This window comes from Rhododendron vialii, chromosome 11a (genome assembly GCF_030253575.1).
Source record: "Rhododendron vialii isolate Sample 1 chromosome 11a, ASM3025357v1".
Lineage (NCBI taxonomy): Eukaryota > Viridiplantae > Streptophyta > Magnoliopsida > Ericales > Ericaceae > Rhododendron > Rhododendron vialii.
In genome coordinates, this window is record NC_080567.1 from 32,967,387 (window position 1) to 33,039,204 (window position 71,818).

The following is a 71,818-nucleotide window of genomic DNA, read 5'->3' on the forward strand; positions in this document are numbered from 1 at the left end:
TGATAGTCTGTTTCGTGGTAGCAATTAAAGGTTTGTAGTAAATTTGTTCGGCTGATATTTTACGTAAATCGAAGCTCCAATGGCGCGATACAACGATCCCAGGGGTTTTACTTATTTCAAAGGGTGTAGTTTTTTTGGTTGAATAGGTGGCCTTTTTAGAGGGTGCAATTGAAATAGCAAGACAATTTCATGAAAGCCAGCGAACGTGGAGATTTTGGGCTCCATGGGGAACAAGTGAAGTATGGAGACCACAGAGAATGAGGAGTATGAACACAGTTTCATAATTTCCATTCACGACGATGGTTGTTCCCGTCGATTAATTATTGGCAATAGAGATCGTCGCTGGAACCCAAAGCTAGAGAAGAAAGAGATGAAAATATATATATATGGGGTGGAAACTCCGGCTTTGTATTGAACCCATGGAAAGGAAAGGAAAGGAAAAGAAAGAAAAATTTAAAAAATTTCCCTTTCATTGTTTTGTTAGAAGAAAAAAAGTGAAAAAAAATAAGAATTTCAAGTATAGTGAATCATAAATTTTCTCTCTCATTTTTCTCTCATTTTCCTCCTCTTCTATTTTCCTTTCTTTTCCTTTCTTTTCCTTTTCTTTCCATGGGTTCCAAACAGATTCAAGGGAGGCAAAGGACGATGTGAGGAGTGAGAAGGTGAGGACGGCAGAAGAAATGTACAGTACTAGAGAGAGAGAGATGAGACTTCGGTTCAGTTTCAAGAGCATGAAAAGCATAGAATATTCTTTCCAAGAAGAGGGGTATAATTGTCAAATTGTACAAAACATCGTGGCAGAATAAAAAACACTCTTGGCATAATGTCTACCCTTTAATTAAATGATATGATTAGTAAACTCATCCCTAAAACGGGAAACAAATTTAATTGGTCTTCCATTCGGATAGCTTACCTTAACATTTTGCAAAGTATTCCACACGGTTTTTCTTTTTCTTTTTTTGTTTTTGGGTCAACCGAAATAGAATAACTATGTCTAACGCGTTACATTACGATATCAACGAATATGTAAACTCAGTAAGTGATGAGTTTGCGAAAACTTTTTCCTCATCCCCGTTTTCGCTCATCTAAGTGAAAATCCTAGCTCCGCCCAAACAGCTAAAATAATGCACTGTTCCAAAACTCTGCTATATTTTCTCTCCATAATCTGGTTTCTAATTCCCGAAACAAAAGCACTAAACTTCAACCTGACCAACATAGGCCCTGAAAATCAAAACGTCGACATAACAGTATTCTTAGCTGCCTACATATCATACCAAGGCCTCCAAGTCACGTCCGATGTCAAAAATTCGCAGCAATCAGCTGGTAAAGCCACTTACATCCACCCCCTTCACCTTTGGGATAATTCCACTGGAAATCTAACAGATTTCTATACCCATTTCGTTTTTGTCGTTGACTCGGACGGGCAAACTGATTTCGCCGATGGAATTACCTTCTTTCTTGCACCAAATGGGTCGAATTCCTGGGGTGGTGAAGCAATAGGCCTACCAGTTGATGGAGGAAACCTTACTAGCCCTTTCGTTGCAGTGGAGTTTGATACGTTTCAGAATTCTGGTGTGGACCCAGTCGATATCAATCCTGTTACTCATGTAGGTATCGATGTCAATTCTATTATATCAAATGTTACTGCTATTTGGTACTGTAATGTAACTAATGGGACTGAGAATGAGGCTTGGATAAGGTATGATTCAAGTTCATTCAATTTAAGCGTAGTTTTTACTAGTTCTACAAATACTACCAGAGTGCAAGATACCATTAATTTAATTATTGATCTGAGGGATTACTTACCTGAATGGGTGACATTTGGGTTCTCAGCTGCCACAGGAAAACATTTTGAGAAAAACACTGTAAAATCATGGGAATTCAGTTCAAGTTTGGGAATTGATGAGACCAATAAAAATGTCACAGATCCAGTCAAACCGGGTTCGAATAAAATCTCCCTTGGAGCTGTGGTGGGATTGGTTGTCGGCTCGGGTGTTTTGGTTGGTGGGTTTGTTTTGGTTGGATTTGGCTTGTGGAAGAGAAGTAGAGCAAAAGAAGAGGATGAGTTCGAAGTTGAGATGTCCATGGAAAACGAATTCGAGTCCGGTGCTGGGCCGAAAAAATTTTCCTACGGTCAATTATCTCAAGCGACAAATAACTTTGAGGAGAAACAGAAGCTTGGAGAGGGAGGGTTCGGCGGAGTTTATAGAGGTTTCTTAGGGGAATTGAATTCTTATATTGCTGTCAAGAAGATATCGAAGGGGTCGAAACAAGGGATAAAGGAGTACGCAACAGAAGTGAAGATCATTAGCCGGTTGAGGCACAAGAATTTGGTGCAACTCATCGGTTGGTGCCACGAAAAGAAAGAACTACTCCTTGTTTACGAGTTCATGGAAAATGGCAGCTTAGATTTCCATCTCTTCGAAGGGAAAAGCTTGTTGACTTGGGCAACAAGGTATAAAATCGCTCAAGGTTTGGCCTCTGCATTGCTCTATCTACACGAAGAATGGGAGCAATGTGTAGTGCATAGGGACGTAAAATCAGGCAATGTAATGTTGGACTCCAATTTCAATGCCAAGTTGGGAGATTTCGGTTTAGCTAGATTTGTCGATCATGAGAAAGAGCCTCAAACAACTACTTTGGCGGGGACCAGGGGGTATTTGGCACCGGAATGTGTGGTAACAGGTAAAGCTAATAAAGAATCAGATGTCTACAGCTTTGGAGTCGTGGCATTGGAGATAGCTTGCGGGAGAAAACCCATTGTTACGAAGGTGCCAGAATGTCAAATGGTAATGGTGGAATGGGTTTGGGACCTCTATGGAATGGGAAGGTTGCTTGAAGCAGTAGACCCCAAACTTGGACCGGATTTTGGTGAGCGAGAAATGGAACGATTGATGATTGTTGGTCTTTGGTGTGCTCATCCGGATCACAATTTTCGGCCTAAAATTAGACAGGCGATTCATGTGCTTAATTTTGAAGCTCCTCCGCCCATCCTCCCGCAAAAACAGCCCACGCTATCGTTTTTTCCTCCGCCATTGAACACTACCACCACCAGTTCGGACACCAGCAAAAACCAATATTCTTGCAATGCTTACAACACAGATTCTTCCAAGTTCACCTCATCTTCTACTGCTCCATCTCCATCAATGTCACTTTTACATACAATGTAAGCCGGTTCAAAAAGTATGTCCATTTTTCTCCATATTGGTCTTGATTGTATAGATGTCTTGATTCAGTTGTTAGGCATGGTATAGATTTGCTTTTTGATCGAGCACTGCAAGAAACACAGGTCATGTGTCTGAAACTGTCCAATCAACACTTACTAACATGCATTAGACGGTTCCAAATACTATTGTGTTAGAATCTGTGTTTTAAATCTATGTTCCTGAATTTTTATCTTTATTGGAAATCTTTGTAGTTTTCCTACCACCAGGTCCAAGACTTGAGTTAATAACCATTCCTCTATGAGAATCTGCGTTCTTATGAGCTTAACTTAAATCTGAAATTGTCCTTATTTAAATTTTGAAGCTCCTCCGCCCATCCTCCCGCAAAAACAGCCCACGCTATTGTTTTTTCCTCCGCCATTGAACACTACCACCACCAGTTCGGACACCGGCAAAAACCAATATTCATGCAATGCTTACAACACAGATTCTTCCAAGTTCACCTCATCTTCTACTGCTCCATCTCCATCGATGTCACTTTTACATACAATGTAAGCCGGTTCAAAAAGTATGTCCATTTTTCTCCATATTGGTCTTGATTGTTTAGATGTCTTGATTCAGTTGTTCGGCATGGTATAGATTTGCTTTTTGATCGAGCACTGCAAGGAACACAGGTCATGTGTCTGAAACTGTCCAATGAACACTTACTAACATGCATTAGACGGTTCCAAATACAGTTGTGTTGAAATCTGTGTTTTAAATCTATGCATGGTTCTGAATTTTTATCTTTATTGGAAATCTTTGTAGTTTTCCTATACCACCAGGTTCAAGACTTGAGTTAATAACCATTCAGAATTTGCGTTCTTATGAACTTAACTTAAATCTGAAAATTTTGTCCTTCTTTATTTTATTTTTTTTTGCATTTGTTAGTTTTGTACCAAATTTTTGTGGGTTACTGATTCGTCACGACGAGACAAATCCAAAAAGTAAAAAAATTTCACTTTTACTCAAGTATTTTTATAAATATTAATTCGTCTCGATGAGACGAATCGGGAAAGTAAAAAATTTTCACTCTTAGCCAAGTATTTTGAGAAATAAACGGTCATTTCTCAAAATACTTGGGTAAAAGTGAATTTTTTTTACTTTTCCGATTCATCCCGTCGAGACGAATCAATAGCCAATAAAAGTTTGGCGTAACTAACAAATGCAAAAAAAAAATTCAAATAACGACAAAATTCTCAGATTTAACTTAAGTTTTAAGTTAAATTCATAAGAACGCAGATAAGTAATGGTGGGACTTTCAAGTTTTTGTTTGTATGGACTCAAAATCAAGGCTAGCTCATGTTTTCATTTTCCTAAATAGGACAAATTAAATCATAAAATTCATGAACTTAATCACAGCATCTATAACAAATGTAGGGGTATATATGATAGGAAAAAAATTTGAACTGCAAAAAAATTTCATTAATCTTGAAATTGTTACAAGACTAATAAGAGTAAAGAAATAGTATCATGTTCACAGAATAATCTACTGCCCAATCCGAGACCCAAAACCTATGATTGACAAGAAACCAATCAGAGGACACTTAATTGGGACCAAGCCCACCTGAATAGGCCGAAGCCCAAACACCCCAAATGAGTTTGAAACCCATATCAAAACAATACAACACATAAATGGGCTTGCTCCAGCCCAAACACCACAATCAAACCCTAACCCCACCACCGGTCCGCCGCCCACAACCAAACCACCAGCCACCAACACCCTAGCACAACCAACACCAATGCCAAGCAGCAGAGCCCAGGAAAATTACTTTCCCACGCTCCCACAAGGCCATAATGGTACAGAGTCTTTTCTCTTTCTTCGTCTCATTTTCTTTGTCTAATATTTTCGAAATTCATATCAATTTTCAATCGCTTATATCTTCTAATATAAATTTTCAAAAATATGCAATATGGATTTTGTTTGATAGTTCTCGATTAGGTCTATAAAACAAAGTATTCGAAATTATGAAAAATATTATAAATTGAAACATATAAGTGTTTAAAGAACAACACGTGTAACGAAAAATGACAAAGAAAAAGGGATGGAGGGAGTATATTTTTTGGGTCTTTGTTGGATTTGTAACGTGCACTTGCATTGCATGTGCCCAACTTCTTGTGTCTTTAATTCTTTTCACTTTCTAAAAAGAATTTTTCAAAAAATACCCCTTAGATTCTCCCTACTTCCAACATTTCTCTCTCTATCTCTCTCCACTTATTATCCCTACTATTTTTCAAAAAAAATTTCAAAATCCAAACCAAACACAGCTGCAACACAGATTTTGAGAGATTGGAGTCATGCCACCAATGCCCTTCTCCATCACACTTTTTTTTGGAATTTATACACTAAGTACTGGGCTCCACATGCGTGGTGGAGAAGAGCGTTGAGTACCACATGACAGTGCCCCAAGACCACCCAATAGTTTTTCTTGAAGTTTACGATCAATTATCTCTCACGACAAATAACTTTGTGGAGGAACGACAAAAGCTTGGAAAGGGAGGATTTGGCAAAGTTTATAGAGGTTTTCTGAGGGAATCGCACTGTGATATTAATGCTGTCAAGAGGATATCAAAGGGGTCAAAACAAGGGAAGAAGGAGCACACATTAAAAGTGAACATCCACTACAACACGAAAGGCTTATAGCGAGGATTTAGTTTCCTCGCTAAAAAGCTGATTTCCTCGCAAAATGTATTTGTGAGGAAATTTTTCCTCGCCTGTTTTCCTCGCAAAAAGCTTGTCGCAAAAAGAATTTGTGAGGAAAAAAATTTCCTCACTTATTCTGACCCAATTAGCGAGGAATTTTTTCCTCGCTATAGTTTTTCCTCACTAGACTAATACAATGTTTACAGAATCGGCGAGGAAATTTTTCCTCGCTAGACTAATTTTTTCCTCGCCAATTATAGTTTAGGCGAGGAAATTTTTCCTCGCTAAAACTCTTGAAACTAAAAATAGATAGTTCTCCAACTCATTTGCTTCTGCACGAATTCGAACCGTGGCCTCTTGTATGGAGGCATTCACTCCATCCATCACACCAACTTCCTTTCCAGTTTAAACCTTTGCCTTTTTTATATATAAACCTTTTGTACATCCTTTCACCTCTCTAAATTTGTTTCTTTAAACATTTCTCTCTAATTTTAGTCCATTCGTAGTGTTTCTTTAAACTTGTTTTTTTAAATCATTAACATTATTTGCTTTTATTGAATTTTTTTATAATTTAATGTTTTGTTATATATCTTTAATAAATCTTTATACCTTTCTAAATTTGTTTATTTTATACTTCGTTTTAATTCTCTCTAAGTTTAGTAACCTTTTGTAGTGCCTAAATTAGTTTGAGCCCTTTAAATTTCTGCAAATACGATATTTTTTTTGGTGGGTTAATTTGTTCTTACTGTGTATATGCGCCCATAACAATTTTAACTCAACTACAATATTACAATAGTAATAATTTGTTATGTTTCTTTTTAAATGGGGTTAACCTTACATATTTTGAAAATAGATTAGTGATATTTTGAAAATACATTTCGCAATTATTAAGTACTTTATCTTTTGTTTAGCTTTTCATTAATTTTTTTTGTATGAATTAATAATCAGTTATCTCTACGAAAAGCAATCCATATATCCCATGCATTCTTTTTCTGAAAAGCACATCATTCATCCACAAACTTATAATCCCTATGTCCAATCCTTTTTTTGGGTTTATAACAGTCAAAAGAACAGTACGATAGAATTGATGAATGCACTCTGTTACCTAGAGTGTTCTATTCCTTGGGTATTTATATACAAATAAGGTTACAAGTGATAAGCTTTACAAAAGATATTGTAAATGATAAAATATAACCACTGAAATGGCTAACATTATTAGGACTTCTTTTCTTGATCAATTGATTTGCACTGATTGGTTGACATCCCCCCGCAAGCTGATGGTCGAGGCATGACCTTCAGATTGAAACGCAGTGTCCGATGCGGGAAGATGCAAGTCCTTTTGTGTAAAAATATCGGCAATTTGATCCCTGGTGCTAATATACTGGACGGTTAAATCACCCCGAGCGACTTAATAATCTTTGTATTCAAACAATAAATTTTAGTAAAATTTGAACATACTGACATTGTTAACAATTAATTTCCGTTGGGGAAAAGTGAATTCATATAATTCGTGTGAAACATATTTTTATTTCATCAATTCAATGCGATTGACGAGGAAACTATTTTTTTCCATTTATCACTTTTTTTTTTTAATAAATTTGCTAATGATATTGAACTATGTAGTTGATTATCCCTTACCATCGTGATACTAAAGATACATGAACATAATTAATAATGACTTACATATAAAAAATTTAATGAGTCCTAAAAAAGATGACAAAATATTTTTTGCCAAAAAGTTACATTTAGCAAGGAAAACAGATTTCCTCGTAAAAGGGTTACATTTGGCGAGGAAATTATTATTTCCTCGCCAAATGTAACCCTTTTGCGAGGAAATTATTATTTCCTCGCTAAATATAACTTTTTGGCGAGGAAATTAAATTTCCTCGCTAAATGTAACTTTTTAGCGACGAAATTGAATTTCCTCGCAGATTGTGTACTTTTAGCGACGAAATCTCTTTTCCTTGCCATATTTCCTTGCAATAGGCCTTCCGTGTTGTAGTGATCATCAGCCAGTTGAGGCACAGGAATTTGGTTCAATTCATCGGATGGTGCCACGAGAAGAAAGAACTATTGCGTACTCCTTTATGAGTACATGGAAATTGGAAGCTTAGATTCCCATCTCTTCAAAGGAAAAGCTTGTTGACATGGGGAACAAGATATAAAATTGCTCAAGGTATGGCCTTTGCATTGCACTATCTACACAAAGAATATTGGGAGCACTGTGTGGTGCATAGGCAGGGGCGGAGCTATGTTGGGGCCCCGGCTCCAGCTCCCCGAGCATCCAAGTTTTAAAAAAATTTATTTTGTACATACCTTATTTTAAATATTATTGATAATTATTCGTGTATAACTACTTATAATATTAATAATTTTTGTTCGATTTGATAAAAAATTAGTTATTTTATATTCTCAATTTCGCTCATAAATAAAAAATAAGCACATGATAATTGAATTACCCTAAAGAATCATTTTAATGTACAAATGTAGTGAATCGAAGAGCAAAAACCTTATGATATAATAAGTATATGTTCCGATAAAAAAAATGTCTTTTAAGCCGGCCCCCTAGACTCAAAATCCTGGTTCCGCCACTATGCATAGGGTTGTAAAATCAAGCAATGTGATGTTGAACTCGAATTGCAATGCCAAATTGGGAGATTTTGGGTTTGCTAGGCTTGTTGATCCCAAAAAAGAGTCGCAAACAACAATGGAGGCAGGGACTAGGCTACATCACACAAGAATGTGTCGAATGTCTATAGCTTCAGAATCGTGGCTTTGAAAATAGCATGTGGCAGAGACCATAGGGTGAAAGAAGATGAGACAACAAATTTGGTGGAGTGGGTCTTTAAGGGAGGGGGAAACTGCTTGTAGCTGCAGACTTAAAACTGGGTGAAGATTTCAATAAGCACGAAATGGAAAGATTGTCGGTCCTTGGTCTCCGGTGTGCACCCATCCCCGGCCATAGCAAGCTCCAGCCTTCCATAAGAGAAGCGATTCAAGTTCTTAATTTTTCAGGCTCCATCGCCTTGTCTTCCATCCGCGATGCCCGTGGCAATGTATTCGACTCCGAATTTCATGGCTAAATCTTCACCTCTTCCATTATCCGATGATGAATCCCACTGTTTACTACGTACTGAGGCATCCAAATGGATTGTTAAGACGTTCCCTCGTGAGCACAATCCCTTTTGTGTTTGATTTTGTTTTTAGGAAGTGGAGAATATTATATATCCAACCTTGGACTTCTTTTACCACTAGGCTGGAGATCCCAAAGTGTAAATATTTTTGAACTATTGCTATGAACCTGAAATTCACGAATTTAATTCTTCTGTATATAAAACGCCTAACCGAATTAGTATAAGTAAACGTATCGCGATGTTTCATTGGAAACGGACAATCTGAGAAAAAACATTCTTGATTTCGATACACACTCTGCATGTGTGCGTATATACGAAAATACCATGCATCACATTCAAGCTAGAGAGACAAAGAGATACCTGGATAGTAAAAAGCGATACCAGGAACGCAATTTCAAAACGCAACTCTAAAAACAATCGTATCTAAATTTAAAGCCTTTCAATACACGTTGACACGCAGTTTCATGGCTAAATCTCGTCTATTTATTAACCGCTTTACAGCTAGCCGAAACGGTTTAAGGGTGGAACCGTGGAAGTTAACCTGAATCTTGAACGCTGATAGCGAAAAAGGTTGGCAACCCGTCCAGTCCTTCCAGTCCATGTGTTAGTTTTGTTTCGTGGAAAAATTAGACTGGCCTCCCTGAGGTTTTCAATAGTAAATACTATTGAATAGGGTCCGGCCTCTCAGCAGTTCAATGGTTTGAATTGGACGAGACAGTTTAGATCGGGACAGTCCATTGGTAGATTTAACGGTTCGGATTTTCTCATACACTTTTACTGGTAAGAATACACTCTTATAGGTAAAAGTGTAAAAATACATTCAAACAGCTAATTGCAGCAAATGAACGATCCCAATCAGGACTGTCTCTTCACAGGGACTGAACAAGATCCATTTTAACTCCCATTTGTTGACTCCTGAAATTTTAGTCAATCCTCAACCTTTTATTTGTATTGCCAATTTGAACCCCTTAGCTAGGGTTGGCAACAGAGCGGGGTGGAAGTGAATACCACTGTCCTCCCCGAACCTATATTCAATCCCAGTTCCCACCCGATCTCAACAGGGAAATTTCTTTAATGACCCTCCATCTCCATCTCAAATGGGGAACAGAAATTCCCGTGGAAAATCGGGGATATGTACCTAAACAAAAAAACCTTGCATTGTGCCACACAATTTCCTAACGAAATCAAAAAACACAGAATAGGTACAAACCATTCGCAATAAACATCCTTCGCCTTTGTCATTCAAAAGAAACATCCATAACATTTTGTGGGGGCTCCGTTCCGATTGGTTCGTACTTTCTGAATGTGGGTTCTTGGTTAGCTCCCGACTCCTTGATTAGTCCTGCAAAACGAAGCACGACTAAGAGACCACACCGGAGGTCCTCCGGGATGGCCCTCCGGTGCAAGAGTCAGATTGCTTGCCAGAAGGAGTTAGGGATTGGGAGCTAGGGTTTTGTTTGAGCGTACCTCTTCCAAGTAGGCATAATGGGATATTTATAAGGAACCCTTCGCTTGGTCTCCAAGATTGCACCAACGCTCGACACGCGTCGGCTGATGTCACTGTTGCATCACGTTTAGGGTTTTGCAACCGTTTTCATGATGAGCTGGCACCTTCACGTGCCACCATCATTGCTCTCATAACCGTTCGGATGACGTCACAACCATCATCATTGCCATGGTTGCTGTTCTGACGCGGATGAGCTGGATCGTCGGCCAAGCCATGCTCGGCACCGAGCATGTTGTGGGACCTTCGGCAATTATCCAAACGAACGTATCCTCCAACCCGAGCAGGTGTAGGGAATGGAGCATCAGAGGAAGTGGAAATTAGCGGGACCCTCGGCTACAGGGACCCTCGGCTACGGTTGGTGAACCGAACGCCCGAAGAAAGATATCTTGGAGTTGAAAGGAATATTGGATCACGCTCGGAATGGCCCGAGCCATTTTGCTCGGCCTGCTACAATAGCCCCTCAACCCATGCCAAAGCTCTTCGCTCGGTATGGGTTGATTTAAGACTTAGCCGATCTGGTCCCTTCGGCAGATCTAATCCGAGCCCCAAATAAGGTGACAGCTGTCGAGCATTCGAACGTGTGTGTCAGTTGAAAGGACGTCTTGGCAGACGAGGAGCCGGCTGGCGTGGGCGAGGACTTCAGTCGCCACGTGTCACGTAGAGGTTGGCGAGGGGTTCGGCGATGAAATGATGGGCGGGGATTTCGAAAAGGCCCGCTCCGCTTATAAATAGTGGTGAGGGAGGAAAGAGAAAGTTCTTCTGCACTTTCTCTCTCTAACGTCTGGAGTTTCTCTCTCTAAGATTCCGTTCCAGAACTCAACTTAAACCCAGATCTTCAACTTCAACCCCCATTCCAACATAAATCTTCAGGTATGTCACCGATTCTTGTCGTTTTACTCTTTCTCTTGCTTTTCATGTTTATTTTCTGGGTTTTTGGGATGATTTTGGGGGTTTTTGTACTGTATAAAAAGTAGAGTACTGGGATGAACGATGATGTTCATCCCTGAACTCAACTTGTTCTTCCGAGCCCCCATAGAATGTCTGGGGCTGGCCGAATGACTTCTACTGATGGGGATAAATAACCGAACGATCCCCCACTCTTTTGTTTGCCGAACGTAGGGAGTCTTTTAAGAAGTACCGAGCCCAATATAGGTTAGCATGTGACTCGTGAGCCGATAAGAAAAAACCGAACTTCCAAACGATCTTCTTTGCCGACGCAGATTTCAATAGCTTAATACCCCTTTGTTCTTTTCCTAGGTCTGGCTCACGAGGTCATCGACGTGTCTTCAGACTCGGACTGCTCGGTGACCGAATCCGATCGTCAATTCATCAGCGAACTTATCGAGTGGCGTAGGCTGAGGAATAGCCGAGCGATTAATTCTGCCTCAACGAGAATGTCGGCAACCTCTCCTGTGTCTGACGATTCTAACGCCGAGCGCGATCACGAGTATGCCGCCGACGACTTCCTTACGGAGCCCGAGATAAGTTTCTCCCCAGAAACACAATCCGAAACCGAGCCACAGTTGGGGCAGGAAGCCAAGTCAAGGCTCGCGTCAGGAGCCGAAGCTTCGACATCGGCTCCGAGCGACGCCGACCTTTTTGACAAGGGTTTGCTATGTCCCTACGCTCACTATTTCAGCGGCAGCCCTGGGGAGTACGAAGCCTTCCGAACGAAATACAATATTCCCGAGGATGTTCTGATTCATAGAGTTAAGAGCACCGACATAAAAGACCATAGGGATCACCGTCCCGAGCATATAACCGTGCCCCTTATGGCCATTTGCGAGGCCGGGCTTCGGTTCCCAATTCACCCCTTCCTCAGGGAAATTCTTTGGAAATTCAGTTTAGCACCCCATCAACTCACGATCAACAGTTACCGAATCATTATGTCGGTAATTGCTTTGATCGAGAGTCAAGATTTGGACTTCACGCCGACGGACCTCTTTTACACATACACCATGTCCAGACATGGGAAATCTGGCCGTCAGTATTTGTCGACGCGTCCCAAAAAGGAGCCTCTGGTAGACGGACTTTCGGATACAGACAAATGGGCTGATTTTTACCTCGAAGTGCATGGAAACTTCGAGTTCGGCGATGGTCTCCGTCGATTCACCGTTCCAAAAGTGGCTGATACGAGAGGTGATAAGACCGAATGTGTTTAAGTTATTTATTACGTCTTTCTTTTGTCTTCTTTTCTGCTGAAAGCATTTCTTGAATTGCTGTTGTTTTTGTAGAGCTCGACCCTATTTCCAAGGGGCTTAACACCAACTCTAGGGAGAAGGCGAGCGAGACGCTGCTTGCCCAGGTTTGCCATCACGCTCCGACCCTTCTTGACTACCGTCCCTCTTATAAAGGTGTGCTGAGGAAGAAGGGGAAAGGGAAAGAGGTCGCTCAAAGCAAGAAAAAGACACCAAGTGCTCCAGCTGCCGAGGTTGTACAAAAGAAGAAGGGAAATCCCAACGCCGTCGGACTCCGAAAGAAGAGGCAACAGGGAGGGGTGAAATTGCCGAGGATCGGATTTACAGCAGAGGAGTGGCTTACTCCGTTCGATTCTGCCGAACTTCTCCAGCCCTCCTTCAAAGATATGTCAAAAAGGAACATTCCAAGGCCTGTGATCCCTACTAAGTCGGCAAATCTTGGCCGAAGCCGAAGCTCTTCTGAGCAGCAGGGTCAGAAGGAGAAGAGACAGAAAACGTCAGAGGATGTTGTTTTGCCGACCGTTTCTCAATCTGTGCCTCTTGACACAATTCCAGCCCCTCTGTCAAAGGATCAGGGGAATCTTGTTGAACCACATATCGACCTTACTGATCCAGCCACCGAGGCCGCCGTCCGTCGCCAGTTCAGCCCTTCGTACACGATGCCTGATGGTAGGGTTCTCCTTCAGAACGACTCAGTCAAAGAGGAGCCGAACCTTGCCATCACACTTCTGAGGGGGCTGGCCCTGCCGAGGGATTACGATCAGGTTCCTACCAACCTCCTTCCAGGTCTTGGTGAGATGTGTTCTCATCTTGTTCAGGTTTGTTCTCTTCTCTCTCTTCTCTATCTTTTTCCTATTTATTTCCTCTCTTTTTTCACTTTGCTCTTTTGATTAGGCTGGGCAAGCTGCGCTTAAGGCGTATGACAAAGCTTCCAAAGTCTCTGCCGAACGGGAGAGGTATAGGTCTGACCGAGATTCCTAGCGAACCAAGTTTAGGATCTCGGAGCAGCAAGTCAAGGACGAGGAGGTTGAGATGGAACGGTTGAAGAAGGAGCTTGCTGAGATGAGGGTCGCCGCCGAAACTGCTGAGGCCGAACTGAAAAAGCTAAAGAGGGAGGAGAAAGAGAAGATTACGGCTGCCGACGCCCGTCGTTATGAGGCCGGGATTCAAAGAGCCGCCTTAGAGTATACCCAGATTGCTCACAAGATGGTAAACGACGAACTTGAAGCTCGGTTACCTGATTTCTTCAAGCTGGGATATGCTGCCGGTGCCGACGCCATGGCTGGTGTTATGGCGATTCAGCCTGAGTCGGGTTTTCTGAAGCAACTTCCCGAGCCGGCTGTGCCTGACCTTGACCTTCCATACACCGAGGAGGAGGTCAGCCTCTTCCTCCTGAGGATGATGAAGAGATGACCGATGTGCCTGCCGTCGATCAACAGCAGAAGGTTGGTGAAGGTGAGAGCCATCCTCAGGCTCAAGACAAGGTCGTCGAAGATACCCTAGTTTAGGATTTTCCATAAGTATTTTGTTTTTGAATATTTTGAACTTTGCTTCATTGGACTGGATGGCACCGAACGTTTTGGATTTTGCCATGCCAGATGTAATAGTTTTAAGGGGGGTAGGCATCAAATGTTTCACTAAGCCGAGCCCTCTTCGTAGGAGTTTTTGAATTCCAAGTTTATGTTTAAATGATGACTTAGAAGGAATTCTCAACTTTGTTACTGCATTGAATTTTTTCTCCATGCCTTAGAAATATTTTCTGATTTTGGCTGCCGAAGGTTAAGCAACCTTGGCTTGTTTTCAAGGTTTTGATAGTTACTCATGATAGCCCCTACTTTGGTGTAAGGCTCGGCTCAACGTGCCAGTCTTATGCCAAGGTAATAGGTAGAGTAACTGTTTCATGTGGCCATTTAGTTCAAGTCAAATTATGAACATAGCCGTACTGAGGATAAGCTTTCAGGTTCATCTATTGTTTTCTGTTTGAAATTTAAGTTGTCCGAGTTGTTTATGATTTACTCGTAACAGCCCCAGCGCTGGTATAAGGCTCAGCTCAAAATGCCAGCCTTGTACCAATGTAATATGTTTAAGTAAATGTTTGAAGTGGCAATTTGTTCAAGTCAAATTATGAACGTAGCCGAACAATATGTTTATCATGTTGTGGCTGGAAATCAAATTGTCCGAGCCATAACATGTTTGCAGTAAAGAAATCCGAACGTAACTGTAATGTTTAGAATACCGAGCTATAGTGATCGAAGTTTGTAATCAAATATAGAGAACATTGATGCCTCAGAAGTAGGAGAGATTTTTCATTGAATAAAAATATGGTCAAGACAAGTACAGTTTTTTGGTGAGAGCAAAGTAATAGACTTTAGAGCTGGTGAGATAGATTGAGACCGAGGAGAGACTTCAAAGGTAGGCCTTCCTGAGGTTCAGAGCGTTTCAGAGGTTCTCAATTTCCCTTCCTTCTTTGTCTTCTAACTTGTACGAGCCATTGCCGACCTCTTTAATCACCCTGTAGGGTCCTTCCCAATTTGGTTTGAATTTTGTCTTTTGATTGGCTCGGACAACCTTCCTCCAGACCTAGTCATCGGTTCTGAACTTCTTAAGCCTTACACTTCGATTGTAGCCCCGAGCGACTTCCTGCTGATAGTTGGCTAACTTGAGCTGAGCATCGTCTCGCTTTTCTTCGGCTAAGATTAGCTCGGTTGCCACTGCATCATTGTTAGATTCTAGATCAAAAGTTTCGGTACGCAGGGTCGGGAACTTTGATTCCAGTGGTATGACAGCCTCCATGCCGAAGGCCATTGCAAACGGAGTTTGTCCAGTGGAGCGTCTGGGAGTGGAGCGGTAGGCCCAAAGGACCCTAGGGAGTTCTTCGGCCCATTTTCCTCGTTTGGAGTCTAGCCGACGTTTGATGCCAGCGCATACAGTCTTGTTAGTGGCTTCGGCCTGGCCATTGCCCTGGGGGTAGGATGGGGTCGAATTGAAGAATCTGATTCCGAATTCAGCACAGAGTCCAGTTAACTCTTTTCCGACGAATTGGGAGCCATTATCCGAAACAATTGCATAAGGCACACCGAACCTCGTGACGATGTTCCTCCAAACGAATCGCCGAACGTCTGCTTCAGTCGTTGTTACTAATGGCTCGGCTTCCACCCACTTTGAAAAGTAATCCGTTGCAGTGATCAAGAACTTGAAGCCCCCAGGGGCAGTTGGAAGTTTGCCAACTATATCCAAGCCCCACTGAGCAAAGGGCCATGGACTAGTGATAGGTTTGAAAGATTGAGCGGGCTGCCTTGGTATAGGGGAAAAAAGTTGGCAAGGCTTGCACTTTTTGACCACTTCTTCACAATCTTTCTTCATTCCTTTCCAATAGTATCCTTGACTGAGAGCTCTTTGACTTAATGAACGGCCGCCAGAGTGACAACCACAGTTGCCAGAGTGGAGCTCGGTTAAAATAATTGGGACCTCGGTTGGGTGAACAACTCGAAGATATGGCCCAGTGAAGCTTTTCCTGTAGAGTTGGCCGAGCTTAGAGATCCAGTAGTAGGCTGCTTTGCTGCGTATACGGTGGGCTTCCTTTTTTTCCGAGGGTAGTGTATCGTCTTTGAGGAATGAGACGATTTCATCCATCCAACTTGGGCCGAGGGAGATGTTGAATACTTTTTCCGAGACTTCGAAGGTTGGCTGGTGGATCTCGCCGAGGCTGATGTGTCGGTATTCAGATGCTTTACATGCCGAGGCCAGACTTGCCAGAGCGTCGGCATGAGCGTTGTTCTCTCTGTTGATCTGTTCGATTTGAAATCCTTTGAACCCTTTGATTAGCTCTAGAGCGGTAGCTTGATACTTAATCATTCTTGGGTCCCGAGCTCCATAATCGCCTGTTACTTGATTGACGATCAGCTGAGAGTCGCAGAACACTTGTAGGTCTTCAACTTGCAAACTTGCCGCGGCTCGGAGACCAACAAGCAGAGCTTCATATTCAGCTTCGTTGTTTGTGGCTTGGAAGTTGATTGTGATGGCACTTTCATGAAGGACGCCACAAGGGTTTACAAGAACAACCCATGCACCCGAGCCGTTGCTGTTTGATGCCCCGTCAACGTGCAACTTCCAAACGTCTCCGCTAAATAAGTTCCAAACTTTCCGAGCCTCTTGTTGTTCTAGCATCCCATAATTAGGCTTGACCAATGTTTCCTCGTCCGGGCTTCCAGGGGTGAATTCAGCAATAAAGTCTGCCAATACTTGTGCCTTGATTGCCGTTCGAGGCTCAAAGTGGATATCAAAATTTGCTAATTCGACCGCCCATTGAGATACTCTGCTTGACAGATCAGCCTTCCTCAAGAGATTTTTAAGTGGAAACTCCGTGAGAACTATGATGGGGTGCTCTTGAAAATAAGGAAGAAGTTTTCGAGCTGCTGTAACCAACGCTAAAAGAAACTTCTCCAGTGGCAGATATCTCGTCTGTGCTGGGAGTAAGGTTCGGCTAGAAAAGTAGATTGGTTGATCCTCAAGGCCTTCCCGTCGGACAAATGCCGAGCTCACGGCATGTGGAGAGACAGCTAAATAGAGATGAAGAGTTTCAAAAGCTACTGGTTTGACAAGAAGAGGGGCCGAACAGAGATAAGATTTCAGCTCGGTGAGGGCTGCATCACAATCTTCCGTCCACTTGAAACTTCGTCGGCTTTGCTTCTTAAGAGTTTGGAAGAAGACATGGCATTTATCCGACGAGTGGCTAATAAACCTATTGAGAGCCGCTGTCATCCCAGTTAGCTTCTGAATTTCCCGAGGAGTGGATGGTGGTTTTAATTGCTGAATAGCTAAGATCTGGTTCGGATCCGCCTCGATACCGCGCCGAGTAACCAGGTAGCCGAGGAACTTCCCTGAGCTAACTCCGAAGGCGTACTTGTCGGCGTTAAGCCGTAGCTTGTGCTTTTTCAAGATTGCAAAGACCTCGGCAAGATGAGAGAGGTGATTCTCGGCCTTGAGACTTTTCACCACCATATCGTCAATATAAGCCTCCATTATTTCTCCGATGAGAATTCCGAACAACAGGTATACCATTCTTTGGAATGTGGCTCCCGCATTCTTAAGACCGAACGGCATAACCAGGTAACAGAAGAGGCCTCTAGGTGTGATGAATGCCGTCTTTTCCATATCGTCGGGATCCATGGCTATCTGGTGGTAACCTCGATAAGCGTCTAAGAAACTCAGCCGAGCGTGACCCGCCGTTGCGTCTACCAATTGATCAATCTTTGGAAGGGGTAGACAGTCTTTCGGACAAGCATCATTCAAGTTGGTGTAGTCCACGCAAACTCTCCATTTTCCATTCTTCTTTTTCACCACCACAGGGTTCGTGAGCCAAGTGGGGTATTGTACTTCTTTGATGGCGCCAGCCTCGAGGAGTTTACCAACTTCTTCATTAACTGCGTCGGCATGAATACTGGCCGACCGCCGAGGCTTCTGAATGACAGGCTTTGCTGATTTTGAAACTTTGAGGGAGTGCTGGATGAGCTTTGGGTCAATGCCTGACATATCATACGGCGTCCATGCGAAAACTTCAATGTTGCTTTTGAGGAACTGCAAGGTTTCGTCACTCTCAGCTTGAGACAAACCCGCGCCGAGCATGAAATATCGCGATGCATCCTCGTTAAGTGGGAATTTGATAAGATCCGTAATTGATTTCTTTTCAGGAAGAGATCCGACGTCTTCGAGGACTGGTTTGTCAGGGACTTCAACCCAATGTACTCTTTTGGGGCTTGATGACTTTCCAATGGCCGAGACGTAACACTGTCTGGCTTGTAACTGGTCTCCAAATAGGTCTTCTTGTTTGCCGTTAGCGCCGATGTACCTGACCACTTGATGGTAGGTTGAGGCGACGGCCTTAATTGAATGGAGCCAATTTCGGCCAAGGATTCCGTTGTATGGGCTCGGTGCATCTACAACGATGAATTCTTGATTAGAAGCAACCGAGCCCGTAACGACAGGGAGGGTAATCCTTCCGAGAGGCCAAACTGGAGTGCCACTAAAACCAATTAAAGGGACTTCTGCTGGTAAAAGGCACGACTGTGGGATTTTGAGCTCGTTGAAGAGAGATAAATACATCACTTCTGCCGAGCTTCCTTGATCAATAAGCACCCTTTTGACCGAGTGAGTTGAGATTTGGATTGTGACCACCAGAGCGTCGCTATGGGGGGTTTGGATGCATTGAAGATCTTGCTCGGTGAAGGTAATTGACCAGGGACGCTCGAGCATTTTGACTCTTTTTGGAGCACGATCGATGGAAAAAATTTGGGTAACTTTCTCAGCTTTGACAAGCTCTTGACGAAGCTGTTTTGCTGCCTCCTTTGTTGTTGACCCATGAATAACGTTGATTACTCCGACTGGACGTGGAATAAGGTTTTGTCCACCAGCGTTCGGCTGTCTCCTCGGCATCTTTGTCCAATCGATATGATCATCAAGAAGTCCTTGTGCCGTTAGATTTTCCAAAAGTGCCTTATAGGGAGCGCAAGCCGTGGTGTAATGCCTGAGCTCGTTATGATACGAGCATCTCTTCCGGTTGTTGTTATTGCCTTCTTCTGTGTTCAATTTAGGAGGGTTTGGCCAAACAAAGAACGGTTCCCTCTCTATCGTACGGAGGAGGAAATAAATTGGCTCTTTGAAAACCGTGGTTTCAGCTATATAGTCATGAGCTTTCGGCCCCTTTTTGTCTGCCACCTTGACTGTGTTGACCTGCTTCTTCGGCTGGACAGCGACCACAGGCTTCGGTGGTGCGATTTGGGGCGTGGGGACATGAAGGCTTTGAGGTACGATTGAGTTTTGTCCTCCTTGGAGTTCTCGCACGGCGAGGAACTCTTCGTAGGAGCAGAACTGTTCTACCGTCCTCATTAGCTCATTCATTCCGTGAGGCGCCCTTATTGCCAGCTCATCCAAGATCTTGCTTCCTGTTTCCAACCCATTCTTGAAGTTCCTTGCCGCCCAGTATTGATCAACACCGGGTATCTCGTTAAACAATTGCCAGTAACGTTCGGCATACTTCCGAAGCGTCTCGCCGGGCCTCTTTCTCATCTGTGCCAAGGCATCTTCTTCCTTGGCTTGCTTGTTGCTAGTGATGAACCGATAGTTAAAAGCTCTTTCAAGCTCTTTCAAACTGTGGATCGATCCGGCCTCTAGTTGGTTGAACCAAAGCAAGCCGAGGCGCCCAAGACTTGAGGGGAATGCTTTGCACATGATGGCATCGTCGTCGGTGACGCATGAGATGGTGCTTCTGTAACTGATGAGATGGGTGTATGCCTCGGTCGTGCTGGGATCGAACTTCTGGAACTTTGGGAGATGTAGACCTAGCTTCGGCAACGTGGCTTGGATCTTTGCCGAGAAGGGTGATTCCGTCAGCTTTTTCAACTGGTACTCGTGGGTTGGCCGAGGGGGATGACCTTCCCGAGCGTTTCGAGACTTCTTTGATGCTCGGCATTCTTGTTCCCTTTGTTTTCCTTCGTTCTCATCCTGCCGACGTTGAAATCCCCTCTCCCTCTTCTCTATGGGGACCTTTCTGTAGTCTTCTTCTGGAAGATTTTCGGTATGGTAAACTCTTCGTTGGCTAGGGCGATCGTCTTGCCGAACGATGACACTTACACTCCTTTCACGGTTTAGCCTCCGACCGCTTACTGAATTTGTTGGTCGGCCTTCGTAGACCTTTTCCCGAGGGACTTCATCATGTTCGATCCGATGGCTTTGGGGACCTTTCCCGTTTCTTCTCGGCGTTCGGCTTCTTTGCCGTTCGGATTTGTACGGGATGAGAGCCTGATCGTTGTCTTGAAATTCCACGGTATCGTAGCTTTGGGAGCCCTGGGAGTATTCGTCTCCAGCCGATGAACTCGAGAAAATGGTATGCAGGCTCCCCTCTCGTCGTCCTTATCTTCCCCTATGTCCCGCACCATTGCCGAGACGTTTATGAACTGGTGAGAGCTGCTGCCTAAGGCGAGCGCTATCCCCTGTTCGATGGTCTGTCAATGGTGGGTCCAGGCGGTCGTGGACTGAGATTCGTTTTGGCCGCGCGTCAGCACCCAAAGGAGGAGGGGGTGGCAGATTTCCTCTCCGGCGCCGACCCTGAGATCCAGAGTGGGATGCCGTTGGAAATTCTTTGGCCTTAATTTTTTCGATCTCCATTCGTAGGACGGCTACATCAGTGTTGGTCTGTTCTTGCTGCTGTTCTAGCATTTGTACATATGCCAGAGCATCTTCACTCAGGCCGACTGGACGTTGGATGGAAGAGCTCACGCCTGGTGGAGTAAATCCAAGAGGGTGAGATGGGGAGGCGTTGATACCAGTTTCGGAGGTGATGTGCAAAGAGGAACTGAGGGGTTGAAAGAGAGGAGGTGGTGGTGGTGCTCCGCCCATTTTTCTTTGGAGGAGACTGGTGGAGATCTGGAGGGGTGAGGTTTTTAGGTACGAACGAGGCGGTCGAGGTGGAGGAGCCGCCGTGGATCTGAGAATCAAGTTCACGTCGGGTTCACCAAATTGTGGGGGCTCCGTTCCGATTGGTTCGTACTTTCTGAATGTGGGTTCTTGGTTAGCTCCCGTCTCCTTGATTAGTCCTGCAAAACGAAGCACGACTAAGAGACCACACCGGAGGTCCTCCGGGATGGCCCTCCGGTGCAAGAGTCAGATTGCTTGCCAGAAGGAGTTAGGGATTGGGAGCTAGGGTTTTGTTTGAGCGTACCTCTTCCAAGTAGGCATAATGGGATATTTATAGGGAACCCTTCACTTGGTCTCCAAGATTGCACCAACGCTCGACACGCGTCGGCTGATGTCACTGTTGCATCACAGTGAGCCCTGGGAGTATTCGTCTTCGCTTGGTCTCCAAGATTGCACCAAAATTTCATTAATCTTGAAATTGTTACAAGACTAATAAGAGTAAAGAAATAGTATCATGTTCACAGAATAATCTACTGCCCAATCCGAGACCCAAAACCTATGATTGACAAGAAACCAATCAGAGGACACTTAATTGGGACCAAGCCCACCTGAATAGGCCGAAGCCCAAACACCCCAAATGAGTTTGAAACCCATATCAAAACAATACAACACATAAATGGGCTTGCTCCAGCCCAAACACCACAATCAAACCCTAACCCCACCACCGGTCCGCAGCCCACAACCAAACCACCAGCCACCAAAACCCTAGCACAACCAACACCAATGCCAAGTAGCAGAGCCCAGGAAAATTACTTTCCCACGCTCCCACAAGGCCATAATGGTACAGAGTCTTTTCTCTTTCTCTGTCTCATTTTCTTTGTCTAATATTTTCGAAATTCATGTCAATTTTCAATCGCTTATATCTTCTAATATAAATTTTCAAAAATATGCAATATGGATTTTGTTTGATAGTTCTCGATTAGGTCTATAAAACAAAGTATTCGAAATTATGAAAAATATTATAAATTGAAACATATAAGTGTTTAAAGAACAACACGTGTAATGAAAAATGACAAAGAAAAAGGGATGGAGGGAGTATATTTTTTGGGTCTTTGTTGGATTTGTAACGTGCACATGCATTGCATGTGCCCAACTTCTTGTCTCCCTACTTCCAACATTTCTCTCTCTATCTCTCTCCACTTATTATCCCTACTATTTTTCAAAAAAAATTTCAAAATCCAAACCAAACATAGCAGGTTGCAACACAGATTTTGAGAGATTGGAGTCATGCCACCAATGCCCTTCTCCATCACACTTTTTTTTGGAATTTATACACTAAGTACTGGGCTCCACATGCGTGGTGGAGAAGAGCGTTGAGTACCACATGACAGTGCCCCAAGACCACCCAATAGTTTTTCTTGAAGTTTACGATCAATTATCTCTCACGACAAATAACTTTGTGGAGGAACGACAAAAGCTTGGAAAGGGAGGATTTGGCAAAGTTTATAGAGGTTTTCTGAGGGAATCGCACTGTGATATTAATGCTGTCAAGAGGATATCAAAGGGGTCAAAACAAGGGAAGAAGGAGCACACATTAAAAGTGAACATCATCAGCCAGTTGAGGCACAGGAATTTGGTTCAATTCATCGGATGGTGCCACGAGAAGAAAGAACTATTGCGTACTCCTATATGAGTACATGGAAATTGGAAGCTTAGATTCCCATCTCTTCAAAGGAAAAGCTTGTTGACATGGGGAACAAGATATAAAATTGCTCAAGGTATGGCCTTTGCATTGCGCTATCTACACAAAGAATATTGGGAGCACTGTGTGGTGCATAGGCAGGGGCGGAGCTATGTTGGGGCCCCGGCTCCAGCTCCCCGAGCATCCAAGTTTTAAAAAAATTTATTTTGTACATACCTTATTTTAAATATTATTGATAATTATTCGTGTATAACTACTTATAATATTAATAATTTTTGTTCGATTTGATAAAAAATTAGTTATTTTATATTCTCAATTTCGCTCATAAATAAAAAATAAGCACATGATAATTGAATTACCCTAAAGAATCATTTTAATGTACAAATGTAGTGAATCGTAGAGCAAAAACCTTATGATATAATAAGTATATGTTTCGATAAAAAAAATGTCTTTTAAGCCGGCCCCCCAGACTCAAAATCCTGGTTCCGCCACTATGCATAGGGTTGTAAAATCAAGCAATGTGATGTTGAACTCGAATTGCAATGCCAAATTGGGAGATTTTGGGTTTGCTAGGCTTGTTGATCCCAAAAAAGAGTCGCAAACAACAATGGAGGCAGGGACTAGGCTACATCACACAAGAATGTGTCGAATGTCTATAGCTTCAGAATCGTGGCTTTGAAAATAGCATGTGGCAGAGACCATAGGGTGAAAGAAGATGAGACAACAAATTTGGTGGAGTGGGTCTTTAAGGGAGGGGGAAACTGCTTGTAGCTGCAGACTTAAAACTGGGTGAAGATTTCAATAAGCACGAAATGGAAAGATTGTCGGTCCTTGGTCTCCGGTGTGCACCCATCCCCGGCCATAGCAAGCTCCGGCCTTCCATAAGAGAAGTGATTCAAGTTCTTAATTTTTCAGGCTCCATCGCCTTGTCTTCCATCCGCGATGCCCGTGGCAATGTATTCGACTCCGAATTTCATGGCTAAATCTTCACCTCTTCCATTATCCGATGATGAATCCCACTGTTTACTACGTACTGAGGCATCCAAATGGATTGTTAAGACGTTCCCTCGTGAGCACAATCCCTTTTGTGTTTGATTTTGTTTTTAGGAAGTGGAGAATATTATATATCCAACCTTGGACTTCTTTTACCACTAGGTTGGAGATCCCAAAGTGTAAATATTTTTGAACTATTGCTATGAACCTGAAATTCACGAATTTAATTCTTCTGTATATAAAACACCTAACCGAATTAGTATAAGTAAACGTATCGCGATGTTTCATTGGAAACGGACAATCTGAGAAAAAACATTCTTGATTTCGATACACACTCTGCATGTGTGCGTATATACGAAAATACCATGCATCACATTCAAGCTAGAGAGACAAAGAGATACCTGGATAGTAAAAAGCGATACCAGGAACGCAATTTCAAAACGCAACTCTAAAAACAATCGTATCTAAATTTAAAGCCTTTCAATACACGTTGACACGCAGTTTCATGGCTAAATCTCGTCTATTTATTAACCGCTTTACAACTAGCCGAAACGGTTTAAGGGTGGAACCGTGGAAGTTAACCTGAATCTTGAACGCTGATAGCGAAAGAGGTTGGCAACCCGTCCAGTCCTTCCAGTCCATGTGTTAGTTTTGTTTCGTGGAAAAATTAGACTGGCCTCCCTGAGGTTTTCAATAGTAAATACTATTGAATAGGGTCCAGTGAATATGGTCCGGCCTCTCAGCAGTTCAATGGTTTGAACTGGACGAGACAGTTTAGATCGGGACAGTCCATTAGTAGATTTAACGGTTCGGATTTTCTCATACACTTTTACCGGTAAGAATACACTCTTATAGGTAAAAGTGTAAAAATACATTCAAACAGCTAATTGCAGCAAATGAACGATCCCAATCAGGACTGTCTCTTCACAGGGACTGAACAGGATCCATTTTAACTCCCGTTTGTTGACTCCTGAAATTTTAGTCAATCCTCAACCTTTTATTTGTATTGCCAATTTGAACCCCTTAGCTAGGGTTGGCAACAGGGCGGGGTGGAAGTGAATACCACTGTCCTCCCCGAACCTATATTCAATCCCAGTTCCCACCCTGATCTCAACAGGGAAATTTCTTTAATGACCCTCCATCTCCGTCTCAAACGGGGAACAGAAATTCCCGTGGAAAATCGGGGATATGTACCTAAACAAAAAAACCTTGCATTGTGCCACACAATTTCCTAACGAAATCAAAAAACACAGAATAGGTACAAACCATTCGCAATAAACATCCTTCGCCTTTGTCATCCAAAAGAAACATCCATAACATTTTCTTATGCGACTAGACTTTGCCAATGATTGACATCAAGTTTGTTTGCCAGCGGAGATTCTAGACACAAATGTTTGGGACACAAAACGTGTTCAAAATTATTCAATTTCACACAAAGTTCACACTTATTCCAAGTAGGAGAGAGAGTTAAGGAGAGTGCTTCATTTTAATTTAAGTCACAACATTCTTATAGAATACATCACGTATGAGAGAGAGTCAAGGAGAGAATTTCGTTTTAAATAGTGAGGAAATTAGATTCTTATAGAATATATAGGGAGTATATAGATAGATAGATTGTCATTCGAGGATATGGGTCTTGTCCACAAAGTGATTGAAGAATGGGAACGTGAGATGGTTCTGTCAATCAAAGGCCAGCACATGCCATCCTAATGTGGAGTGAAGGTGAGTGAAGAGTCAGCAATCATAGGCCACCTCAACCTCTGTGGGAAATTGAAGGAAATTGAAGGAGACAATTTTGATGATCGTATGGAGTTCCATCGTCCTTAACACGTGTCAGCACCTTGTTAGTTCCCGCCTAATTTTCAATTCTACCCTTTTCCATTCTTAAGCTAATTTCCATTACGTACGACAACAGCGTTTTTTCCATTCTTAACATTCTTAAAGCAAGGCCTTCTTGATCTCTCTCCATCCCTCTCCCCTTCTTTCTCGCTCTCTCTCTCTCTCTCTCTCTCTCTCTCCAATTCGTTCATTTCTAGCTTCGGATCTGATTATCCCCAGGTCTCGATTATGGCTGAGAAGGTTTGTTTGTAAACACCATTTCCCTCTATCTCTACATACATAAATACCACACGAGATATATAGTTCAGCTTTCTGTTGTCGTGGATTAATTGCTTTCTTTAGCCACACACACACACACACACACACACACACATATATATATATATATATATATATATATATATATTTGCTTTATTTTGTTCAATGTCTACTCCACCAATCCTGATTCTATTTCTTCTCAATTATACATCTCCTATGATAGACCACTGAGTTAATATCCCCTGCTTCCGTGATATCCCCTGCTACCGAGCAGTGCAGTTCATATGTAACTCTTTGTGTTTTTCTTTTCAATCATGTAACAGGTTACAACAATGGTGCTGAAGGTGGACCTTCAGTGTCCTAGTTGCTACAGGAAGATCAAGAAAGTTCTTGCCAAATTTCCCCGTGAGACCCGCGCCTATTATTATTATTATTCATTACACTTCTTTTCATTCACGTGAAGGGAGAATGATTTTTACATTTCTTTTCATTCACGCGAAACAACAAATAGTACAAAATTGTTATTTGTACATAAAAATCAAATAAAGAGGTAAGAAGAATTGGATGCATTTACGTACGTGAATAAAGATGAGAACAAGAGTACGACAAGATAAAAAGTAAGTACGACAACTACTGTTTGCTTTTCGATATTTTCTAAACTTTTAGTATAAGAAACTGACTTTTGTGCGATGTCAAACTTTTGGGGACAAATTATAGAAATTCGAAGCCAGGCTTATGACGAGAAGCAGAATACGGTGACGATCACTGTAGTATGCTGCTGTCCGGAGAAGATTCGTGACAAGTTGTGTTGCAAAGGTGGGAAAACAATCAAGAGCATTGAGATTAAACCGCCTCCACCGGCTCCGGTATGTTGTGGGCAATGTTACAAGGGTATCCCTTGGGGCCCATGTTATGAGGGGTATGGGAGGCCAGTACCATCCTATTATGGGTATGGGTATGGTCGGAATAGGGCTTGTTATGGAGTAAGTCGTTGCAATGAGTACTTTAATGAAGAAAACACTTCTGGTTGCACAATCATGTGATGGTAGTGCTTCCTCATGATCAAGCTTTTTTATTACTTTTGTTGAAAAACAAAAAGCATACTTGTTTGTGGGTATAGGGGGGGGGGTGTTTAACGAGTTTGGTAGTCTGGCGGTGGTGGCCAAATAGTCAATTGAGATGGGGTTATATGGTAATATGCATGTAATGATCTTTGGTTAGTAAGATTCTTCGTTAATCATATACTTTGCATATGCTTTTGTTTCATCTTTACATGATTTGTTGTTCCTTCGAAGTTAGATCAGGAACTCACAAAGAATATGAGTACCTTATTCCACGTCAATCATTTTCTTGTAACTATTCAATACCCTTATGAAAAATTGATCACATCCGAGCGATTTCGGGGTCGAATCCACTTTGAATTTGATAAATGCATTGCTTGTGAAGTATGTGTTCATGTATGTCCTATAGATCTAGCCGTTGTAGATTGGAAATTGGAAACCAATATTCAAAAGAAACGGTTGTTTAATTACAGTATTGATTTCGGAATCTATATATTTTGCAACAATTGCGTTGAGTATTGTCCAACAAATTGTTTATCAATGACTGAAGAATATGAACTTTCTACTTATGATCGTCACGAATTGAATTATAATCAAATTGCTTTAAGTTGTTTAATTACCACTGTCAATAATTGACAATTATTGGTATTTTCTCTATCACAATTATTGCGAAAAAACATCTATAAAAATGAGCCTCGAACAGTTTATTTGTGAAAATGTATATATAGCCAAAAACGGGCCACACCTAAAATCAGGTCAAGTTCTAATTGTTCAAGTTGACTCTGTAATAGTAATACGATCAGCTAAGCCCCATTTGGCAACTCCAGGAACAACTATTAATAGCCATTATGGGGAAATCCTTTACGAAGGTGATACATTACTTACATTTCTATATGAAAAATCGAGATCTAGTGATATAACGCAAAGTCTTCCAAAAGTGGAAAAAATGTTCGAAGTGCATTTGATTGATTCAATTTCGATGAATCTAGAAAAAAGGGTTGAGGCTTGGAATCAATGTATAACAAAAATTCTGGGAATTCCTTGGTGATTTTTGATTGGTGCTGAGCTAACTATAGTGCAAAAACGAATCTCTTTGGTTAATAAGATCCAAGAGGTTTATCGATCCCACGGGGTGCAGATCCATAATAGGCATATCGAACTTATTGTACGTCAAATAACATCAAAAGTGTTGGTTTCAGAAGATGGAATGTCTAATGTTTTCTTACCCAGAGAACTAATTGGATTGTTGTAAGTGAAATGAATGAGGCGTGCTTTGGAAGAAGCAATCCATTACCAAGTTGTCTTATTGGGAATAACAAGAGCATTTCTGAATACTCAAAGTTTCATATCTAAAACGAGTTTTCAAGAAAACTGCTCGAGTTTTAGCAAAAGCTACTCTTCGAGGTCGTATCGATTGGTTGAAGGCTTGAAAGAGAATGTTGTTCGGGGGGATATGATACCCATTGGTACCGGATTCAAAGGATTAATTCCCCCTTTAAGACAACATAATAACATTCCTTTGGAAACCAAAAAGCATAATCGATTCAAAGGGGAAATGATAGATATTTTGTTCGACCCCATAAAAATTATTTGATTCTTTTCTTTCAAAGAATTTCCATGATACATCCAAATATTCATTTCGACTCTGACTCTCCCACTCCAGTCATTGCCTTTCTTTCTGTTACTTCGAAAGTAGCTGCTTCAGCTTTAACCATCCGAATTTTTTATATTCCCTTTTATTTCTCATCAAACGAATGGAATCTTCTTCTCAAAATCTTAGCTATTCTTAGCATGATCTTGGGAAACCTCATTGTTATTACTCAAATAAGCATGAAACGTATGCTTGCATATTCATCCATAGGTCAAACCGGATAAGTAATTATTGGCATAATTGTTGGAGACTTAAATGATGGATATGCAAGCATGATAATTTATATGTTCTTCTATATCTCCATGAATTTAGGAACTTTTGCTTGTATTGTATTATTTGGTCTACATACCAGAACTGATAACATTCGAGATTATGCAGGATTATACACGAAAGATCCTTTTTTGACTCTCTCTTTAGCCCTATGTCTCTTATTCCTAAGAGGTCTTCCTCCATTAGCAGGGTTTTTCGGAAAATTCTATTTGTTCTTGTGTGGATGGCACGCAAGTCTATATTTCTTAGTTTTAATAGGACTCATTACAAGCCTTCTTTCTATCTATTATTATCTAAAAATAATCATGTTATTAATGATTGGACGAAACCAAGAAATAACCCTTTACGTGCGAAATTATCGACGATCTCCTTTAAGATCAACGAATTCCATCGAATTGAGTATGATTGTATGTGTGATAGCATCTACTATACTAGGAATACCAATGAACCCGATTATTTCAATTGCTCAGGATACCCTTTTTTAGCTTCTAGGGTCTATTTCTTTGGTCAAGATCCATCTTACTAAGTGGCATCAAAGAATTAGTAGATCTGTTCTGTCCAAAATGGGAATGGGCTAGGGTTATGAACTTATAATCTATAATTTGATGATCGAGTTGATTTCATGATTATAAGTTCATTCCCTACCGGACTAGATCGAAATAGAGATATACATTCTCATTATGAGAAGGGGTTAGTCGAGCGTATCGAAATAGATACTATGTTTCTTTGTGGATTCGTACATTTCATTTAGGATTAAAAAGAGACATAATCGGATTTGCTTTTAACAAATTTTTCCTTATTTGGGACCCTATTCACCTCTTTGGGCTTCTGTTGAATCGAGAAATAGATTTGATTGTTCACCTTATTTGATATATTAAAGCATCCTCCGGATAATGCAAATCGAAGCAATTGGGTGTCCGACTTGGGCCTATATGACATGACATGTCCGATCAATAGCAATAATCCAACACCGCACCTTTGTCATATATTTCATACATCACACTAGATAGATATCATATTCATGGATTACGCTTCACTTCCAAGATGCCTTGGTGGTGAAATGGTAAACACGCAAGACTCAAAATCTCGTGCTAAAAAGCGTGGAGGTTCGAATCCTCTTCAAGGCAAAATATTGAGAATGCTCATTGAATGAACAATTCATCAATAAGAGAGCTCAGATCGAGTCGGTATATCAATACCGATTCGATCCGAGCTCTTTTAATTGGAATAAGTTCAGCAGCAAATCACGAGATCTTGGTGATCTTCCATATCAAATGAATGGGGAGTCTGCTTTCAAACCATCCACCCTGCACCCACCCCCCCTGAGTATATGTTTCAACAAGAATGTAAATTCGAAAGAAACCTCTGGTAAAATGCATGTTCGTAACCCAGCAGCTAAAGTACATTACATAGTTTGTTTTAAGGATTGGTGACTTAACCATTCAATGACTTAGGCACTGGACGTTCCAAAAATAGGTACTCTAGGGTGGGGTGAATTCAATAATAGACGTCTATTGGCATTTCAGCCTTCTTTTGCCTTTCTAGGCCTATCTGAAAGAGAATCTAATACTTCTTGGTCGTGAATATCTGAAGTTCGATGTTCAAGAATTCTAGTTTAAACAGTTCAAGAATTCTTGTTTAAATAGTTCATACCATCCATACATAGTGTTTTGATCTCAGATTTCACTTCTTCCACTACAAGAAAAATGTAAATTGGTGACGAAAAAGTGGCGACGAAATTTAATTTCGTCACTAAATAAGTATGTTTGGCAATGAAAAAATAAATTCGTCACTGTTTTGACAACTTCCGTGATGAAACAATTTCGTCACCAATTATATCTGTTTAGGGACGAAAAAAATATTTTCGTCATGAAAGGTACCCATTTAGAGACGAAATACATTTTTCGTCGCCGAAAGTTTAAAAAAGGTGACAAAATTAATTTTCATCGCCAAAGATAATCATTTAGTGATAAAAAATATATTTCGTTGCCAAATGAGACCAATTTAGTAACGAAATATTTTTTTCATCCCCAAATGCTTAACTTTGGTGACAAAAAATAATTTCGTCACCATTTTAACGCTTTCAGTGACGAAAAATATATTTCGTCGTCAAATGGGTACCTTTCGTGACGAAATTTATGAATTGCGTTTTATCACTAAATGTATTTCGGACATAATTCTTTGCTAAAAACTCCGATTGAGATAATTCAAATAGGGTTTGAACAATAACTCAATTGCCTACAACTTTTATGTTTATCAAAATTGCTAATTTTAATGTTTAAAGGTTCAAAATATATTTTCATGTTAAACATATATGTTATATATTTGATATTTCAAATATTTACTGAAAAGTGTTTGTAGCGCAATTGGTTGGAGCTTTCGCAAGAAACTCAGGGGACTCGGGTTTGAAACCTTACAGGAGCAAGAAAGAATAATTTTTTTTCCCATATGAAAACGTCTTTTGCAACGAAAAATTTTGTCACCGATTTCTTATATTGGTGATGAAAATTTTTGTCACCAATGTGATCCATTGGTGACGAATTTTTTCGTCGTCAAAAAGTACAATAAGTGAGGAAAAAAATTTAGTCACCAATTATTCACTTTTTGGTGACGAAATATTTCGTCATCAAAAGGCTCTGTAGGTGACAAAAAATAGATTTCGTCACCAGGTAGGAATCTTCAACAAATTTTTTTTTGTCACCTATATTATTTGTGACGAAAAACATGCAATTTGTGACGGTTTTCATTCGTCACCCAATGTAATTTTTCTTGTAGTGTTCCATGTTTCTGCAGTAGTATATTGTTCCATGGAGCTAAAAAAATAGGGAATAAAGAAGTGTTTCAATGACTCTTCAGATAGGTGGATACAGACCTTGAGTTATGCAAGGTCATGTAACTAGAATATATTTCCATGACATGCAAGACATATTCATGATTGGTCAAACCAGTAATAATACGTATATTATTGCCGATCAAAAAATACTAGATGTATTATTAGTCAATAAAAGGCCATATATTAAACTTTTCCTCAGCTAGCAATACCAATATGCTTTAAGGACAAAAGACGAAAAACTTTATAGCACTGAAATTATAAATGGAGAGTGAAAGGGATTTGAGAAAGTAGGCACTAGGCACACGGAATTGCTATATTATAGAAGGGAAACATCTTGGCAGCCTTTGATACCAAGAAAAACATGATCAGTTTACAAGTGATGGTCTACACCACATGCCACTCAAAAAAGAAAAGAAACTGGATAAACTATAGTACATTTTTTTGTCTTTCCTTTCCTTTCCTTGCTTTTTTATTATTTATTTAAGGATTATTCTAACATCCACCCAAAATGGATAGGATAATAGGTAAAAAGTGCATTGATATTTGTAAAAGTGTATTAATATTATTCGTGATATATGCATTGATATCCAAACTTGTTTGGAATTATGTGTTTATTATCCTCCGCCCATTAGGCAAAGGTTAGCAAGATCGTTTATTTAACACTGGTATGTTCGGACATATATCGGAATAAAGATATGTCTTGAACTGTTCGATAGACGTGAATCCTAGATGATATGCCTTAGACCCACAAGCATTAGAAGGCTGTGGACATGTATGTGTCTGGATCTGTGCTTAGAGATGGATGAACTCATGATTTTAAGGTTGCACGGACTAACATAACATAGGAAAGACAATATTAGTTTTGCATGTATTTAAAATTTGAAAATAAGACTAAAAAATTATGACACAGATGTTGATCAACCTATTTAATTACTAAGATATAATCATTCGCAATTATAAAAAATAAGCACGCAACAGTTGAATTAGCATAAATAAATCATTTTAATGTACAAATGTAGTGAATCGAAAAGCAAAAACCTTATGATATAATAATTATATATTCCAATAAAAAATGTCTTTTAAGCCGGCCCCTCCGAACTCAAAATCCTAGCTCTGCCACTGTGCATAGGGATATGATGTAAAATCAAGCAATGTGATGTTGGACTCAAATTTCAATGCCAAATTGGGAGATTTTGGGTTTGCTAGGCTTGTTGATCCCAAAAAAGAGTCACAAACAACAATGGCGGCAGGGACAATAGGCTACATCACACCGAAATGTGTCGGATGTCTATAGCTTTGGAGTCGTGGCTTTGAAAATAGCATGTGGCAGAGACCATAGGGTGAAAGAAGACGAGACAACAAATTTGGTGGAATGGGTCTGTACGTGAAGAAACGGAAAAAGAAGAAGTAATTTACGTGGTTTAGCCACGGATTGTGACTTACATCCACGGAAGAACGTAGGGGAATTCTTATTCATGGGTTGCTATAACAGAGCACCCTCAATATAAATACAATTACATGAGAGAAATCAAGGGAATTAATCCCACGGCTTAAGCAGCAAGATAAGCATCCAATCTTCACATAATAGGCAACATAATCACCAAATAATCTGTTACCAAATGTGAACATATTTTTCCTCCTTCTCCGCCAACAGTACGGGAGGGAGAAACTGCTTGTAGCTGCAGACTTAAAACTGGGTGAAGATTTCAATTAGCACGAAATGGAAAAATGGTCGGTCCTTGGTCTCCGGTGTGCACCCATCCCCGACCATAGCAAGCTCCGGCCTTCCATAAGAGAAGCGATTCAAGTTCTTAAATTTTCAGGCTCCATCGCCTTGTCTTCCATCGGCGATGCCCGTGGCAATGTATTCGACTCCGAATTTCATCTTCACATCTTCCATTATCCAATGATGAATCCCACTGTTTACGACTGGGGCATCCAAATGGATAGTTAAGACGTTCCCTCACGAGCACAATCCCTTTTGTGTTTGATTTTGTTTAAATAAATAAGTAAAGACCATGCTCGATTCAATATCTTTCAGTGACTGAACCAAGCTTTAGAAATTACATTCTATATACATATGTTCACGTCGAGACACTCTCTAACAACTCAAGCAATTGAATCTATAATATACATGTAACCGAACACCTTTTTACTACTTGAAGTTTAGGTTTTCATCATTACATTTTCAAAAAATAATTCCTTTTGGGATCATCCAATGGTATAAACGGCCGGACGAAAGCAAACAGGCAACAACGAACATTACACCAAAAAAAGAACAATAGATGTTCCTAGCCAGGCGGTCCTGTTGCAACAGTCTACCAGTTTTATCTTCATCAATCATCAAACTATTAAAATCACTGCCCTTTTCCTAGAGTTCTTGCACCTCTAGAATCTTCTTGGTGATAACCTTTCCCAACCGTGTGAGGAGACATTCGTTTCTCCAAGTACTTCTTGCTCAAGCCTTTGCACGTCGTCTTTAAACCATTGCATAGCTGTGAGCCAAACTTCAACTTCTTTCTTTGGTCTTATCCCTGGCTGGCGCTCCACATCACTGATTTGTGAATTTATGTCATTCTCTTGACCGCTCAAGTACTCTACCTTTCTTTTGAGGTTTTGCATATTTTCGTCAAGATCCTAGAAACAAAAAAATAGCAAAGGATTGTGGTCACGAGGAAATCATGAAGAGTACTTCACTAATATTCTGATGGTTTCATTCTATTTTGCAAAGGAAATCAAAGAGAAAGAAAACGTAACGATGACCCTGAAGCAATTATGTTGCTTGAAAATTCATCCATATTTTCCTTGCAATTGATTGCTTCCCTTCAAGCACTAGCTTTAAAAGAATAAAACCACAGAGCTGCATACTCCCAAAACATGAGTGGAATTTTATTTTCTTGACGGTTATGATAATTCTTGAAAAAAACCAATCTTGTTGGCCAATTAATGCAAGCATTGGTACCGTTTAATCCCTATCATCAAGGACAAGAGAAAAACCTCCAACATCCATCATCAACATTGTTTACTTTAGCGCTCTTCTTTCCATAAAAAAAATCTTAAAGTAGTTATCCTTCCAAAAAAAACTAGTCCATTGGTCGTTTGTCAACGTCTCCAACATTTGGATAAAAACAAGCAGCGCATGATATCTAGGGGGAGATCTAGGTGTGTTAGGGCTGGCAAGGGACCCGGTAACAAATTTTGTATACTTAAACACTAAGGATATAGTATGTGATTAGTCTCAAATTAAGTTTGGTCCTTAATTCAACAAGACATAATCAAATGAAGTATAAGATATTTGATTGTTCTAGTTACTAAAAGAAAACACACAACACTTTATGTAGCTAGAGTATTATACACGGATGAAAAGAATGTATATAATGAAAGTGTATTTTTGTCAATAAAAATCTATATTTTTTAATTCGACCCCTTTGTGATAAAAATCCTGGCTCCGCTATTTGACTTATTAATATGTTTTGAATTGTATACAACTTTAGCAACTGCCCTCGTATCTATTCCACCACTTCCACTTATGAAAGAATGAAACCACCGATTGACCTATCTTTTAGCTACAAACAATCACACTTTGTTTAATAATATCCATACTTACTGTCAGGTGCTTGTTAGCTTGCTTGATTTTGAGTACACCAATAATTTCCTCAATGAACTTCACTTCAAACCTAAAATTTCAATTTAATATGCCAAATGAAGCTCAGTGTATCAGAAAAGATTTGAAAGGATAAACCAAATTTCCATGCAAATACCAAAACTAGTACACAAATTATTAAAAGTCCCACTACAAGAAATTTGGGATCTCCCAACGGTTTTTTTAGTAACGGTTGGAAAAATCGTTGGTATAGATGGTGTTTAGCAACGGTTTACAAAACGTTACTAGAAACAGGACTATAGCAACAGTTTTCATGCGACCGTTACTAGATTACAAGACTATAGCAACGGGTTTTCCATAACCGTTACTAAAACCGGACTATAGCAACGGTTTTCAGTAACCGTTACTAAAAACCGGACTATAGCAACCGTTTTTCATAACCGTTACTAAAAACCGGACTATAAAGACGAAAAAATCAACTTATTGGCTTATTTTTTGTCTTTATTCAAAAAAATTAAGTTTTGATTGAAATTTTTTACTTTTTAGATTCCTCTCGTCATGACGAAGCAATAATCCCAAAAAAATTGACGAGAAACTAACAAATGCAAAAAAAATTTGAATAAGGACAAAAAAAAAGCCACTTTGGCTTATTTATCCAAACAAGCGTAGCTATCTTTACTATGTAAAAAATAGACGGTTCCAATTGGAAAAAAAAAAGTAGGTGTTTGTATAGTATAAACCGAATTTAAAAACTTGGATTAAGAATAGGGAACTGATTTTCGCGCTCCAAGATTTACTGCAAGCGCTCCATTTTTTGTTTTTATACTGTGATGTTGCTTGCAACATCAGTGTATATTTTGTTATATTTTGTTTTTACACTGTGATGTTGCTGGCAACATCACAGTGTAAAAACAAAAAATGGAGCGCCTGCAGTAAATCTTGGAGCGCGAATATCAATTCCCTAAGAATAAATCGATAAAACTCTAATGACATAAGTTAGCCCAACCGGTTTGCATAGTATAAATATTAAAAGGCCCTCAATATTATACAAGTGTTGGGCTAACCCAGCTGGTTCGCACTCGCGCGCGCATACGCGAGGTCCTGGGTTCGATTCCCAGGAGGAGCAAAATTATTGTGTTGCCTTCAATGCGCCAAGTCAGCGCCACGTGGGCCACAGGGGGGGGCCACGTGGCCTGCCATGTCATATTTTATCCCAGATTTTTAAAAAAAAAACTTGCCTTTAGCAACGGTTAAGAAACCGTTACTAAAAAATTACCCCAAATTTAAAAAAAAAAAACTTGCCTTTAAACCGTTGCTAAAGAAACCATTACTAAAAAAAAATCTGTACCAACGCTCGTCAAAACCGTTGTTATACATCTACACCAACGGATATCTCGCAACGGTTGGTGAACCGTTGGTATTGCTTTTAGCAACAGTTTTTGTGTTTTTTAGTAACGTTTTTTACCGTTGTTAGATCCCGATTTTCTTGTAGTGTCCCCACACACAACCACGCATGTCAAGAAGATCTACTATGAACTCAAGAATTTGGTCAAGAGTAGCATTACTTTCCCTCGACTCCCAACTAGAGACGGATTCAAAGGTAGGCTGTGGCCACCTCCAATTTGGGAAAACCAATAATTATACTTAAAAAAATCCATACAACATTTAACATATTGGGCCCCATAACTTGTCACATAGAAAAGAACTTTAATAGGAGTTACAAACTTGGATCACTTTCTCACCAATCATTAATTTAGTGTTGTGTGGGAAGTTAATAGTAGTTTCGTCGTTATCCTTCATTAATCTCGGCAATTTGCTCATAATTAGTTGTTATAATTTCACCTCCAAGGGGAGGTAAATTGGAAATGAATGATTCAGTTAGTCACATAAGAATTTAAGTGCACTCGATTAGCGTGTGCCTCCCTTGTAGTTGAGAAAGAATAAGCTTTGATTCTAAAGTGTGCATATTATTCAGTTGAAGGCTGGGATTTATACAAAAAAAGGGGATCAATTTAGATCCTGAACACTAGCTCTATACAAGGCTGTTTCCTATTCTAATTATGTACTAGGAAGGTAAGTAAATCAATGATATACACAAAGTCAGTAATCAGCTCCTTGGATCTCGATAATCATCCTTAACACTCTCCCTCAAGTTGGAATAGATGTTAATTATTCCCAACTTGTCAAGTAGATTTGAGAATTGTAGGAAGCCTAATGATTTGGTGAAGATGTCTGCTGGTTGCTTTGATGTAGAGATACGCAATGTCTTAACCATTCCGGCTTGAATCGTTTCCCTCACAAGATGACAATCAATCTCTATGTGTTTGGTTCGTTCATGGAACACCGGATTAGAGGCGATGTGAAGAGCTGCTTGATTGTCGCAGTACAACTTGACTGGTTGTGAGTGTTTAATGCCCAAGTCATGCAAGATGTACCGTAACCAAGTGACCTCACAACAAGTCAATGCCATAGAGCGATACTCTGCTTCTACGCTTGATCATGAAACCATGTTCTGCTTCTTGGTTTTCCAAGAGATCAGTGAGTGCCCAAGGAATATGCAATATCCTGTGGTTGATCGTCGTGTGTCTCGGCATCTAAACCAATCTGCGTCACAAAAAGCATTTAACTGTATTGAGCTGCTTGCAGAAAGGAAAAGACCTTGTCCTGGTGTGTGCTTGACATAACTTAATACTCGGTTGGCTGCCTCCAGGTGTGGAGTGCGAGGCTTGTCCATGTATTGGCTAAGAATATATATGTACAGCATCTACCAAGTCAGGCCGCGTGATGGTCAAGTAGATCAATCTCCCAACAAGCCTTCGATAAGATGAAGGATCACTGATGCATTCACCTTCATTCTTGGTAAGAGACAAATTTTGCTCCATGGGTGAATTGGAAGGTTTGACCCCAAGGTAGCCCGCATCATCTAATATCTCAAGCGCATACTTGCGCTATGAAAGGACAATCCCTTTGATAGAACGAGCAATTTCTATGCCAAGAAAGTACTTCAATTTGCTGAGATCTTTCAGCTTGAATTGCTGCATGAGGTGAGTTTTAGTCTCTTCAATCTCCTATAGGTTGTTTCCTACCAAAATGATGTCATCTACATAGACCAGAAGAGCAGTGAAAATACCAGCACGGGTTCGGACAAATAGTGAGTAGTCGGATTCGGATTGATGGAAACCAGCTTGTTTAAGGACCGCGGATACCTTGATAAACCATTGGCGGGAGGCTTGCTTAAGCCCATACAAGGATTTGTGTAGTTTGCATACACTCGTCTCCCCTTTTCGTCCGAAACCAGGAGGCAAAGACATGTAGACCTCCTCCTCAAGATCACCATGAAGGAAGGCATTGTTGACGTCAAGCTGGTGAAAGTGCCAATTTTGGGTGGCTGCTACAGCAATAAGAAGGCGGACAGTGACAAGCTTGGCTACCGGAGCAAATGTTTCATGATAGTCCAAACCTTCAATCTGGCTGTAGCCCTTAGCAACCAAGCGGGACGCTCGACCGAGCCATCTGGATTAAACTTGATTTTGTATACCCATTTACAGCCAATTGGTTTCTTGCCGGGAGGAAGTGGCTGGAGGGACCAGGTGCCGTTTTCCTCAAGTGCATATAGTTCTTGCTTCATGGCATGACGCCATTTGGAATCACAAACTGCTTGGGCAAATGTCTGTGGCTCCGTGGCAACTGAAATAGAGGTGGCAAAAGCTCTACGTGCAGGTGATAATCTATCATATGTAAGGACATGAGATAAAGGATGAAAAGTACCTCCAGGATCAGACAACACCGAGTTAGACGAAGGGAGGGGCCGAGAAGGTAATGAGGCTTCAACATGATATTGCTGAAGGTAGCTGGGTGCGTGAATAGGACGGCGCAACCGAGGTTCAGGTGGTGGTGGTGGTGGTGGGGTTGGGGAAGATGAGGAAATTTCAAGTGGTGAGGTGGGTTCATCAGTCTCAATGGGTGGAAAGGGATGGTTGTATGGTGTGTGGGAAACGGTGATGGGTGGTATAGAGTGAGCTGGTGAAGGGTCATCATAAATGGTAGATTGTGCTGGAGAAAACACAGGTGGAGAAATAGTATGGTGGAGGAATATGGAAAGACATGCTCATGAAAGAGAACATCATGAGATATGAAAGTTTTTCCTGTGTCTAGATCATAAACCTTATAACCCTTAGTGTCATACAGATACCCAACAAATAGGCAGCGGGTTGATCGAGCATCAAACTTAGTGGGACGGTTGTGATGCGTGGAAGCAAAACATAAACAACCAAACACATGTAAATGTTTATATGCAGGTGATTTGTGAAAAAGGATATTGTATGGCGTTTTACCATTAAGAACCGGTGTGGGTGTACGGTTGATGAGGTATGTGGAAGTGAGAATGGCATCACCCCAAAAATGCTTTGGAAGCTTGGCTTGAAAACGCAATGCACGCGCCACATTGAGAAGATGACCATGTTTGCGGTCAACGACTCCGTTTTGTTGTGGGGTTGAGACACAGGTAGCTTGATGCAAAATGCCTTTCTCAGAAAATATTTTAGTCATATCAAATTCTGGCCCTTTGTCACTACGAATGATTTTTATACGAGACTCAAATTGTGTTTCAGCAAGGTTTAATAAAAGTAGTGAGAAATCTACGGGTATCAGATTTATGGTGTAAGAGGTAAACCCATGTGCAGCGTGAGTAGTCATCAACAATTGTGAGAAAGTATCGTGCCCCATCAAGTGTTGGTACATGATAGCCCCCCCAAATGTCAAACATGAATCAACTCAAATGGTGCCTTTGTATTAATAGAACTGAAAGGAAAAGGATTACGAGTCTGTTTTGCAAGGGGGCAGATGGAACAATCATCAATTGAACAAAGGATAAAGAAATAGCATGCAGGCTTTTATTGGATAGATGACCAAGGCGAGAGGAAGTTGGATTAGCGGCCGAAACAGAGTAACACCCAGCTTTCTTCGCAACATCCAAGTAGTAGAGCCCTTCTCGTTCAGTTCCCATCCCAATCATCTTCCCCGAATGTTGGTCCTGAACAAAACAAAACTCATCAGTGAATACGGCATAGCATGAAGAAGTCTTAGTAAGCTTGGTCACCGAGATTAAATTCAATCTAAATGTGGGAACGCATAGCACATTATGGAGTACAAGTTCATCGGAAAACCGTATGGTGCCTGTATGTGTCACACCGGCAAGGGCATGATTAGGTAAATGCACATGGCAGTTAGTAACTGATGTACTAGTCGTCATAAGGCTTGGAGAGCAGACCATATGATCAGTTGCCCCTGTGTCAAATATCCAACAAGTTTCTGAACTAAGAGCATTTGCACACATTGCGGTACCTGAGAGATTGCTCATTGTTGATATTGTACTCACTTGATTGGCCACATAGCTAGGTTTGTTGCGATCAAGGAGGGCAAGGACGTTGTGGTACTGTTGGGCTGTAAGTTTGTAGGATGGTGGCGACACATCAGGATTGCCTTGTTTGGAATCAATATGGTGAGCCTAGGGGATAACGCTTGAGCTTCCATACTTCCTATCCTGATGATTGCCCTTGTTGCCATTAGAAGTGGCCCTCTTCAATTTTCGACAAATGTCGACGGTGTGACCCTTCCAACCACAGTAATCACATTTGAGGTGTGCTCGGCAACTGTCAGAAGTGTGACCTGTGGCATCACAACGGTCACATCTGAGGTGTGGATTCTTGGACAAATAATGCGACCCATCCTTGACAGCAAAAGCAGCAACTTCTGGTGCCTTTCCTATAGCCTGTGAGGATACGACTCGCTGTTTCTCATCTTGAATGATGAGAGAATACACCTTGTTCACTGTGGGTAACGGTTCCATAAGCAAGATTTGCCCACGAGCTGCTATGTAAACTCCATTAAGACCCATGAGGAACTTTATGGTGCATTGTTTTTTATGGTACTGATGCAGCTCTTTCGCGGTATCACCGCTACAAGGCGAAAGAGGACGCAACGCATCATGCAAATCCCATAGACCTTTCAGTTTGGTGTAGTACTCACCAACGCTCATGTCTCCTTGTACACAATCAGGGATTTCCTCCTCGATGTGGAAAAGGTGCACCCTATTGGTGTGGGAAAACCGCTCTTTCAATTCATTCCAAAGCTCGTGAGCGTCTTCACTGTACATGACACTTTGTGCAATATTAGGCGAGATGGAATTGAGGATCCATCCTTTGACGAGAGTGTTGCAGCGGGTCCATTGTTTGATTTCTGCCGCTGAACCTGCGAGTGGCCGTGTGATGGTGCCATCGATGAAGCCGTCTTTGTTTTTGGTAGTGAGAGCCATAAGCATCGCATGGCTCTAAATGGGATAATTTTCTTGGGTCAGCAATTGCGCCACAAGAACCAGACCTAGCTGGTCCGAGTGATGAAGGTAGAAGGGATCGCTTGGATCGGGATACGTGCTTGCTTGGAGCCCGGATGCCTGGGATTTTTCCGAGAGCTGCTCGTCTTCCTTTGCCATGGATTCTGGCAGTGAAAGGTGTGACAACTAGGGTTTGGTTTGGTTTACAGGAGGAGCCTTAGTGCTTTGATACCATGAGAAAGAATAGCCTTTGATTCTAAAATGTGCATATTATTCAGCTGAAGGGTGGGATTTATACAAAAAAGGGGATCAATTTAGATCGTGAATACTAGCTCTATACAAGGCTGTTTCCTATTCTAATTATGTACTAGGAAGTTAAGTAAATCAATGATATACACAAAGTCAGTAATCATCTCCTTGGATCCCGATAATCATCCTTAACAGGGACAGGGTGTGTGTGCTGTGCAGCTTTGTGCTGCACAGCGTGTTGCACGGCTTCCGGCGAGGCTTTTCCGGCATCGGTCCGACGATCGGAGACGTTCACCGCGTAGAGCTCGTCGAGTTCTACATATGCACCAAAAATCAGCTCGATCAAATATCGTTAAGGGCTTCATCCGAACATATATAGCTTGAAAAAAAATGAATCCTAATGGATACGAAATACTGGATCAAAACCACTAAATCCATTTTTTTCAAGTTATATATGTTCGGATGAGGCCCTTAACGATATTTGATCAAGCTGATTTTTGGTGCACATGCAGAACTCGACGAGCTCTACGCGGTGAACGTCTCCGATCATCGGACCGATGCCGGAAAAGCCTTGCCGGAGGCCGTGCAGCACGCTGTGCAGCACGAAGCTGCACAGCACACACCCTCTGTCGTATATACAAGTGGTGGTGTTATATCTAGACGAACGTATATAATTTGATATAGGTAAATTACAGTGATTTCCCCAGAGGTCCGGACAACTTTAGGAAAAAGCTCTGACATCTCTTAATTACTTTTGAAATTATTATCAAGCTGATTCTGCATTAATTCCCATGAAATTATTTGGTGGCCCCTCATATTGGATGGTGAGATTGATCTCACGAGCGGATAGTGTGATTAAGGCCCGGTAGAGTTCTGTTTAAGTTCATACTATTACTTGTTTAGGACACACACACACACACATATAATATATACACAAATTATCAAGTGAGGGATCCCTCATTTTTTTAAAATGAGGGACTTTCATTTTTCGATCAAATTTTGAAAATCTGAACCGTTCAATGTGTGCAGAACGTGATTTTAAGGGTCCCCTCGAGAAATCAGCAAAAAAAATGACCGGGAAGGGCTTCATCCGAGCAGTTTTTTTTGAACCGTTCAATGAAAACTGCTCGGATGAAGCCCTTCCCGGTCATTTTTTTTGCTGATTTCTCGCGGGGACCCTTAAAATCACGTTCTGATCACTTTGAGCGGCTCGGATCATCGAAATTCAATCGGGAAGAGGAGTCCCGCATTTTAAAAAAATGCGGGATCCCTTACCGGAACCCGACTGTATATATATATATATATATATATATATATATATATATATATATATATACACACACACACATATATACATACAGCTAGTCTCAAATGAGAGAGTCATTTTATTAGTTAAAATGCGGATCTCCTCATTTCTTCCATTTTCCGATCGAATTTCGATGATCTGAGCCGCTTAATATGTTCATAACATGGTTTTAAGGATACTCGCGAGAAATCGGCAAAAAAAATCACCGGAAAGGGCTTCATCCGAGCACTTTTTGTTTGAACCGTTCGATAAAAAACAAACAAAAACTGCTCAGATGAAACCCTTCCCGATCATTTTTTTTACTGATTTCTTGCGAGTACCCTTAAAATCACGTTCTGAACATATTGAGCGGCTCAGATCATCAAAATTCAATTGGGAAAGGAAGGTCCGCATTTTATTAAAATGAGGTGATCCTTACGGAAGACGAACTCTCTCTCTCTCTCTCTCTCTATATATATATATATATATATATAAATGTATATGTGAGGACAAAGGGTTTTGTAGCTATAAATTAAAGCTGATGTAATGGGTAGGGCCTCGTAGTCAATTATTGTAGGGTTATGAAAGTGAAAATGATTGCCGCAGACACGCCTCACCACTCTTCTTTCATAATTAGCGGGCTTTACATATTTGCGGACTTCACTTTTCTTGAGCAATTCTGCTATGAGTAGAGACACTGGTAGAGATTCTGGTAGAGACAAATCTAATTAATTACACTTTATACTTTCCAATTTTAAAACTATTATGGTTTAGTTCTAATTCTGGAATGGTCTCGCTCTGTGATACTGGAGTTTTGCTTCTGCTAGCTGGTTTTCTAATTCTCTAAGCTTATCCTGTTCCTTTCTTATAAATCTGGTAAGTGTGGTACTATATCTGGGTCTGTGAATATATATGGGCGTCTTTAAAAGTGTACCTATTAAAAAATTCTGGAAATGTATTTCTTCTCGTAATCTATGAATATGAATTAAAATAAGTTCTTTCTTGTTCATATATGCAAAGGGTTTGTGATCAAATATTTGTAAATCCTACTCGGTACTTACCACCACATGATCCAGATGAACTGTTTAAAACAACTTGAATACTGTTAAAATCATATATCGTATTACCCATTGATTAATCTTTTCTTTTCATTATCATTTTCCCCTTAGGTGTTAAAAATTTTGTTTAGAGAAATTTCTTATTTTCCTTCTTAACCTACCTCCGAATACTACTCCCTCAACGCCACCTTTGGCTAAACGGGTACAAGACTCAAGAAGGCTTTATGGTTTAAAGGCCTGAAGTCATTACTCCTTTAAAATTTTGAAATTTTAAGGTATCATGATATGAAAACTGGATTAAAACTCTTTGGGTAATACAAGCATATGGTTTATACAGTATACATTTTGTTTATAATCATAGGGGTGTTCCCTTTCGGGAGTCCCTAAAGAACAATAGAGAACTAAAGAGAAACTTACAATATTATTGCAAACTGCTGATTACAAAGGCTCAATTGCTGAAGATTGACTCGACCAATTGCAACAAATGCTTACGGATAGCAAGTGTTCAAATGCTAGGAGAGTCGTATCTACTAATGAAAAACTCGACTCTATTTATAGACTAACTCAAAGTTAAAATGACCGGTAACTTATTAACAAAAGAGATCCGGTTTTCTAAAGAGAATAGTAGATGCCGCGTGATCTCTGGCCCGCATCGTCACATTTTTCAACTTTCTCTTTTGAAAAAGAAGACCCTTCATTATTGCTGCTGGTGAAAGGTGGTTGAAATAGTAGGAAGTGGTTGAAACTGTCTGTCGGATAGTGGTTGAAACAGTAAAAGTTGTTAATGATTTCTGCTTTCGGTGAATTTCTTTTACTGATGATAATGATGCTGTCGGCACTTCATCTCTATCCTTCCATTGCATTATTGAGATTTTGGACGGCCTCATCATCAAAATCATAATCATGATCCTTTTCCTGACTGGATAAAGCTTCTCCTGTTGACATGGCTCTTTGCTGTTCTTTCTGCTCCAAATAATATCTGACTAAATTATCATGTCCTGTTTCAAAATGAAATTTTAGTTCTGGAATGTGATCGTTGGACCTAATTTTTTGAAATAGGTCTTCACATATTAATGGTGCCTTTCCGTAGTCATATAGACTGTCATAATGGAATCCTTCTGCTATGGAGAAGGCAATAGCATGTCTGATCTGTTTTCTTATGGAATTTGTTTCGCAAATCCATGGAGCGTCATTGTCGCAGTGATAAATGCGTCTGAGGATTGTATTGGCTGGATTGGTGTTGATGTGAATATTATGGTAAGCAGGAATGAGTTGTCCTGTAAACGTCCATTCTGGGAGTTTTGATTCCACAACCGCTTCTACTGCTGTACCCTGTTCTGCCATGGAATTAAGAACACAAGCTGCAATCTTTCTTCCAAATCTGTTAGTATCTTCTGGGTCATGGAATATAATTTGTTGAATATATCCAAAATCCAAAAGAGTTGCTTCTGTAATTTCTACCATTTTATCCTTGAAATTAAGATAAAAGGGTTTGAAATTCTTCATGTCTATGTTGGCCATGGGAATGCTGTAAATGAGCTGACAAGTACAGGTCATCCTTTCCAAAGGTATTTGAATGCAGGTTGGTTTGATTTCTGGACATGGGACAATATCTTTTTCTTGTAAATAAAGGGTTTTCCAGGAAATAGTGAGACCCGGAATGCATCCTTCATTCTGGTTGATTTTGATTAATTCTGAAAATAAGAATTCCTGGAAATGAGCTCTATCTTGTCTGGCTAAATGCTGAATATGGTTGATAACATCTGGAGGGAATTTTGAAAGAAAGGTAAAAGCTTTTGGCTGTAAAAGCTCAATTGGATCATATTCCTTACTCCACTCACTCTTTTCTTCATCTTCCAGTGGGGAAGACTGCTTCCTCACTTTTACCAGTGGGGTAAAAGGGCTTCTAATCTTTTTGAGCTCCTTCTCTGATTCTAACAACTTCTTTTTGAGAGTTGTTATTTCTTCTTCAAGCCTTCTCTGATTATTGATTAACTGTTGATTGGTTTGCTCAAAATCTTGGTTTTTCTTATTTAAAAGTCTAAAATTTCTAGTCATTGTTTCGCAATGATCACAAAATCTTATTTGCTGAGAAAATGGCTGGTTAAAAGGTGGTTGGTTGAAAACCTGGTTATTTTCAAAACCTGCAATCTCAAGGGCTGCTTGAGTGTTTAACCTTCTGGAAGATTCTGAAATATAAAAATTATTTCCAATGGTGCGATTTGCCCATTGATTTGCTTCAGAGAAAGTATGAAAACCTTTCCATGTTGAGGAAGGGATTCCATCAATCTGTTTTAAAACTTCTGGCCAATAGGAATAAATTCCTGGAACTCGGCCTATAGCTACACAATAGAATGAAAATCTTTTTGTTGGATTTGACCCATTTTGTTGATTAAAGAAAATGTTTAAAGCGTTTAAACAACCTAAAAATCTAGGAACATCTTTGTGAGAGTCCCAGAGATTATCTAAAAGACACTTCTGTTCCTCACTGATATTGTGGATGAGGTACCTGAATTTAGATCTGGATTGTTCAGGAAAAACTCTGAGAGTTACACTCCCAAAAGTTAAAAACTTCTGATCTGTTCTGGTTGAACTGGTTATACTGCTGGAAGATGCCATCTGAGAAATCAAAAATATTAGTATTTATTTCTCTGGATAGATAATCTGCTAAAGTATTTTCTTTTCCTTTGATATGTTCAAATTCTACTGTGTAACCATTACCTGTTATGGTATCTACAAAATTAAGCCATCTACGAGTACTAATCTTTTTCTCATTGAGAAGCTTATGAAATTTAACAATTGCTTCGCAATCTGTTCTGACTGTAAAAGGTTTAAATAACCATAACTTGAAGCTATTAATGGCATTAATTACTCCTAATATTTCACAGTCTATGCTGGCTAAATTTCCTTTTTCTTTGTATTTTCCACTGGAATACCTACAAATTTTTTCTGTGGATTTTGCTGAGTATTTAGTAGGTTTACTGAGAAGTATTGCTCCCCATCCCTTTTCACTGGCATCTACCTCTATTACTATGTAATCAGACTCTAATGGTAAATCTAGTTCTGGTAGATTTCTACAGATCTCTTTGATTTTTCTGACAAGATTAATATCCTGCTGGTTGAAGTATTTTTGACCAGTTGGGGTCGTTTTACTGTATAAGGATCCTATGATTTTGCTAAGATCCTTTATGTAAGGTCTAGCATAATTCAAGGTTCCTAAGAATGACTGGAGTTTTTTCTTATCTTCTATTTTATCAGGAAATTCTAATATCTTCTGTGCAATGTGTGGTTGTAACTGGATCTTTCCCTTTCCTATTCTTACTCCTAAATATTCTATATATTCTTTATTTAATTCCATTTTCTTTTTACTAATGATTAAACCATTATCTAAGAATAATTGAAAAACAATTCTAAGATGCTTATAATGTTCATCCTGTGTCTTACTGAAAACAAGAATATCATCAATATAAACAAGAATGAAAGAATTATAATTTTTAAATATACTATCCATTTTTCTTTGAAAAATGCTAGGGGCTGTTTTTAAGCCAAAGGGCATAACTATCCATTCATAACACCCCTGAGGACATGAGAATGCTGTCCATTGTCTGCTGGACTGATCTAACATAATCTGCCAAAATCCTGATTTACAATCAAATTTACTAAAAATAATTGCATCTTGAATACTATTGATAAGCTGTTCTTTACTGGGTATATCATAGCTGTCTAACTGGATATTGTCATTGAGGCGTTTATAGTTTATGACCATTCTTGCCTTATCTCGTTTAATTTCTGCATGGTTTCTTACCATAAAGGCTGCACTTCTGTGGGGACTTATACTTTCTGTTATTACCTTAAGATCTAATAGTTCTTTAATCTGTTTTTCAAATTCCTTTATATCTAAAGGGCTATATACTATTTTCTGAGTACTGATTTTAAAATCTGGGTTTATGATTTCTAAATGTGCTAAGGTCTTGGTTTTGTTCCAATGTTTGATTGGATTTTCTCCTAATATCTGGGTTTTTTCCGCTAATCTGATTAACTCATTTAACAGATCTTTATCTGTTCTTTTTCTCTTTTTGCGATCAAGAACTGACAAAGAATGTTCTATTTGGCAAAAATCTATTATATCATGGTCTATCTGGATTAACTGTTCTTCTAGCTGTTCTTCCATTAACCATTCTAATTCTGTTTCAACGATGTCATCTATGGTTTCCTCGTATGAATCTAACTGTGTATCTGGAGATGGTACTTCTCTTAACGCTTCTGCTATTTTCTCCTTTACTATCCTATTTTCTTCTATTTTTTCAGTTGTATCTATGGTTCCACCACGCTTAGCTGACAATTCTGATTCTGTATTCTGGGCGTGAAGTGTTTCTACCTGTAGACTACGTTTATGAAACGTTACAAAGTGTTTGCTAAATGTGATGCTTCCATTCATACTGTCTATAAAGTTTAATCCTAAGATAAACTTATAGCTGTGATTAATATCGCCTATCCATACCATGGGTAATGGGTAGGTATGCTGCTGTTGAAGTCTGTTGGTAAACCTAATGCTGCTATTCATAAGACATGTATCATAAATGATGCTGGTGTTATTCATGAGATCTGCTCTAGCTATATATCCTGGTTTGGTAAAATATTCTATTGGTATAAGATCACGGCTAATGTGACTCTTACTGGCTCCTGTGTCTACCATAGCTTTGGTTTCTATGATTTTACCTGGATTTCTTCCTTTAGCTGGTAATAAGATCTCACAATTTATCTCTATAAGACTGTTTTCGCCTATTCTGTTGACCGACTCAACAATGTTGCAGTGGTCTTCTAATACCTCGACTGATTTTAAGGGCTGGTTTTTCTCATGTAACTGATTTCTTAATCTACCATTTTCTATTCTATATGTTTCTAATTCTATAGATAAAATTTCTATTTTCTTTTCTAGCTCTCCTACTTGCTTTTCTAACTGAAATTTGGTTCTATCCAAGTCTAACCTAATTGTAGCTGCTTCTAACTTTGCTTCCTGGAGTGCTAATTTAGAATTCTGGTTTAACACTGGTTGCTGTATGCTTCCGCTTAAATCTATCAAATCCCTATCTATCTGATAGTTTTTCTTGAGGCAAAATTTGCAAATATTTTTCTTACAATGTTCACAGATGCTTCTAAATAATCTAAAAGGATAACCATTGCATTCTGAGCAGGGTTCACTATCTTGACCTATGTTATGTTTCCACTGGTGTATGCATTCTGTACTGCTTTTAATCATAAAAGTATATTCTGGGGGATAACTGGGAAGTTCCTCTTCTGAACTACTACTATCACTTTCTTCTAAGAAATTTATTTCTTCTGGTTCTGTGCTGATCAAACTATATATTGATTCAGTGTCACTATCTTCTAGCTTTATTTCTATAAACTCTATATTGTCAAAATCTTCTAATTCTGTCATAAGATTGGCTTTTTCTGCATTCCTCTGATTTTTCCCTTTATTAGGGCATTTATTGGCTAAATGATCTTCTGAATCACATATAAAGCATTTACATTTTCTGTTCTGGGTCGATTGAACTCTCCTCCTAAAATGTTTCTTAGGCCTTGGTTTAAACTGTCTTTTACTGGATGCTTGTTCATAGGATTGACTTTTCCTATATCTCTTTCTGGGATAATAACCATGTTTCTGATATCCATAGCTATATTTTCTTGTCTGTGCTATTTTCTTATGGTATTTACTGGCTTTATTCTGATTTTTATAGAATTTATCTTTCTTTTTCTTTCTTTTCTCCTGGTCATATCCATACTGTTGTGGAGTATATATGACTTGGCTACAAAAATTTAACTTATTTTTCTTTATGCCTTTCTGGATTTCAAGTGTTGTACATTTGTCTCTTAAAACTGTAAAGACAAACTGAATTCTAGGACCTATACCTACATGTTGATTTTCATCTCCATTAGTAACTTTCCATTTTTCCCATATTTCTTCTCCTAATGGGCCTGGAAGTTTTCTGAAGAATTTATCACTGATTTCTGGATCTAGTGCTCTGCCTGTCTGGGATGCAAGGGCTATAAAGTCATTGCAAAAACTGACTATATATTTCCATTTATGTAACTTAAGCTGTTCTAACTGTCTTATAGCTACATTCTGGTAAGTGGTATTTCCTCTATTAGGATCTGCTCCTATAATTAGGGTTTTAACTAAACTCGTGAAATTGTAGACATTTGGTCCTTGGGCTATTAAAGCCGCATATTGTATTTCAAAATCTCTTTTGTATGCTTCTACAATTCCTTTTGCTGTTTCTCCTAGAAATGATTCGCAATACGACCACATCTCTGCTGAAGAGTGCCAATTGGTCATTTCTAAAAGTTTTCTAACTAGGGCTTGTTCCCATCTGTCTATTACTGCTTTGTGAAACTGAGGATCAAATGCTGCAATGTCTAGCATTAATCCCGTACCTGCTTGTGCCATAAGGGTTATATTTCTATCTGCTGGTAATCTTTTCCCATATGTTCTAAATTCTAGTTCTTGAGCTGATGGCTCAATTCTAGATCTGCTAATTGGAATGTTTCCCATTTCATATACCTGATTTAGGAGTACTGGTGGAGTACTATCGTATGTCTCCATCTTGACTTCTACCATATGACTTTCTGTGTTTTTAACTGGTGGTTGATAATATTTAGATCTAGGGTCTGAGTGGCAAAACATATCTTCGACTGAGAGATTGTTTTCCCTGCTGGTGTCATATTCTAAAAATTCTTCTTCTAAGACAAATATATTATTCTTTATTAAATATCGTCTTTGAAAACTATCTTCTATTTCTGGATGCTCATACTCAAGTTTTTGAGTATAATATCCTTCCAAAATCTGGTAATCATAATAATCTAAATCTGGTCTATAAGCTGGTTCTAGGAGTTCCTTTAACCTGATTATATCAGATTCACTAAATTTGAATAACTGATCAAAAGTAAACTGAGGCTGTTCGTATGCCATATAGATGTGTTCTGTTTCTATTTCTGACTGAATAGAACTGCTAACATCTGAATGTTTACCTACAGAAGTATAATCGCTGAATCTGAGATTAACTTCTCCTGAACTCGTAGTATAAAAACTATTATTATTTGGTTTAAGCTGTGTTTTTGGAACTAGGTTAGTGACTTTCCATTCAAGTCCGGCTAACATTTCTGAGTCTCGTTTTTTGGCTTCTATTACCTGAATTCCTCTGGTACCTAAAGCTTTCAAATATTGATCTGTTCTGAGCTTATATTTGGTGCTACTGTGGTTACTCAATTTTCCTATAAAACTTACGCATGCTAAAAGGTTCTGAGCATTGGGGATCATATGATATCCTTTTGTTTTAATTCCTATTCTTATATGCTGGTAGAATTCATCTAAGGTTACTTGGAAACCTGGTGTGCAGTAAACAATCTGGCAGTTGTTATTCATGTCTAATTCCATGCTTCCTATCAAGGCTTGCTCTTGATTTGTAAATCTATTGTCAAAGATCATAACCAATACTTTGGTTCCTAGATCTTGTCTAGCTAATCCCTTGATTCCTATGGTAATTAATCCTAAGTGTATAAGACCTAATCTTAACCTTTTGAGCTTATTGAAGCTCTCCTGGGTAATTATTTCTAAGATTTCTGTCTGATCCTCTGTTACTACGCTGATTGGCTTTTCTTGGTAACTGGTGTAAGTTCTAACTCCTCTATTGAAGAAATTTTGTGATTTGTATAAAATCTCTGGATCTAATATCTCTAAACTGTGATTTCTAAATCTCTCTAATTGCATTTCTGGATCTAAGATTCCTTCAATTCTATTTTCTTCTATTGGCTGTTTTCCAAATACTCTGTTAAATAAAGGAATTCCACTGACCTTGGTCTTACTGCTAGATGCCATTACTGAGTTCCTGAGGATTGAGAAATTTCTAGTCTCTTTCCTTTATTTGGATCTGGGGTGCCGAATATATTGTAATAAAAGGTATTGTTCTGTAAGGATTTACTGGAATTTTTGGGTTCTAAGTGTCCGGTTGAGGAAGAGATACTAATCTGGTTTATTTTAGAGGTTAAGGCCTCTAAAGCGTTTTCTTCTTGAAGCTTATCCACTCTAATAGATAACTGGTCTATCTTTTCTGATGTCTCTGCTAATCTATGGCTAAGACTAATTAGAAGTTCTATGATAGTATTATTTTGCTTAATGACAACCTCATCTGTTTTTCCTGTTGGTTTGAAACTGGATAATCCAATAGGATCAGATTGAATTTTTCCTGAATTTCCTAATGCTATTCTATAAAATAAACTATCACGATTATTCTCCATTTGCTAACTTCTTTACTTCTTCCAAAAGAATCTCCATCTTCTGGAGTTTCTCGTCAATCTCTCTCCTGATTTCAACTGAGTTCTGTTTTATTCTATCTACTTCAACTCTAAGATCTTTAACTAAATTTCTGATTTCTGTCTCAATATTTTTTGGCTGAGTAGTATCTAATTTACTGGTTAAATCTATTATATCCTGTTTGCAAGGCAATTTTTCTGATATAACTAGCTGTTTTTCTTCTAATTTATTTATTCTTTTTAGTATTTCTGAATGTAAATCTTTAAAGTAATCTAAATTTTCTAATTTTTTGTGAATCTTTGATCTACTAATTTTTTCTAAAATCTGAGTAGTTTGGTCAAGGGATTTTTTCGAAAACTCCTCAAACTGATTTCTGGTTATTATATTCTTTTTAAATTCTAAACTGATTTTCTTATCTAAACCACAACTGAGCTGTTCTATTAACTGAAAACCTGTTTTAATCTGAATGTACTGTCTAGACTGTTGAGATCTGATTTCACTTAAACTAGGACTAAAAGCTTTTAAAAGTTCTTCAATCATAAAACTAAACTATTCGAGAACAAACATTGAACTAAATAATCTTACTAAAACTAAACAATAATCTGGCTACTTGAATTAACAAATAGTACTGTAGGCTCTGATACCAATTTTGTGGGTGGTACTGTGTAAAATAAATGCGGAATAAATTGCGGTAGCAATTGAAAACACAGAATAACCTAAAGGGTCCTAACTGTGAATATCTAAGAATTCTGGGAAATTGTTTCTAAGGTACTGTTATTAGTTTTAAAATTATTGAAAAATGTTGGTCTGTAATGTAATTATTACTCTACTTTACACGTAAGGTCAGGATGAGTATCGGGTTTCTAGTCATTACTGATAGCATTTCTGTTTCTTGAGAGATGAGCGTTTCGAAAGTGACCGACGAATCCCAATGTTTGGGGGAGACGCATCAGTAGCATGATTCATATGAAAGAATCCTGGGAGAAGATCGGAAAAAGATGGGATCCATGGGACAGTATCATTACATGCTTTACAGCACCTGCAGTTGGTCGGCTTGGATTTTTTTTTTTTTTTTTCAATTCTTTTGTGGTCGTCCCAAGTTTTGTTTGTTTTTTTTTTTGGTCAATTCTCTTCTGGTCTTCCCAAGTCTTGTTCGTGATCCTTTAATAATTTATAACTACACTTTTCTGGTCATCCCAAGTCTTGGTCGTCCCAAGTCTTGGTCGTAACCCTTTAATAATTTAACTACACGGCCCTACCCATTACATTACATCTTTCTTTCTTTCTTCTTTCTCTTTTTGGATCCGAGGAAACTTCTTTTGTGAAAAAGTAAGTTTTTGAAAAAGAAGGTAATTTCAAGCTCAAAAATCATGTGTTTACGTAAATAATTTTCCTATCAATATGTATCTTGTTTGATAGATCTTATTAAAATCTTTTAAACGGTTCAAAAAAAATTTAAAAAATATTTTTCATTTTTATTATATTTGAGTTTAAAATTACCTTCTTTTTTTAAAAAGTTCTTTTTTAGAAAGTAGAACACCACCTAATAACATCAGAAGCAAAAAAAGCCACCAAATGTGCAACTATTTGCTGAACGCCGCATCCATTGTATCGGCATGTTGCAACTCGTTTACTATGGGAATTTTGAAAAAGTCACTACTCATATTTGATTGAGATGAATTTTTTTTTTTTTAATTCGGATCGGTTGAGAACTCAGGTGATTTGTTTATCTTCTCCTATGTGCGCACAAGTTTTCATAAAAAACGAACCTCTTTTTGGCATGTATTTTATTTTGGATAGGTCTTCATGGATGACTCAAATATATATATGATTCTCTAAATATGGGATGGAGAGAATTCACACACAAACTCACCACTCAATTCCTTCAAATTAATTTCAGTTAAATACAATTACAAACTTACATACACTCTTACACAACCTCACACACCTTCATCTCTCACGCATACTCACATCTCCTCTCAAAAAAATACACTCTTCCTCTCAGCTCTCTCATTTACATGGCCCACTGATCACATGCATTATTAATTAAGATTACCTACCATTCACAACATTCTTACAGTCACTTAAGTAAATTTCATCGGATGGTGCCACGAGAAGAAAGAACTATTGCGTACTCCTTTATGAGTACATGGAAATTGGAAGCTTGGATTCCCATCTCTTCCAACGTAAAGCTTGTTGACATGGGGAACAACATATAAAATTTGACCTTTGCATTACGCGAGCTACACAAAGAATATTAGGAGCACCGTGTGGTGCATAGGCAGGGGCGGAGCTATGTTGGGCCCCGTCCCCCGGCCCCAGCTCCCCGAACGTCCAAGTTTTAAAAAATTTATTTTGTACATACTTAATTTTGAATATTATTGATAATTATTCATGTATAACTACTTATAATCTTAATAATTTTGGTTCGATTTGATAAAAAATCAATTATTTTACATTCTCATTTCTCAATTTCGCTCATAAATAATAATAAAAATAAGCGTGTGGCAGTTGAATTAGCTTAAAGAATCATTTTAATGTACAAATGTAGTGAATCGAAAAGCAAAAATCTTATGACATAATAAGTATATGTTCCGATAAAAAAAAATGTCTTTTAAGCTGGCACCCCCGAACTCAAAATCCTGGCTCCGCCACTATGCATAGGGATGTAAAATCAAGCAATGTGATGTTGGACTCGAATTTCAATGTCAAATTGGGATTTTGAGTTTGCTAGGCTTGTTGATCCCAAAAAAGAGTCACAAACAACAATGGTGGCAGCGACAACAGAATTCATCGCACCGGAATGTGTCGGATGTCTATAGCTTTGAAGTCGTGGCCTTGAAAATAGCGTGTGGCAGAGACCATAGGGCGAAAGAAGACGAGACAACAAATTTGGTGGAGTGGGTCTGTACGGGTGGGGGAAACTGCTTGTAGCTGCAGACTTAAAACTGGGTAAACAATAAGCACGAAATGGAAAGATTGTCGGTCCTTGGTCTCGGGTGCATGTGCACCCATCCCCATAGCAAGCTCCGGCCTTCCATAAGAGAAGCGATTCAAGTTCTTACACTACTACAATAATAGATATGTATCACACTAAGGAAATTCACAAAGATCACGATTTTCAGTGAAAGTGTGATAAAAAGTGATGCTTAAATTTTTTTATCGCAGTTTAACTCCAAAACTGAGATAAAAAGTGGGTTTTAACACGGAATAAAAGACCTCGCTCTTGAGGCAAGATAAAAGAAAAACAACCTCACCTTTGCGGTGTGATAAAAGATTTTAGGGCGAAAAAATGAGATAAAAGATCTCACTCTTGTAGCGAGATAAAAGAGAAAAAACCTCATCCTTGTGGTGTGATAAAAGATTTTAGGGCAAAAAAGAATGAGATAAAAGATCTCGCTATTGTAGCGAGATAAAAGACAAAAGACCTCACCCTTGTGGCGTGATAAAAAAGAGAAAAGATCTCACTTTTATTGCGTGATAAAAAATTTTAGGGCGAAACAGAATGAGATAAAAGATCTTGCTCTTGTGGTGAGATAAAAAAGAAAATATCTCACCCTTGTAGCGTGATAAAAAACTTAGCGCGGAAAAAAGTGAGATAAATAATCTCACTCTTACGGCTAGATAAAAAGCTTACCCATTTAGGCGGGCGGTTTGAATTTTCACGTGGGCGAACTGATACTCATTTAGGCGGGCTTTGAAAAGTTATGTGAGGAAAACGATGTCCTTTAAGGACTTTGAAAAGTTTTTTTTTTTTTAAAGGTAAGAAAATAAGTCCTAATTACACTCATCCCAAAAAATCTTTACGTTTCATCTTCATCTTCACGCCCAAAAAGATATATAGAGAGAGAAGGCAAATTCCACGAATGGGTTTCACCAGTGCTAGTTGTTTATTCGACGACGGTGAGTCGAGAATGGAGTTGGGTTTTGAGATTTTGGAGTCCGAAGTTTCTTGAGGGGCCTATTTGGCTCGAGATCGTCGTCGTCAATGGGTTTCTGAGGTTGTCTTATTTTTCAGCTAAAGAGCTCGTTGGCCTTGTTTTCGGTTGGATTTGGATAAAAATTAATCTTGGTTTTGTGTTTAGTTTTTTTTGGAGCGTATTTTGATGTGCCACCGGTCTTACTCTGTTTCATTACTGATCACAAGAGGATTAATTAGCAGAGAGAGAAAGAAGTATTCTTGGATTCTTGCCGCTTAATTAAGCAATGATGAATTGGTTAAGTTGAAACTATTTGCCAAGTAATTCCGCAATCTGTGTTACTGTGTATGCAAGGATGGAACCAGAGGGTTTAGTGGCGGCGGCCGTCACGTCAAGAATTTTAGAAAATGCAATTATTATATGTGACAATTTTTTTTATCTCCAACTTATATGGTCTCGCCACTGCTAGGTTTTTTTCCTTTTTTTTTTTTTATATTCTAGTCATAAATCTTCTATTTTTTTTTTCAAGAAAGGAGTCCCAAAAAAGTATTCCAAAACTAAATTTAATGGGCCAAAGTGAAATAATATAAATGATGATGTGTAATTAAGAAAAAAAATTTCACACTCTAACCCTAAAACAACTTAACCTAAAAAAATTAAGGGAATTTAATTATTATGCCATTATCGATGCCCAAAATTAAAATTAGTCCTTTTTCATACTCCATGTGTAAATGACAAACATCATTTAGTTTAGTTTTTGGTATGTTATTTTAATTTTTTCTGGAGCCGATGACTATTAATATTGTAATGCATTTTTGTATTGAGGATCAGTCTTTACGAACTTTATCTTTACTTTAATTGAATCCCCGCTAATAAGCTGTGGATGAGATCTATCTCTAAATTAGTCGTTCTATTAGGTTGGATATCGAGTCATGCAGAAAGATACCCCATTGAGTCTTCAAGCCAACATAAGGAAATTAATGAGTATGAGTATATATATATATATATATATATATATATATATATATATATATATATATACAGAGATTTTCCAATGCTTTGGGAACACAACCACATGGATATTCTTGTATTCTTAATTTATTTTACTTTTGCTTGAACCCAATCAAATCTACAACTATGACTATGCAACCAAAACTAATGAGCTAACCAAGATTAAGAGTGAACAATCTGATTCAAATATAGCCAGGTTTATTAGAAAACATTATTTGGAGACAGTTGCATTCTTTACTTTTTATAATCACTTATATCTCTGTGTCTTGTGCCACTTTTAATTAATTAGTTGGAGATAGATTCCTTAAATTGTCTTTCGAAATTATTCCAACTATAACATTCACGAGATCGAGAATTAAGAACCAGATCAGAAGTTACTATGGAGGATTTCTTGACCTGGGAATTATCCTGCTGACAAGTACATATGTGTACTATTCAAATAGTCTTGGTCTCTCTTTTGGTTTCATTTAATTGAGAATGATGGTTTGGTGTCTAATGAGAGAATGTTATCAACTTATTGTTGAACGAGGGAATCAAAAGGACCGAATGAAATTCATTTCCCATTGAATTAATAGGTCCCCACCTTATCAACTTATTGCTGACAAGTATGTATGTGGACTATTCAAATAGTATTGGTCTCTCTTTTTGGTTTCATTTAATTGAGAATGATGGTTTGGTGTCTAATGAGAGAATATTATCAACTTATTGTTGAACGAGGGAATCAAAAGGACTTAATGAAATTCATTTCCCATTGAATTAATAGGTCCCCACTTTATCAGCTGGTGGCAAACAAGGGCCTCATACGTTGTTATTGAAGCTGACTGCAAAAGTCTTCACTGAAAGTTTGCTAAAATAAACAAACGAAATGTCTCAATTGCACATTGAATGAGCTTATCCCCATACAGGGTCATTCTTGTATTTGAGAAGGATTGTGTGTGGAATTTTTTTGCTCAAATAAGACTCCGCACTTCATTAATTTGTTTGTTTGTTTATTTGTTTGATTGAAGATTCGTCCATTTGGATTGGAGAAGCCAGTAAATGTTATTTTTTTGTTGTTGTGGAAATTAGTATTTTGCGAGACTTTATTTAAGTGAGAGTTTTGGTTAAGAGTTTCTGATTGCACTTTTGGTGAGAGAATTTATAATAAATGGTCATACAATATAATATTGCAGAATGAATGAGCATTGGATCCACATTATAATATTGCATCATTATAATGTATGACCTATAATGACTTGCGCCAGTTGACATGCTAACCAAGGATGGAACAAAGGGGGTCTAATGGCGGTGACTACCACGACAAGAATTTTAGAAAATGCAATTATTATATGTGACAATTTTTTTTATCCCAAACTTATATAGTCTCATTACTGCTAGGTTTTTTTCCTTATTTTTTATTATATACTAGTCATAAATCTTCTATTTTTTTCATGAAAGAAGACCCAAAAAAATATTCCAAAACTAAATTTAATGGGCCAAAGTGAAATAATATAAATGATGACATGTAATTAAGAAAAAAAATATTCCACACTCTAACACTAAAACAACTTAACCTAAAAAAATTAAGGGAATTTAATTATTATGCCATTATCGATGTGCAAAATTAAAATTAGTCTTCGTTTGTACTCCATGTGTAAATGACAAACATCATTTTGTTTAGTTTTTGTTATGTTACTTTAATTTTTTCCGGGGCCGATGACTATTAATATTGTAATGTATTTTATTTTTATTTTTTTAGTATACATTTCGCCACTGCTAGGATAAAATCATGGTTCCGTCCTTATGTGTACGTAATAGATAGGCATGCAATGTTATGTCAGAGGCATTTCCAAATCACTCACTTTCTCTAATTGGAAATCAATTCAGTGCTAAGCACATGACTATATTGATGGCGTACGTAAACCTCTGGATTAGACCAAATGGGAAGTTTCAGCGTATGTATTTTTATATATATTTTAATATCATGTTAATTGCATTTCAAAAAATTCAGCAAATTTTAAAGAAAAAAAAGTTTTTTCACTTTAGGAAGTAAATATAAATATTTTTGTTTTCCTAATGTAACAGAAATTCTTGGCTAGCTTAGTGATAAAGACTTGAGAAATCAACCAAGAGTGCGTGGGTTTGAAACTTGGCAATGACAAGAAAAGATTGTCTAATAGATTCAAAGAAAAGATCACGCGCAATAATTTTTCATCTCAGTTTATGGTGTGATTATTTTGAACTTTCAATCACGGTTACAGACCGTGATCTAAAGTGATATACTTTCAAAAAAGAGAAACAATCATGCCCAAGAGAAACAATTACAACTTATAATCATGATAAAAGAGAAACGATCACGCCTTTTGGCCGTGATTGTTTCTCTCCTTCAATCATGGTTTATAACCGTGATAAAAGAGAGTGACTTACAATCACACCCAGATCCACCACAGTAGCAGGAGCGTGATAAAAAACTTACAATCATGGCCAATAGCTGTGATCTTTATGGTTTATTGTAGTAGTGTTAATTTTTCAGGCTCCATCGCCTTGTCTTCCATCGGCGATGCCCGTGGCAATGTATTCGACTCCGAATTTCATCTTCACCTCTTCCATTATCCAATGATGAATCTCACTGTTTACTACTGAGGCATCCAAATGGATAGTTAAGACGTTCCCTCATGAGCACAATCCCTTTTGTGTTTGATTTTGTTTTTAGGAAGTGGAAAATATTCTATATCCAACCTAGGACTTCTTTTACCACCAGGTTGGAGATCCCGAAGTGTAATGATTTTTGTTGGGTTAATGATTATTCTTCCCAAAGACGAAGGAGAAATATGATCTCTCTGTCCACTTCTTAAAATTTGATACAACCTCTGCGTGTGTGCATATATACGAAAATACCATGCATCACATTCAAGCTCGAGAGACAAAGAGATACCTGGATAGTAAAAAGCGATACCGGGAACCCAATTTCAAAACACAACTTTAAAATCAACAGTATCTAAATCTAAAGCCGTTCGATACACGTTGACACACGCAATTTCATGGCTAAATCTCGTCTATTTACTAACCGCTTTACAGCCGAAACGGTTCAAGGGTGGAACCGCGGAAGTTAACCAGAATCTTGACCGCTGATAGTGAAAGGGTTTGGCAACCCGTCCAGTCCTTCTAGTCCATGTGTTAGTTTTGTATTCGTGGAAAAATTAGACTGGCCTCCCTGAGGTTTTCAATAGTAAATAGTATTGAATAGGGTCCGGCCTCTCAGCAGTTCAATGGTTTGAACTGGACAAGACAATTTAGATTGGGACAATCCATTGGTAGATTTAACAGTTCGGATTTTCTCATACACTTTTACTGGTAAGAATACACTATCACCGGTAAAAGTGTAAAAATACATTCAAACCGCTGATTGCAACGAATGAACAGTTCCAATTTGGACTGTCTCTTCACATGGACCGAACAGGATCCATTTCCTATTGAATACAATAGCCTCATCATTGTAGTTCTGAAGAATATATTGTCTCTCATTCCTTACTTTATATGATCTAATATGTTGAATCCCTTCTGTTAACTCCCGTTTGTTTACTCCTGAAAATTTTAGTCAATCCTCAACCTTTTATTTGTATTGCCTATTTGTACCCCTTAGCTGGGGGTGGCAACAGGGCGGGATGGGAGTGAATACCACTGTCCTCCCCGAACCTATATTCAGCCCCAGTTCCCGCCCTGATCTTAACTGGGAAATTTATTTAATGGCCTTCCATCCCCGTCCCAAACGGAGAACAAAAGTTCCCGTGGGAAATCGGGGATATGTACCTAAACAAAAAAATCTTGCATTGTGCCACGCAATTTCCTAACGAAATCAAAAAGCACAGAATAGGTACAAACCATTCGCAATAAACATCCTTCGCCTTTGTCATCCAAAGGAAACATCCATAACATTTGCCGGCGGAGATTCTAGACACAAATGTTTGGGACACAGAACGTGTTTGAAATTATTCAATTTCACACAAAGTTCACACTTATTCCATGCAGGAGAGAGAGTTAAGGAGAGTGCTTCGTTTTAATTTAAGTAACAACATTCTTATAAAATATATCACATAGGAGAGAGAGTCAAGGAGAGAATTTCGTCTTTAAATAATTAGGTAATTAGATTCTGATAGAATAATGTATAAAATAATGTATTTTTATACATTATCACACTTATTCCCATAATATTTATCACACTTATTCCCATAAAATAATGTATAAAATAATGTATTTTTATCACACTTATTCCCATAATATTTGTCCGGTCCACAAAACGAGAATTATAAAATAATGTATTTTTTTTAAGAAAAAATTCAAATTCTTTTCATAAGTTAAAAGAATTCGTCAAGATTTAGTAAATTGTTGAATTTTTTTCCAATTTTTCTTACAAAAATTGTATTATTGTTATCGGAGGATATGGGTCTTGTCCACAAAGTGATTGAATAATTGGCAGGTGAGATGGTTCTGTCAATAATCAAAGGGCGGCACATGCATGTTATGCTAATGTGGAGTGGAGGAGAGTGACGAGTCAGCAGACAGCAATCATACGCCACCTACCTCTGTGGGAATTTGAAGACAGCGTTTCATTACGTACGACAACAGGGTAGAATTTTCCATTCTTAACATTCTTAAAGCAAGGCCTTCTTGATCTCTCCCCACACCACCCCCCCCCCCCCCCCCCCCCCCCCCGGCCGCTCTCTCTCTCTCCACTTCGTTCATTTCTGGCTTCGGATCTGATTATCCCCAGGTCTCAATTATGGCTGAGAAGGTTTGTTTGTAAACACCATTTCCCTCTAACTCTATATACATAAATACCACACGAGATATATAGTTTAGCTTTTTCTGTGGTCGTCGATTAATTGCTTTCTTTAGCAATATATATACATATATATATAGAGAGAGAGTCCTTTTCAGGTCCGATCTTCCAGATTTTCTTATGGTCCGAATTTGTGTCTTAGCTCCCATTTCCCGATCGATTTACGATGATCCGAACTGCTCAATGTGTTCAAAACGTGATTTTAAGGGTACCCCTAGAAATCAAAAAAAAAAAAAAAGACTGGGAAGGGCTTGATCTGAGCAGTTTTTTTCTGAACCGTTCAATAAAAAAACTGCTCGGATCAAGCCCTTCACGATCATTTTTTTTGGTGATTTCTCGCGAGTACCCTTAAAATCACGTTCTGATCACATTGAGCTGCTCGGATCATCTCAAATCGACCGAGAAATGAAAATCCGGACCATAATTTTGTTATATTTTTGTATATTAAGCAGTGCTCACATTAAGCAGTGCTGTTCACAGGGACGGAGGGAAAGGGGGGCACGTGCCCCCGCTCAAAACTAAAATAATTTTGTTATATTTTTGTATATTTTGCATAATTATAAAATTAAATGTGCTACTACACATAAACAAGTGCATATATCTTGAAAATATACATATAAAACTAGTTTATGTTTCAATTCGTCATATGGTGCATTTATACTTGTTGATTTTCAAACTATTTGTCTACTTGGATCGATTCTTTCTTAATTGTACTTATTTTCGATTCTTTCTTAATTGTACTTATTTTTAACCGTCTAAGAGCAATATTTTAAAATAATTTCATTAATAAAACTATATCGATCATTCTAAAACTTGTTGATGTTCATGTAAAACATACTCTCAAATTTTGTCTGAAATTTTGTGCTTATTTTTATATAATTTAGGTGAAAGTATGTGTTATATATTTTTGTAGTTTGTACTGCATGCCTTAATTATGTAACAATCTTATTGTGATTAACTAAAAAAATAAATTTTCGCCACTATGATTAACAGGGTGCCCCCACTAAACAACATTTCTGAATCCGTCCCTGACTGTTCATATGTAACTCTTGTATTTTGTCTTTTCAATCGTGTAACAGGTTACAACAATGGTGCTGAAGGTGGACCTTCAGTGTCCTTGTTGCTACAGGAAGATCAAGAAAGTTCTTGCCAAATTTCCCGGTGAGACCCGCAACTATTATTAGTATTATTATTTATTCATTATTTCTTTATTCATACCACCGGTATATTTATCGAAGGGAGAATGATTTTTACACTTCTTTTCTTGCTTTCATTCACACGAAACGACAAATAGTACAAAATTGTTATCTGTACATAAAAATCAAATAAAGAGGTAAGAAGAATTTGATGCATTTGCGTGAATAAAGATGAGAACAAGAGTACAACAAGATAAAAAGTAAGTAAAACAACTACTATTTGCTTTTCGATATTTTCTAAACTTTTCATTTAAGAAACTGACTTTTGTGCGATGTCAAACTTTTGGGGACAAATAATAGAAATTCGAAGCCAGGCTTATGACGAGAAGCAGAATACGGTGACGATCACTGTATTATGCTGCAGCCCGGAGAAGATTCGTGACAAGTTGTGTTGCAAAGGTGGGAAAACAATCAAGTGCATTGAGATCAAACCGCCTCCGAAACCCGACCCGAAACCCTGCCCCCCCCACCCTGTTTATGTACCGGTTCTGGTGTGTTGTGGGCAATGTTGCAGGGGTATCCCAAGGGGCCCATGTTATGAGGGGTGTGGGAGGCCAGTACCATCATGTGATGGGGGGTGTGGTGGGAATAGGGCTTGTTATGGAGTAAGTCGTTGCAATGAGTACTTTAATGAAGAAAACACTTCTGGTTGCACAATCATGTGATGGTAGAGCTTCCTCATGATCAAGCTTTTTGATTACTTTTGTTGGAAAAGAAAAGGCATACTTGTTTGTGGGTATATGTGGGGGTTGGGGTTATGTTTTTTGGACTATGATTTTATACAAAGTATAAAAAAATGGTCAATAACGAGTTTGGTAGTCTGGTGGTGGCGGCCAAATAGTCAATTGAGATGGGGTTTTATGGTGATATATATGTAATGATTTATGATTAATAAGATTCTTCGTTAATCATATACTCTGCATGTGCTTTTGTTTCATCTTACATGATTTGTTGTTCCTTCGAAGTTCGATCAGGAACTCACAAAGAATATGAGTACCTTATCACACGTCAATCATTTTCTTGTAACTATTCAATACCCTTATGAAAAATTGTTCACATCCGAGCAATTTCAGGATCGAATCCACTTTGAATTTGATAAATGCATTGCTTGTGAAGTATGTGTTCGTATATGTCCTATAGATCTACCCGTTGTAGATTGGAAATTGAAAACCGATATTCAAAAGAAACGTTTGTTTAATTACAGTATTGATTTTAGAATCTGTATATTTTGTGGCAATTACGTTGAGTATCGTCAAACAAATTGTTTATCAATGACCGAAGAATATGAACTTTCTACTTATGATCGTCATGAATTGAATTATAATCAAATTGCTTTGGGTCGTTTACCAATGTCAATAATTGATGATTATTCGTATTTTCTCTATCACAATTATTGTGAAAAAACATCTATAAAAATGAGCCTCGGACAGTTTATTTGTGAAAATGTATATATAGCCAAAAAAGGACCACACCTAAAATCAGGTCAAATTCTAATTGTTTAAGTTGACTCTATAATAGTAATACGATCAGCTAAGCCCTATTCAGCCACTCTAGAAACAACTACTAATGGCCATTATGGGGACATCATTTACGAAAGAGATACATTACTTACATTTCTATATGAAAAATCGAGATCTAGTGATATAACGTAAAGTCTTCCAAAAGTGGAAAAAATGGTCGAAGTGCGTTCGATTGATTCAATATCGATGAATCTAGAAAAGAGGGTTAAGGCTTGGAATGAATGTTTAACAAAAATTCTTGGAATTCCTTGGGGATTTTTGATTGGTGTTGAGCTAACTATAGTGCAAAAACGTATCTCTTTGGTTAATAAGATCCAAGAGGTTTATCGATCCCAGATGGTGCAGATCCATAATAGGCATATCAAACTTATTGTATGTCAAATAACATCAAAAGTGTTGGTTTCAAAAGATGAAATGTCTAATGTTTTCTTTCCCGGAGAACTAATTGGATTGTTGTGAGCTGAACGAATGGGGCGTGCTTTGGAAGAAGCAATCCATTACCTAGCTGTCTTATTGGGAATAATAAGAGCATCTCTGAATACTCAAAGTTTCATATCTGAAGCGAGTTTTCAAGAAACTGCTCTAGTTTTAGCAAAAGTTGCTCTCCGGAGTCGTATCGATTGGTTGAAACGCTTGAAAGAGAATGTTATTTTGGAGGAAATGATGCCCATTGGTACCAGATTCAAATGATTAATTCCCCCTTTAAGACAACATAATAACATTCCTTTGGAAACAAAAAAGCAGAATTGATTCAAAGGAGAAATGATAGATATTTTGTTCGACCCCATAAAAATTATTTGATTCTTTTCTTTCAAAGAATTTCCATGATACATCCGAATAATCATTTCGACTCTGACTCTTCCACTCCAGTCGTTGCCTTTCTTTCTGTTACTTCGAAAGTAGCTGCTTCAGCTTTAGCAACTCGAATTTTCGATATTCTCTTTTATTTCTCATCAAACGAATGGCATCTTCTTCTCGAAATCTTAGCTATTCTTATCATGATATTGGGAAACCTTATTGCTATTACTCAAACAAGCATGAAACGTATGCTTGCATATTCATCCATAGGTCAAATCGGATATGTAATTATTGGCATAATTGTTGGAGACTTAAATGATGGATATGCAAGCATGATAATTTATATGTTGTTCTATATCTCCATGAATTTAGGAACTTTTGCTTGCATTGTATTATTTGGTCTACATACCATAACTGATAACATTTGAGATTATGCAGGATTATACACGATAGATCCTTTTTTTGACTCCCTTTTTAGCCCTATGTCTCTTATCCAAAAAGGGGTCTTCCTCCATTAGCAGGGTTTTTCGAAAAACTCTATTTATTTTGGTGTGGATGGTAGGCAGGTCTATATTTCTTGGTTTTAATAAGACTCATTACAAGCACTCTTTCTATCTACTATTATCTAAAAATAATCAAGTTAGTAATAATTGGACGAAACCAAGAAATAACTCCTTTCGTGCGAAATTATCGACGATCTCCTTTAAGATCAACGAATTCCATCGAATTGAGTATGACTGTATGTGTGATAGTGTAGAGACCCGTATTTTAGGGCCGTATTTTTTTTTAAGAAATATTAAAATTATCGAGTAATGACGTAAATTGTGGAAATTTGAATAAAGGCATGGTTATAAGATTATGGGATCAATGTGACATAATTGCAAGTGCAGGGGTGAAAGTGTGATAAGTATATATGTATATGTATATGGGCGTACTAGAAAAAAAACCATTTTTTCCCCTTTTCCTTTTTTGTCTTTCTTTCTCTCGGCTCTCTCCCTCCGAAACTCTCCCTCCACTTCTCTCCTCGATTTCATCTACTTAGAGCGTGATTCCGAACAAAGCCCAAGAATTAAAGTCGTTATACGGCGCATGGGCTTTCCGAATATCCAAGAAAAATCATGATCGGACCACGTGGGAGTTTGGTTGACTTGGTCAAAGGTTCGGGTTTTGCTCAAAACCCATGAGGTAGGGATTTCTTACTCTTGCTATGCGCTTATACGGTGTTTATGTACCTAGATCGTGTCTTGTTTCGTTGTTTGAGGTTGTTTGTTCCATTTCCGAAATTCTGCAGAAACAGGGTCTTTGTTTTTGGGGTTTTACGCCTTCTTAAACTCATGATTGAATTTTGGTTCCTTCGTATGAAATAAAGTAGACTTAGAGCCCGTTCTAATGCCGCTGGAATCACCCGAAACCGTTGAGAATTGAATTTCTGGTGGTTTTTAGAATACTGATCTGCAATCTGTCTCGTTTTCTGGGTTTCAGCCCACTTCGGATGGCCATAACTTCCTCGTCTGATGTCCATTTTATGCAAACTATGTATCGGTTCGAAGGTCTTAAAGTTAGCTTTCATTTGCCACCGGAATCGTCTTAAAACTCTTAGTATACGGAAAGTTATCATCATTTGAGTGGAGGCGTGTCAATCTGTCATGCTGCGTGACAGATTCGTGTAGCCTCGGTAAACCCCTGTTTAACCACCCTTGGGGTGAGGATTTGTCAAGAGTTCCTTCGTGACTTATAAGCTTCATTCAATCGCGCAACTATTGAGATTGGAATCACTCAAAAATATTAAGAACTCGATTTATAGTGATTTTTAGAAGATTGCCTTGTAATCTGAAAATCTGGGCAGCTCACTGAGCAGCGTTTTTCATTGTTTAGCTACGGTTAAACGACCCTATTGGTTATGGGTCCTTATGGGTTTTAAAGATTGGTAAGTTTGTGATCTTTTGGCGTTGGTTTCAATATTTTTGGGTTTAAGATGAAAGGGAGTATGATTTATTTGGATTGAATTGAACTTAAACACTATTAGGGCATTGTATTGAGCATAAATAGAATCATTGAGTATTGTCTAAACATGTTTCCATTTGATTGAATGTTTTAGGAAGTTCGAGTCGTCATGTGGATCGAGGTGAGTGATTTAATACCTAAATCACATGGTTTTGAACTTGTTTTCCTTATCGTACTTATTTGAACATGTTTTATAAATTGTGTACTCCATGGATACCAATGAAAGGTGGACCTATTTGTAAAATATTTGCGAATCTATTTAATGGCATTCCCAACGTCCGGTCTTGCTAGGGGACGGCTTAATGGCTAGCAAGGGTGTTTGAGGTTGGTATGTGTTTTGGGATAATGCGTAGACGTCTGGCTTATCCACTACCGGGGACGCCTGGTAGCTTTTGAATTTTGAATAGCGGAATGTGCATTATATTTGGCTTATGGTTTTGAGTTCCTTGTTTTGAAAAATTATCAAATTATTTTGCATTGTCCATGGAAGGCATGTGAGTTAAGTATTAATCATTCACACGAGCTTTGGCTTACGTATTTTCTTTTCCACCTTTCAGGAAGCGACGCGTAGTGTGGCAGAGTGTTTACTTTTGAGATGTGTTGTATATTTGGAAAAGAAAATTATACTTCATGATCACTTAGCTTTGTGTATGATTTGTTTAGTTTGTAAATTTGTAGGTAAACACAGCTCTGAGAGGTTTATCCTTTTGGTTTGTAAACCTATGTAAGACTTTGGTTTGTTATCAATAAAAGTTAACTTTTGCTTCCGTTGTTATGTTTAGCCCCTTTGATCATCGCTTGCTTAGATGATATTTGATTTGTGATTTGGCCTTAGTGAGAAATCACTGGCATTTGTCATTATTACGACCTCAAGGGGCGGGTCAGGGTCGTGACAGATAGCATCTACTATATTAGGAATATCAATGAACCCGATTATTTCAATTGCTCAGGATACCCTTTTTTAGCTTCTAGGGTCTATTTCTTAGTTCAAGATCCGTCTTACTAACTAGAATTAAAGAATTAGTAGATATGTTCCGTCCAAAATGGGAATGGGCTAGGGTTATAAACTTATTATCTATAATCTGATGATCGAGTTGATTTCATGATTATAAGTTCATTCCCTATCGGACTAGATCGGAATAGAGATATACATTCTCATTATGAGAATGGGTTAATCGAGCGTATCAAAATAGATACTTTGTTTCTTTATGGATTCGTACATCTCATTTAGGATTAAAAAGAGACATAATCGGATTTGCTTTTTACAGATTTTCCTTATTTTGGGACCCTATTCACCTCTTTGGGCTTCTACTGAATCAAGAAATAGATTTGATTGTTCACCTTATTTGATATATTAAAGCATCCTCCGGATAATGCAAATCGAAGCAATTGGGTGTCCGACTTGGGCCTATATGACATGACATGACCGATCAATAGCAATAATCCAACACCGCACATTTGTCATATATTCCATACATCACACTAGATAGATATCATATTCATGGATTATGCTTCACTTCCAAGATGCCTTGGTGGTAAAATGATAGACACGTGAGACTCAAAATCTCGTGCAAAAAAGCGTGGAGGTTCGAATCCTCTTCAAGGCATAATATTGAGAATGCTCATTGAATGAACAATTCATCAGTAAGAGAGCTCAGATCGAGTCGGTATATCAATACCGATTCGATCCGAGCTCTTGGAATTGGAATAATTCAGCAGCGAATCACAAGATCTTGGTGATCTTCCATATCGAATTAATGGGGAGTCTGCTTTAAAACCATCTGCCCTGCCCAAACCCACCCCCCCCCCCCCCCCCCCCCCCCCCCTCATATGTTTCAACAAGAATGCAAATTAGAAAGAATCCTCTGGTAAAATGCATGTTTGTAACCCAGCAGCTAAAGTACATTACATAGTCTATTTTAAGGATTGGTGACTTAACCATTCAGTGACCAAGTCACTGGATGTTCCAAAATAGGTACTCTAGGGTGGGGTGAATTCAATAATAGACGCCTGTTGGCATTTCAGCCTTCCTTCGCCTTTCCGGGCCTATCTGAAAGATAATCCAATACTTCTTGGTCGTGAATATCCGAAGTTCGCTGTTCAAAAATTCTTGTTTAAACAGTTCGTACCATCCATACATAGTGTTTTGATCTCATATTTCACTTCTTCCATTTTTCAGCAGTAACATATTGTTCCATGGAGCTAAAAAATAGGGAATAAAGAATTGTTTCCATAACTCTACAAACAGGTGGATACAAACCTTGAGTTATGCAAGGTCATGTAACTAGAATATATTTCCATGATATGCAAGGCATATTCATGATTGGTCAAACCAGTAATAATATGTGTATTATTGCCCATCAAAAAATACTAGATGTATTATTAGTCAATAAAAGGCCATATATTAAACTTTTCCTCAGCTAGCAATACCAATATGCTTTAAGGACAAAAGATGAAAAACTTTAATTATAGCACTGAAATTATAAAAGGCGAGTGAAAGGGATTTGAGAAAGTAGGCACTAGGCACACGGAATTACCATATATAGAAGGGAAACATCTTAGCAGCCTTTCATACCAAGAAAAACATGATCAGTTTACAAGTGATGGTCAATTCATTTGAATTATGGGCTCCGGCCTACACCACATGCCACACAAGAAAGAAAACAAATTGGATAAACTATAGTACATTGAAAAGAAATTGGATAAACTATAGTACATTTTTTTGTCTTTTCTTTTGTTTCCTTTCCTTTGCTTTTTTATTATTTATTTAACACTGGTATGTTTGGACTGTAGAAACTTTATATCCAACTCAAGACCAATTAGCAATGAATGGAGAGATCCCAAATGTTATTAAGTGATCACCAATTCCACCCCAAGCAATGTAGGACTTTATATCTTAACATCCCTCATCACAAGCAGCCGCTTTTGAGGTCTGTCATGTGTGGCCACTTTTGGGTCCTATCATCATGCAGCCTTTTTGCTGGTCTGTCATCGCGGGGTATGAATTGTAATTTTTAATAAAATGTGGGGTGGAATGAGCCCCGCTCTGATACTATGTAGAAACTTTATATCTATCTCAAAACCAATTGGCAATGAGTGGAGAGGTCCCAAATGTTATTAAGTGATGTGAGGGGGAATGTTAAGAAAATAGAGTCCGGACATAAAGTTTTCACATTGCTTGGGAGTGGAATAGGTGATCACTTAATAACATTTGAGACCTCTCTATTCATTACCAATTGGTTTTGAGATGGACATAAAGTTTCCACATGGTATCAGAGCGGGGCCCGTTCCACCCCACATTTTATAAAAATTCACAATCCACACCCCACGATGACAGACCAGCAAAAAGGCTGCACGATGATAGGACCCAAAAGTGGCCACGCGTGACAGACCTCAAACGCGACTGCACGTAAGGGGGGATGTTAAGAAAATAGAGTCCGGACATAAAGTTTCCACATTGCTTGGGAGTGGAATGGGTGATCACTTAACATTTGGGACCTCTCCATTCATTGCCAATTGATTTTGAGATGGACATAAAGTTTCCACATGGACATATATCGGAACAAAGATATGTCTTGAGCTGTTTGATAGACGTGAATCCCAGACGATACGCCTTAGACCCACAAGCATCAAAAGGCTATGGACATGTATGTGTCTAAATCTGTGCTTGGAGAAAGGTTGCACGGATTAACATTACATAGGAAAGGCGATATTAGTTTTGCATGTATTTAAAATTTGAAAATAAGACTAAAAAATTATGACACAGATGTTGATCAACCTATTTAGTTACTAAGATATAATCATTCGCAATTATAAATGCATATAATCTAGTGTTCTCCGTTTATATTAAATAGCAGCTAGTATTCCAAAAACTTAAAGTATTGATAAGAATAACGTTTTGTTTCTCAAAACTCTTGGTTGGATAGGTGTTTGATTATTTAATCAATGTGGGGTGGACGGACTTATATAATTTTAAAGATTTTGAGGAAAAAAATGTTGTAATC

General features: G+C 38.7%; 5 protein-coding genes, 2 long non-coding RNA genes and 1 other non-coding gene across 8 annotated transcripts; 6 read left to right on the forward strand and 2 right to left on the reverse strand.

Annotated features, from left to right (window-relative positions):
- The first annotated feature begins 1,024 nt into the window (after nt 1-1,024).
- On the forward strand, nt 1,025-3,170 carry LOC131308406 (L-type lectin-domain containing receptor kinase IX.1-like). Its single transcript, XM_058335334.1, has one exon. The coding sequence runs from the start codon at nt 1,125-1,127 to the stop codon at nt 3,168-3,170; it is 2,046 nt and encodes a 681-aa protein (XP_058191317.1). The 5' UTR covers nt 1,025-1,124.
- A 17,522-nt stretch (nt 3,171-20,692) lies between these two features.
- LOC131307129 (putative L-type lectin-domain containing receptor kinase I.1) lies at nt 20,693-22,791 on the forward strand. Its single transcript, XM_058333540.1, has 4 exons — nt 20,693-20,811; nt 20,916-20,984; nt 21,129-21,223; nt 22,439-22,791. Exons 1-4 carry the CDS (start codon nt 20,693-20,695, stop codon nt 22,789-22,791), a joined length of 636 nt encoding a protein of 211 aa, XP_058189523.1.
- Nucleotides 22,792-25,577: 2,786 nt separating this feature from the next.
- LOC131307873 (protein PYRICULARIA ORYZAE RESISTANCE 21-like) lies at nt 25,578-27,130 on the forward strand. The gene is made up of 3 exons (XM_058334597.1): nt 25,578-25,872; nt 26,214-26,295; nt 26,608-27,130. Exons 1-3 carry the CDS (start codon nt 25,861-25,863, stop codon nt 26,931-26,933), a joined length of 420 nt encoding a protein of 139 aa, XP_058190580.1. The 5' UTR covers nt 25,578-25,860; the 3' UTR covers nt 26,934-27,130.
- Nucleotides 27,131-29,918: 2,788 nt separating this feature from the next.
- On the forward strand, nt 29,919-29,999 carry TRNAL-CAA (transfer RNA leucine (anticodon CAA)). The gene has a single exon. It is a non-coding gene; the product is annotated as a tRNA-Leu (tRNA).
- Nucleotides 30,000-33,707: 3,708 nt separating this feature from the next.
- On the reverse strand, nt 33,708-35,491 carry LOC131307220 (uncharacterized). Its single transcript, XR_009194021.1, has 2 exons — nt 35,313-35,491; nt 33,708-34,342 (listed from the first exon to the last, which is right to left on the reverse strand). It is a non-coding gene; the product is annotated as an uncharacterized LOC131307220 (long non-coding RNA).
- A 4,720-nt stretch (nt 35,492-40,211) lies between these two features.
- On the reverse strand, nt 40,212-42,058 carry LOC131307214 (uncharacterized). The gene is made up of 2 exons (XM_058333621.1): nt 40,653-42,058; nt 40,212-40,341 (listed from the first exon to the last, which is right to left on the reverse strand). Exon 1 carries the CDS (start codon nt 41,626-41,628, stop codon nt 40,816-40,818), a length of 813 nt encoding a protein of 270 aa, XP_058189604.1. The 5' UTR covers nt 41,629-42,058; the 3' UTR covers nt 40,212-40,341; nt 40,653-40,815.
- A 20,101-nt stretch (nt 42,059-62,159) lies between these two features.
- Nucleotides 62,160-64,405, forward strand: LOC131307216 (protein PYRICULARIA ORYZAE RESISTANCE 21-like). Its single transcript, XM_058333623.1, has 3 exons — nt 62,160-62,248; nt 63,376-63,457; nt 63,793-64,405. The coding sequence occupies exons 1-3, from the start codon at nt 62,237-62,239 to the stop codon at nt 64,155-64,157; spliced, it is 459 nt and encodes a 152-aa protein (XP_058189606.1). The 5' UTR covers nt 62,160-62,236; the 3' UTR covers nt 64,158-64,405.
- Nucleotides 64,406-66,743: 2,338 nt separating this feature from the next.
- LOC131307219 (uncharacterized) lies at nt 66,744-68,581 on the forward strand. The gene is made up of 2 exons (XR_009194020.1): nt 66,744-66,995; nt 68,372-68,581. It is a non-coding gene; the product is annotated as an uncharacterized LOC131307219 (long non-coding RNA).
- The last annotated feature ends 3,237 nt before the right edge of the window (nt 68,582-71,818 follow it).

Coding starts and splice junctions, on each gene's coding strand:
- LOC131308406 (XM_058335334.1), top strand. CDS start 1,125: ATGCACTGTTCCAAAACTCTGCTATATTTTCTCTCCATAATCTGGTTT.
- LOC131307129 (XM_058333540.1), top strand. CDS start 20,693: ATGGTGGGTCCAGGCGGTCGTGGACTGAGATTCGTTTTGGCCGCGCGT. Junction 20,985..21,128: donor GGTGGAGTAAATCCAAGAGG/GTGAGATGGGGA, acceptor TGAGGTTTTTAG/GTACGAACGAGGCGGTCGAG. Junction 21,224..22,438: donor TGGGGGCTCCGTTCCGATTG/GTTCGTACTTTC, acceptor TTATACACTAAG/TACTGGGCTCCACATGCGTG.
- LOC131307873 (XM_058334597.1), top strand. Junction 26,296..26,607: donor AGTTCTTGCCAAATTTCCCC/GTGAGACCCGCG, acceptor GACAAATTATAG/AAATTCGAAGCCAGGCTTAT.
- LOC131307214 (XM_058333621.1), bottom strand. CDS start 41,628: ATGCTTATGGCTCTCACTACCAAAAACAAAGACGGCTTCATCGATGGC.
- LOC131307216 (XM_058333623.1), top strand. Junction 63,458..63,792: donor AGTTCTTGCCAAATTTCCCG/GTGAGACCCGCA, acceptor GACAAATAATAG/AAATTCGAAGCCAGGCTTAT.